The sequence below is a fragment of the Hemibagrus wyckioides genome, linkage group LG05 (genome assembly GCF_019097595.1).
Source record: "Hemibagrus wyckioides isolate EC202008001 linkage group LG05, SWU_Hwy_1.0, whole genome shotgun sequence".
NCBI lineage: Eukaryota > Metazoa > Chordata > Actinopteri > Siluriformes > Bagridae > Hemibagrus > Hemibagrus wyckioides.
The window spans coordinates 17,053,938-17,124,102 of record NC_080714.1 but is presented as its reverse complement, the minus strand read 5'-3'; the positions used below and the strand labels follow the sequence as shown (position 1 = coordinate 17,124,102).

The 70,165-nt window shown below is 38.0% G+C and overlaps 7 protein-coding genes and 1 non-coding gene across 13 annotated transcripts in view; 2 read left to right on the top strand and 6 right to left on the bottom strand.

Moving 5' to 3' along the window:
* The window catches only part of srpk1a (SRSF protein kinase 1a), a 13,308-nt gene extending 4,121 nt beyond the window's left edge, over positions 1-9,187 (bottom strand). Inside the window, exons 1-14 of one of the 2 annotated variants that reach the window (XM_058389849.1) lie at positions 9,070-9,187; positions 8,209-8,263; positions 6,420-6,586; positions 6,142-6,250; positions 5,825-5,912; positions 5,630-5,717; positions 5,158-5,264; positions 4,800-4,965; positions 4,395-4,420; positions 3,963-4,194; positions 2,857-3,177; positions 2,592-2,692; positions 1,007-1,114; positions 628-697 (exon numbers count right to left, since the gene is read on the bottom strand). In XM_058389849.1, coding sequence (XP_058245832.1) covers positions 628-697; positions 1,007-1,114; positions 2,592-2,692; positions 2,857-3,177; positions 3,963-4,194; positions 4,395-4,420; positions 4,800-4,965; positions 5,158-5,264; positions 5,630-5,717; positions 5,825-5,912; positions 6,142-6,250; positions 6,420-6,586; positions 8,209-8,263; positions 9,070-9,082 — 1,651 coding nt within the window. In that variant the 5' untranslated portion in view covers positions 9,083-9,187. The remainder of the gene's footprint in view (positions 1-627; positions 698-1,006; positions 1,115-2,591; positions 2,693-2,856; positions 3,178-3,962; positions 4,195-4,394; positions 4,421-4,799; positions 4,966-5,157; positions 5,265-5,629; positions 5,718-5,824; positions 5,913-6,141; positions 6,251-6,419; positions 6,587-8,208; positions 8,264-9,069) is intronic. The other variant, XM_058389848.1, reaches the window with a different exon arrangement.
* Positions 9,188-11,171: 1,984 nt separating this feature from the next.
* Positions 11,172-26,010, bottom strand: mapk14a (mitogen-activated protein kinase 14a). Of its 2 annotated transcripts, none has more exons than XM_058389433.1 (12): positions 24,914-26,010; positions 22,926-23,055; positions 21,223-21,281; positions 18,416-18,527; positions 18,261-18,290; positions 17,927-17,974; positions 17,616-17,730; positions 16,428-16,499; positions 15,405-15,484; positions 13,603-13,681; positions 13,134-13,307; positions 11,172-12,510 (listed from the first exon to the last, which is right to left on the bottom strand). In XM_058389433.1, exons 1-12 carry the CDS (start codon positions 25,030-25,032, stop codon positions 12,443-12,445), a joined length of 1,086 nt encoding a protein of 361 aa, XP_058245416.1. In that variant the 5' UTR covers positions 25,033-26,010; the 3' UTR covers positions 11,172-12,442. The 2 variants fall into 2 exon arrangements, with proteins under 2 accessions (XP_058245416.1, XP_058245417.1); XM_058389434.1 differs by lacking the exon at positions 15,405-15,484 and adding an exon at positions 14,622-14,701.
* Positions 26,011-26,152: 142 nt separating this feature from the next.
* On the bottom strand, positions 26,153-41,386 carry elapor1 (endosome-lysosome associated apoptosis and autophagy regulator 1). Its single transcript, XM_058389432.1, has 22 exons — positions 41,112-41,386; positions 38,120-38,240; positions 37,099-37,279; positions 36,197-36,344; positions 35,655-35,735; positions 35,433-35,538; positions 34,961-35,110; positions 34,536-34,624; positions 34,070-34,247; positions 33,865-33,993; positions 33,411-33,501; positions 33,133-33,238; positions 32,777-32,914; positions 31,904-32,167; positions 31,529-31,702; positions 30,348-30,498; positions 30,152-30,245; positions 29,955-30,056; positions 29,605-29,731; positions 27,974-28,152; positions 26,916-27,078; positions 26,153-26,642 (listed from the first exon to the last, which is right to left on the bottom strand). The coding sequence occupies exons 1-22, from the start codon at positions 41,232-41,234 to the stop codon at positions 26,574-26,576; spliced, it is 2,964 nt and encodes a 987-aa protein (XP_058245415.1). The 5' UTR covers positions 41,235-41,386; the 3' UTR covers positions 26,153-26,573.
* Positions 41,387-43,461: 2,075 nt separating this feature from the next.
* cfap276 (cilia and flagella associated protein 276) lies at positions 43,462-45,782 on the top strand. Of its 2 annotated transcripts, none has more exons than XM_058389052.1 (5): positions 43,462-43,617; positions 43,718-43,828; positions 43,921-44,036; positions 44,128-44,228; positions 44,614-45,782. In XM_058389052.1, the coding sequence occupies exons 1-5, from the start codon at positions 43,540-43,542 to the stop codon at positions 44,682-44,684; spliced, it is 477 nt and encodes a 158-aa protein (XP_058245035.1). In that variant the 5' UTR covers positions 43,462-43,539; the 3' UTR covers positions 44,685-45,782. The 2 variants fall into 2 exon arrangements, with proteins under 2 accessions (XP_058245035.1, XP_058245034.1); XM_058389051.1 differs by having other exon boundaries at positions 43,715-43,828; positions 44,614-45,771.
* On the bottom strand, positions 44,920-45,262 carry LOC131353634 (small Cajal body-specific RNA 2). The gene has a single exon (XR_009204655.1). It is a non-coding gene; the product is annotated as a small Cajal body-specific RNA 2 (non-coding RNA).
* A 4,111-nt stretch (positions 45,783-49,893) lies between the features above and the next one.
* inavaa (innate immunity activator a) lies at positions 49,894-59,317 on the top strand. Of its 3 annotated transcripts, XM_058388948.1 has the most exons (11): positions 49,900-50,039; positions 51,951-52,030; positions 52,846-52,929; positions 53,360-53,493; positions 54,067-54,192; positions 54,523-54,754; positions 55,745-55,798; positions 55,888-56,110; positions 56,567-56,722; positions 57,739-58,444; positions 58,610-59,317. In XM_058388948.1, the coding sequence occupies exons 3-11, from the start codon at positions 52,875-52,877 to the stop codon at positions 58,700-58,702; spliced, it is 1,779 nt and encodes a 592-aa protein (XP_058244931.1). In that variant the 5' UTR covers positions 49,900-50,039; positions 51,951-52,030; positions 52,846-52,874; the 3' UTR covers positions 58,703-59,317. The 3 variants fall into 3 exon arrangements, with proteins under 3 accessions (XP_058244930.1, XP_058244931.1, XP_058244932.1); XM_058388947.1 differs by lacking the exon at positions 51,951-52,030 and having other exon boundaries at positions 49,894-50,039; XM_058388949.1 differs by lacking the exons at positions 49,900-50,039; positions 51,951-52,030 and adding an exon at positions 51,023-51,886.
* A 2,748-nt stretch (positions 59,318-62,065) lies between these two features.
* Positions 62,066-64,661, bottom strand: rpl10a (ribosomal protein L10a). The gene is made up of 6 exons (XM_058390632.1): positions 64,590-64,661; positions 64,049-64,120; positions 63,805-63,885; positions 63,227-63,375; positions 62,385-62,557; positions 62,066-62,283 (listed from the first exon to the last, which is right to left on the bottom strand). The coding sequence occupies exons 1-6, from the start codon at positions 64,592-64,594 to the stop codon at positions 62,113-62,115; spliced, it is 651 nt and encodes a 216-aa protein (XP_058246615.1). The 5' UTR covers positions 64,595-64,661; the 3' UTR covers positions 62,066-62,112.
* Positions 64,662-68,859: 4,198 nt separating this feature from the next.
* The window catches only part of LOC131353313 (kelch-like protein 10), a 4,107-nt gene continuing 2,801 nt past the window's right edge, over positions 68,860-70,165 (bottom strand). The window contains exons 3-7 of the mRNA XM_058390261.1: positions 70,159-70,165; positions 69,778-69,927; positions 69,382-69,498; positions 69,170-69,261; positions 68,860-68,968 (exon numbers count right to left, since the gene is read on the bottom strand). The exon at positions 70,159-70,165 is cut by the window's right edge and continues 608 nt beyond it. Of these exons, the coding sequence (XP_058246244.1) occupies positions 68,860-68,968; positions 69,170-69,261; positions 69,382-69,498; positions 69,778-69,927; positions 70,159-70,165 (475 nt within the window). The remainder of the gene's footprint in view (positions 68,969-69,169; positions 69,262-69,381; positions 69,499-69,777; positions 69,928-70,158) is intronic.

The window sequence follows — 70,165 nt, the reverse complement described above, 5'->3', positions numbered from 1 at the left end:
ACATTTGGATCGGTTTAAAAACATCCCTGCAGATTTGCAGGACTTTGAAATAAGGCTTTCATGTCTTTTAAAAAGGCAACAGATACAAGTGCAACCAAAATGCAGGAGGATGACAGAAAAGGAGGAGAGAATTGAGTGGAGAAGGGAAAAATCATGTAGAGAAGGTGGAGACGGTGCAGATTTTATTTCTAGCTCTGTTAGAAAGGGAAAGAGACTCAGGAATAAAGATATACAACCAGTTACATTATATTTTGTAGTGATAAGTCTCAGTGTTGTGCTTAATAAAAATAAAAAAAAGAGCCAAATACTCAATAACTGCAACTTATACACAGATACAGAGTATGTAGTGTAATCACATCAAATTAGTCAGTCAATCTTATTGTAATGAATACATCAAGATATTAATTATTCTTAATCAGTCACAACAGGAGAGGTACCACTGTCTTGAAAAACTCACACTAGGCATATATGCAGTGGAAATGTAAAGAGACTATGCTTAGCCTGTAGATAGATCTAGCCAATCATAGGAATCTTAAAAATAACTTGCATCAGCACAGAAGACTAAGCATAGTGTTTGAAAAGGAAGTCAAGAGCAAACAAAGTGGAGACAGGAAGAAACTGCTTTACCTTCATCTCTGGAGTAATCTTCACCTGAGTGGGGTTCAAACAAGTAGTCTCCAGTGGCCAGTTCAAACGCCTATAATGAGAGGAATGACACGTAGAGGAAGAGTGATTTTATACTGATTAAAAAAAAAAAAAATCCTCAATAAATAGTCAGAAAACTGCTACTTCTAGATCTATGAACGGGTAAGGTAGTCATTAAAAATAAATCTAGATTAAGTAGTGCTTAACAATAAGTTTTTACAAACCCACTATTGCCTGTTGCAAAATTATAGCACTCAACAGCATTAAGTAAATGTACAGATGTTATTTGTAATAATCCGCAGTGTTAAAACTAAACACTTCTTCAGTGCTTGATATTAGTATTGTATCGTATATCTCTCACCATACAAGCAGTGCTCCATATATCAGCTGGTGTACTGTAACCTGAACCAATCAGCACCTCCAGGGAACGATACTGCCTTGTCTGTATGTCCTCAGTGAAGTGTTTGTGCTGGAGGAAAACAGCAGTTTCGTTTATGAATTCAGCCTAATCATATGGTAGGTGCATATTTAATATCATTTACTAGATGAAAAAAAAACCTGATAAATAATCCAATCCAAGCAGAGTTTCCTTCAGATCTGAAATCTGTAGGTGGGTGTCATGTCAAAATTTGTTAAATATACTGGGTTACTCTTTCCATGTAGTCTTTCCAGACCACTCAGGTCTTTCTAACTCACCTGCCAGAACCCTACGTCTGTCAGTAAAATGATTTCCTCTTTATTTTAAGTTTTTGGGATGAATTTTTATGTTTAAATCATAGTCACTGATGTACTCTAACCTTCTGATGCTCTATACAATTCCTGGACATTAGACTGATTCAGAATAATGTCATCAAATACATGTCACCAAAAAAAGGGCTTCCTATAATAATATACATTTTAAATATTTAGTTGTTATTTAGTTCAATATACATGAATGCCAAGCTGCCTATCCACAGCATGGGTGTGACGTGAAATCGGACAAGCCACAACCACAAAACAGTCTGTGGGTTACATGTAATGTGGTCCTGTAAAAAAAAAAAATCCCATGTAGTAAACTTTATGCCATTTTGTCACACATGCAAGCAAATTACACAAGGCTCCTTAGTAGAAGGCAGTTGTTATCTGTGGTGTGAAGAGGCTGAAAGTACTTAATTAATTAACTAAAATGATCATTATCTACCCATCATATTTTGCTGTGCTGTGTGACTTTACTACAGCAATTTCAGTATCCTAAACAAGTTTACCTTTAAAATTACCTGGGAAACATTTAACAATATTAAAAAAATACACGAGAACATCTCTGCAGAACCGTCCAAACATGCCTTACAAGTCTGCTAGCCGAGTGTCAGTCCCTGGTAGACATTGCATGTCAATTTTACAGCATTCATGCAATCACTGCATAAAAGAGTGGCAGTTATTTGCCTGATGAATGACGTTAATAACTATTGTACCACATGACCTCACACCTGTTTGCCATGTATACTGAAGAGAAATGGGAGAAACAACACTGGAAAGCAATGCTGTGAAGTTTAAAACGATTCAAACAATAATAGCAAATACTGAAATGCAATGTTTTGCTCAATTTTAGACTACTGCAGAATAAATGTATCTGTAATTTCAAATGAAGGTGTCATCTGTTACAGTAATGTAAGAATATCATAAATATACATATGTTCTTGTTCTTAGCAAAACTGTCTGAAGAATTATGCCCAACATGGCATTAAAAAAGGGCACAGAGGTCCTGAAAACAAACGCATGAGTAAGATTTTATTCATCTGACCCTGTTTACACAATCTAATCAGTTTGCCTGCTGGTTAGATTCATAATTCCAGATAAATGTATATGTATCAATGTATCCACCTCCTATTTGTGGAGACAAAAAAACAAATCTGGAAAGTGGATATTGACAATCCATAAAAGGTCGATAGAAAGATGAAGCCTCTTACCACCCAGCATGCATTGCCCAAGTCAGCGATCTTAACCTTGATCTTGTCTGAATTTAGTGGTTCCAAGGGATTGATTAGAAGGCTCCCCGCTGTCATCTTGGCTGTGAGAAAAGAGAGACAGGCAAAGAATTACTCAATGCAATCATCATAGATCCAAGTAGCAAGAAGAGATATATGTAGGGAAAAAAAGTATTTACAAATTTGTGATTAGATCAAAACAATACCATAAAGAATTATTTATTATTTAAGTGTGTAGCTGGCTTACCATTCTGTGGTGTGGACTGCTTATCTCTGGCAGGCACTGGTCTTCCCTGCAGTTTGTAATCTTCTTCCTCTTCCCTCACGTCTCCATTGCTGTGACTCTGATCAGCATCAGGAGAATACAGCCCGTTACAATACTCATAAGGGCTCTGGGGTATGTCCCATGAAGGTCCTGCATTAGCATTGTGCTGGTCTTCCTGCTTCAGCTGCATTTGTTGCTTGATTTCATCTAATTCTTCCTCAGGTAGGACTTGGCTCCCAGGCAGGTGGCCATTACAGTTGAGTTCATCTGAGGCACCAGAAGTGAGGCGCTCTCTGGGGTTAGCTGGGTTTAGAAGAACAAAAAATCCAGTCCAAATGGATGATAACCCAGCCAATGCTGTGCACATCTAATAAAACCATCTAATTAGCATCAAATGATCAAAAATCCCCCCCCTTTTTTAACTAAATATGATGATAAATTGTGAAATGTAAACCAAGCACTAAAAGCATGAAATGTTCATCTAAGCATTCATTTTCAAAAACACACACTTCACAAACAGGAAAATATGCAATTTTGGTGTCTGATTTTTGTTTTAAGCTAGCTATTGTACCAACAGATAGTGTAGTTAGGCAAAAGGGTTTGACAGGCTATAGAACTGAAATAAATTTGAAACAAAACATATACAAATCTATTAACAGAAAATTCCATAATAAAAACACACAAATCAAATATCATAATTTTGTTCATCTTTCTTCAACCGTATGTCTACCTTAGCGAGCTAGGCCACCGTCATTAGACTTAGTAACTGCATGCTGCCTTCTTGCATGAGATTATAGCACAGCAAACCTTATATCCTTCAACTAAAGCTAATATTTTTGCTAAGTAGAAGTTTGCTAATTTAAAAAAAGTGTGCTTTTTATGTAAATGTCTAATTACTACTGATTTTAAAAGCAGCAGATTGGGCAACATCATCTAATAAATCTAAAGGTTTTCAACTTTTGTCCATCAACCTGCAATCAAATCTTGGTACTGACAATAATATAGCTTTGTTTGCCCCCAGTGGGCCCTTGGCCACTAAGTGGTATGCATAAAACATATTGGAAAAAAAAGGATAAAAACAGCTTTACCCATTAAAGACTGTCCTATTACTTCCTCATCACCAATATCCTGCATAGAGGCTTGTCTAAGAGGCGCACAAACAGGTGACTTAGGAGACTGTGGGTCATCTTCGTCCTCTTCGGCAACCTCAGTCCCATTCTCCATTTCTTCTAGGTCCTGAATGCATTTCTCCAGCAGCTCTGCCTGACGCTTCTGCTTCTTTTTCAACTTCTTCTTTTTGTTCTTTGACATTTTGGATGCCTTGGGAGAAAAACAATTGATAGACAAACACTGTGTAGCACAAAATGCTCTGTAGACTAAAAAGAGTGAGGAGAACTAGGGTGATACAATGCAACTCTACAAATGAGGAGACAATGTAAAACCTTATGCTCATCAAACAAAAACAGGAGACATGACTTGTTTTAAGCCATTTAAAACCATTTACGAAAGCCTAGGCTTACCTGTTTAGGAACTCGTGCTGTACTCACTGAAACAGAAACAGAAAACAGATTTCTGTCAGTACAACAAACCGCTGTTGCTGTCAAACATGACAAACCTCACAGTAACTCAGCCGCAATGCTGCAGGACTAGAGAAAGTGATCAGACTGGCTGCACTAGAGAGCATAGGGACCATGCAAACATCAAAGTGTATACTGACAATAAAAACGCAAACAGAAAGAGAGCTCACAGGCAAACAAATAAAAGAGCAAGTTCATTCTTGTCTGTCATGCACCATGAAATCAGGTCAAGGACAAGTTTATACACTGTGGAAATAAATTATCACGCTGAGCAAGTCGAACTGTGCATAAACGTAAAAGTAAGAGAGTTTTATTATAAGACAGATCAAGAAAATCAGTTAGAAAGACCTGCAGATCCAGACGGAGGGGGGGCGCCGGCTTTCTGCCATTCTGTGGCTTCAGCTGCCAGTCTTCTCACATATGACTCATCCACACTCATCAGTATGTTCTCTGGCTTTATGTCCGTGTGGATAATCTTACACTTTGTGTGCAAGTAATCGAGGCCCTGCAAAACCTACAACATTGTGAAACATTGAAAAGTTGTGTCATTCAACAGTAAATGCATCATTCAACTTATTTGCACAACAGCCAAACATCCGAGTTCTTATTTCATTTATTAAAGACAAAAAAAACAAAGTGCAGTAAATAAAGGTTTGCCTGCTTGACATTTTATTGATCATTAGCACAAGTAAGTGGGTGTGGTTACCTGCCGAATGATGCTTTTGACACAAGGTAGGGGTAAACCTTGATAGTTAGACTTGATAATCCATTTGAGTAAATGATGTCCCAACACTTCAAATACCATGCACACATCTAAGAGGTGAAGTCAAGAAATCTATTTCAAACTAATGAGGACACATTCAGTGCATCGCCACGTAGAAATATTGCTGCCAATACAATTATACTAAACATCTCAGTTTATCCGAGATACTAAATATTAATTTTGATTAAAGTGCACCCATAACAGATTATCACAAAAAAAAAAAAACCTTCCTTCAGCTCCTAAAACTGTGTGTTTACTCCAGTCATGCGATTCACAAAAATGCTGATCTCAGCCTGGTCTACAATAGCACCTGTATGCACATCAACGAGCATTCTTAATCACATTTTGTATCGACACAGATACACTGGTTACACAAACACACACAAACATGCCAGGTCCTTTATGGGAAGGATACGCGTTCCATTGACGCCAGATATTTTGAAATCATCCAACAGCTGAACTACCATCTCTCTGTTTGGATCATCGGGGTCAGTGTTTCTTACCTGAACACAAAACAGAAACACAGTGCATTGCAACCAACCTCTAAAATAAGGGGTGATTGTGAACAGGCCTGTTGTAACCATCAGCAACCAAGAGAAACCATACTTACAGATCTCAGCAGCTTTATCTCATCCAGGGCTGTCTCTGTGTAGTGCTCTGCACTCTTTACCACTTTCATTGCCACAAATCGCTTTCCTCTGAGCATACAGAAGAGAAGAGCAAACAAGAGAGGAGAGAGAAGACATCATTGAAAATATAAATAAAATAAATAAGAAAAAATAAAAAGAGAAAGTAAGAAAAAATAAATAAGACAGGAAACAAAGAAAAAATAAATAAGACAGGAAACAAAGAAAAGGGTGTGTATGTTTGGGTGTGTTAGCGTTTGTGAAGGTTATGGCATTCCTGTGTAAAGAATACAAAACTTACTGAATGTCCCAGGCAAGCCACACTGTGGAAAAATGGCCCCAGCCCAGCTTACGGATCACATGATACTTCCCATTATACAGGTCTCCTATTTTCACATGGTGGTAGCCACCTAGACAAACAAAAGCAGAAGATTTGCAAACTAATGTTTGCCCTCATTGATGCAAGGATTACATCTCCATTATGATCAAGTGGCAACATCAGACAGAGAACAGGAGATGCTGTACTTAAAGAAGCACAAAATACATTACAAAAATACCACGCAATACCAAGCAGGTTACCTTTGCAGTAGTCATTGGGATCTTCCTGCTCCTCATCATCAGAGCCTAGAATCTCTTCATCAGGCTCCTGCTGCTGCGGTTCTGCAGGGAGCTGCTGTTGCTGTTGCTGTTGTTGTTGTTGTTGTTGCTGCTGCTGCTGCGATGCTCCTCTCGGTTGATGAGCTGGCCTGGAAAAACACAATCCATTTAAAATAATGCTAATACATTACCCCAGTACTGATGGTCAAATCATGACAAAAAATACCATTCCAGGACATACAATACAGATAAGTAGAGGTTAGTAGAAGACAGACACAAAACACTAAAGTGCAGTTTTATAATCCATCCAGTGATCTACAATTTATGGAGAATGCAGTTCAGCCTCAGTATCATTTCATCCATCCCTGTGGTATATTCCAGTATCTCACTTAAGCAGCTGACATAGAGAAAGGACATCCTGTCTTTTCCTGTAAATCATCTAAGAAAGTCTATCACAACTTTGCTCTTTACCTCCTAGGTAAGTAGTGTAATTAAGTCAATAAAGCTGAACCTAGAGGCTGTTACTGAAGGGTTGGGATGCTGAAGTATATGTCAGCAAGTATATAAGCCTGCGCTTTACATGTGATTATCCCAAATCACTCTCTTTCAAATTTAAAGAAAATTTCCCTTGGTTTCTGATTGAATGATCTTCACTCTCAAAAATTCAATAGCAAAGCCTCACCATGGAGCGTTATATTCATGCTTATACACTGATCAGCCATAACATTATGACCACCTGCCTAATATTGTGTTGGTCCCCCTTTTGCTGCCAAAACAGCCCTGACCCATCATGCACTGTGTATTCTGACACCTTTCCATCAGAACCAACATTTACTTTAGCAAGTTGAGGAACAGTAGCTCTCCGTTAGATTGGATCACACGGGCCAGCCTTCACTCCCCATGTGCATCAATGAGCCTTGGCCGCCCATGACCCTGTCACCGGTTCACCACTGTTCCTTCCTTGGATCTTTTTCATAGATACTGACCACTCCAGACTGGGAACACCCCACAAGAGCTGCAGTTTTGGAGATGCTCTGATCCAGTCGTCTAGCCATCACAATTTGGCCCTCGCTCAAATCCTTTCGCTCGCCCATTTTCCTTTCTTCTAACACATCAACTTTGAGGACAAAATGTTCACTTGCTGCCTAATATATCCCACCTACTAAAAGGAGCCATGATGGGGAGATAATGTTATTCATTTCACCTGTCAGTGCTCATAAAGTTATGGCTGATCAGTGTGCATAAAAGTATGCTGCATGATCTGTGCACAGGTACATAGAATTCATGACACAATACAGCACTGATATACAATCCAAATACCACCACTAATCACAAGATTTTTGGCTATAGAACTTATAGAATAAAAAGGTTTAGATCCAGGAAAAAAGCAAGATATGCTTTATTTGTGCCTGGTGGAAATCTGTTTTGCAAAGCACAAGTGGAACACTAGTGGACCACAAAATTATCCATAGATTTGCATGTGTATTTATGGAGTCCAGAAGACCTGCATGGAATGCATTTGCCAGTAAGGGCCATAAAGAGTCCTCCATTTTTAGGGCCTGGACACAAACCACTTCAGACTTCAACACAACAAGTAAATAAGCCATAACCATAAGGCAGCACATAAACTGCTGTACTTCAAGTGAAATTAGTCAGCATTGTAGCGATCATGCGGCCATGTTTGTATGCGTAAAGTAAAATACACAAACCAAAACAAAGCCCTGTTGCTCTACATACTGCGCAGAAACATGTAAATAACAAGCAAACTTACTTCTTAGTTGCTTTCTTGGCTTTGCCCCTTTTCTTCCTGGCCTGGAGGGCGAGAACTGTTATGGGGGGGATACAAAAAGGAAACTTAATTTAGACAACAGCAGCCATGTAGTTAGCTCACACCCACCCACCAGTAACACTTACAGAGTCACACTGCAAAACCACACCATGCATCAGACAAAGATGATCTGACTTTGGGCTTCAATTCTGCGACTAAATGATGAACTGGAGTTTCATCTTGGAAAGAGATAACCAGCTGAAAACGTACTCTTTTTTATCAGTCAGAGTCGTTAGCCTGTTAGCAAGCTGTAGTCCGAAATCCTCCCCGAAAAATGCACCAGCGTCTAGTAATATACATTTCACCAAAGGTACAGGGATGCAAAATAATTCATGCGGTTGCGGTTATATCACAATGCCGGGATCTAAACGATAAGATTCCTGAAGTTTCCATCACGGATGAGACTGAGATTATTTAGCCGTACACAAAGATTCCTCTGCTACTCCGTACACACAGTGCCTCTGTAACATCGTCACATATCTACCGCAATAGGAAACCGGGCTAAAGAAAATATGATTCATGAGCAAGCTGTGATTAATAACTCCTAGCGGACTAACCCTAGCACCTGGTACGTTAACGTTAGGAGCCCAGCTAAAGCTAACGCTTAAGCTAAAGCTAACCGCTGTGTGACATTAGCGTCCGGTCGCACGTATCGACGTGTCCGCGGACGAAACGAGACATTTCCAGCTTAATATCAAAGTAACGTGCTACAATTCGATAGCATGTCATGAACTATAGCAAACCCAATAGTGATACCAAGCCGGAAAAGTCAAAATATGAGTAGATAACGTTAAAAGAGATTACCTTTTCTCTCCATGTTGGCCCGGTAGATGGTGGCTCGAGGCTCCACGCGCCTGCGCGGCTGGCTGCTACTCGCTCGCACGCGCACGCTGCTGTCTCTGTGTGTGTGTGTGTGTGCTTATGCGCGAACCTGGATCCGAAAGCGCATACTGCTGTACTAAACATGTGGAGAAATAGCATGCACACAGTGAGAGCACACTATTCTTACTTACTCCCGAGTATAATGTGTGAAACAATAGATAGATAGATAGATAGATAGATAGACTACTCACAAAAAGTTAAGGACATTCGGCTTTCGGGTGAAATTTCAGGATGCACCTAAAATGCTCTATAACCTTTACAGGTGAACTTAATTTGACCTTCTCTACACTTTTGAATGCACATGTCCAACTGTTCAGTGTTTCAGTACTTTTTTGCATAACTTGCTGTTCACAAGGTGCTTAACGGCAAAATTCACAACTGGTGTTTGATCCATGAATCGACCAATAAATTTTCTGGTTCAATTAGAACTGGTATTTAAACAGTCCTCTTCATCATGCTGTTCACATTTTGACATCATGAGACCAAGGCGACACCTAACAATTGATCAACAGTACAAACAGGATGTTCTCAGAGGGAAGTGGCCACTGAGCTTAGTGTCACAGAGTGTCATCAGCAGTTTGCGACAAAGATACAGAGAGACTGGAAGAGTCACATCCCATGTTGATGATCACTACATTGTGAACAGTGCTCTGCGGAACCGGATGATGAATGCCACTCAACTCCAGGCACATTTAAGGGAGGTGAGAGGCACCCAAGTGTCATCAGCATGGTCTGCGTGCTAGACGACCTGCAAAGGTACCTGACCACACCACCAGACATCTTGCATGGGCGAGGGAGTATTTAGGCTGGACGAGGGACCAGTGGGCCTCAGTGCTGTTCTCTGATGAAAGTCAATTCACGTTGAGCAGAACTGATGGCCGCCAACAATGTTGGAGACGTCAAGGAGAGCGCTATGCATTAGCCACTGTTGTGGTGGTGTTACAGTCTGGGCAGGTGTGTCTACTCAATACAGAACTGCCCTACATCTTGTGAATGGTACAGTGTCAAGCCAATACTACCTGAATAACATCATTAATCCAGTCATTGTGCCCCTGCATAAACACAGGCCTAGTTTCATCTTCATGGACGACAATGTTCCAGCTCATCCAGGTCGCATCATTAGGCAACAGCTGCTGGAGGCTGGGGTACCTCAAATGGAGTGGCCTGCACTTACTCCAGACCTGAATCCCATAGAAAACCTATGGGATCAGCTGAGTCGCCGTGTAGAGGCTCGTAACCCTGCACCCCAGAACCTCAATGACCTGAGGGCCGCCCTTATATAAATGTAGTTAGTTTTTAAAAATCTTAATTGTATCACAAATCTACCAACCAAAACCTGATTTTTCCCCTGCAGGAGAAATTGCTATGATGGAGCTGGCTATGATGCCTGAGTGTGAAATCCAGGACCTCAGATATTCCAACAAAGTAAGGGACTAGGATCTAATGTTAAGGTTGTATGGGTTTTAACATACCCAACTGATCACATTACCAAGACTAACGTTATTTTATCTTGTATCTCTGTACCGACATATACATTTATTTATACCCTTAATGCAAAATTTAATTGATACAATCCTAGTTTACAATTTGAACAAGTATCTACACAGGGTGCTATGACCTGGGGACTCTATAGGTAAGATAGTACTTTAGCCCACCTAAAGAAAGTACTGATAAAAAAGGGGGAGAAATAAAATATACCTGTGTTCATAGTTACTATACTGGAGATGAAGGGACCAGTGTATGTGAGAGTGTATGTGATGTAGGTTATTTAATATGCTTAATAATATGCTATTTAACTTGCTGAAATATTTAAAACGTTTCATCTCTGCCAACATCAAACACTTCTCTGTAACCCCACCATCCCTTAACTGAGTGTAAAATACAGTCATCACTATGTTTGACCATAACTTTGATTCATATTAACTACATCTGGTGTAAGAATGCATTTAAAGCAATAGAACTGTGTGGTCTTAAACAACTATACATTGCATGTTTTGGTTATGCTTGAAAAAAAACCCACCACATCTCTGAAAAATATCTGCCTTTATTTTCTTTAATAAACAATGCTCATTTGATTATATTCTCTACAGTCTGATGTAGGAAATAAAGCAGACAGAAGCAGCCACTCCAGTTAATATCACCTCTGCAGTATATAAATATCTCACACTGGTACAATATTGACATACATTTCATAATTTCATAAATGACAGCTCAAAAACACAAGAGGAAAAACCCCATTCACATCATGCAGCCACATTCTTTCCATCTGTCTTACAGTCTTGCACACAGTGACAGCTCAGAAGGGTAAACACACCATAAAATATAAAGAAGATGAAAAAGATACAAGGAATAACCTTGTCACTGGTGCCAATAAATTCTTCTAAATAATGGCAGAATCACTGTAGTTAAACTAAATGGCACACATTAAAATATTTTTTGGGAATTTTACAGGGGTCTCCCCTGGATTGACAAAATGTCTCTAGCGAAGCTTGTGTGCATACGTTAATGCACATACAATGAACTGTTCAACAAAACATGAGAATATAGCTACATGTGTCTCAGTACCTTGTTCTAAAACATATTCCTACTAGCAGAGAATAAAATGCAAATTTTTGATATCTAAAAATGAAAACTATATTTTATTTCAAACCTATGGTCAGGGGTCTAGCCAGCTAGTTTTATTCTCAGCAAAACGTTATTCAGGAAATGTCAAATAAGACATTGGTGGCAGGAGTATTGTTTTTCTATTTAGGTAAGAACAATAGAAACACTAATTCAAGCAGATTTTGGTCATATCAGTGACAAAGTTTTGTTGCCTTTGGATGAAAATCCAACTTGCAGATAAGATCTCTAACTTTTCCAGTGTTAATGGATTTTGTAATGCTCAATCCACAGACCTGCAATGTTTGCCGGGTTGGGACATAGTGTAATGAACATAAAACTTTGTTGCCAGCTGAGATGGTTTGATGCGTGCGTGTGAGCTTTAAATTGTTAGCATGTCTGTTCATTTGCATGACAAATAAACTGAAACATGGTGGGGGGCAACAAAAATGCTACTCAACTCTACTGGAGGTTCCACTTATAACTCATGTCCCTTTTTCTGCCTCGATGTGTTTTGCTCCCTAATTCAGTAGATGCCATTTTTTATATACAAACATTTTTTAAAAAGACTAGAACGAAGAAAATAAAGTGGCAGGCACTTAAAAATCATACTGTCGGTCTGGTTAGAGAACTGCAAAACATTACAGTGCTAACAAAGTTGAAAGACTGCTGACGTTCCAGTCCTGAACTGTTCTCATGATTCCATTTCATCCACGTCAAAGGCAGGTGGTTCGAAATTGATGACATCCTCATAGGTCAAACCTGTGCAAAGAGGAAGAATAAAGTGTTACGTCTTACATTGTGCAAGTATTCTTTGTTCCCCTTACACAGAAAAAGCAATATTAAGGAAATCTGGGCCCACGTTCAGTTATACGCAATGAAGCTCGACCACAAGTTTTCAAGTTTATAAACACCAACTACATTTCCACAGTTTGAGTACATTTCAGTGCTCAGTTAACTAAACACACCCACAATTAACCATATAAGGAAAGTAGGTATTAATTTAAAGGTCCCCCTGAAAATGACTATTTATTGCCATTGAAATAAAAAAATGTTGATTTTGATGTGTGCTATTAAATATTTTTTGTGCATTTCTCAAAATAGAAAATGTTCACAAAATACTAAAGCATTGGCATAAAAAAAAGGCAAGCAATTTCCTGGAACATCTGTTTCACATGTACATGTTGCGTATTCGCAATAAGGGAAGTGGAAAAATGTTAGCATATTTAGAAATTACATGCCCACACTGCAGACCTAACCCTGCTCTATGATGGTTATAAAATACCTTAAAAATATCTAATATAGCATGATGAGCTACATCCTCCAAATAAACTTCAAACCCCACACCCTCAGGTAAAGCACTGCAATCTGCAGTCACGACTCACGTTTCCACTCGTCAATCTCTAGTTCTCGACTCTCAAAGCTCTGGTCATATGGTTCTGCCTCCGGTTCATCATCTGGGTCATGATACTGGGCAAAGTATGGATGAGCCAGAGCTTCAGCTGCAGTTATTCGCTTGTCTGTATCCAAAACCAGCATCTTCTCGAGGAGGTCCACAGCTGTGATAGTAACAGAAATGCCATTTCCATCTGTTTTAGCATCACTGTTAATACTTTTAGAAAGTAATATATTCTGATATTAAGAAAATAAAAAAAATACAGACTTGGTTCTTGTAATATCAGAATCTATAACACTTGTTGGAACATATATGGAATGTTTTACAATTTTGTGTTTCGTAATGCCGGATTTAATAAAGCGGTCTAGTTTGTATCCCAATATATAAATAGCAATAAATCTTTAAATTAACATGACATGGTGGTTACTGATCAATGCTCGCAACTTTGCTTCTCTTACCCAGAGGATTGGCACCAATAAATACATCAGCAAAATTCCTTTTAGGCATCTGTGGCAGGGAATTAATGTAATTCCTGGCCTGTAAAAAAGAAAGGGGTTCATTTTCTTTATTGGGTAAGCACTAGAGGCATAATTGTAGGATTTACACAACTATCCTGTGTAAGCTATTTATTCTTTTAGCCAGACTTTCTGAATAGACCATTATTAGGGCACAAAAAGCTGTATTAAACATAAGAGAATCTGCAAACAGAGGTGGAAAAAAGCAAGGAAAAGACTAGGACGGCTCAATTTGAGGGCTAACCTGCTTCCAAACTATGGACTCATAATTTACTGCATGTGGTTTATTTTTAACTTTACATGACAAATTTGATACTCTCAGACAAAATGCATGTTAGAATGTGGTAACTTTTTCATCTCAATCTTCATACGCTCTCTTAAGATGTAAGATTGGATGCTTGTATGATACTTTTTTCCTCAAATACATTTAAATGCATGCTGTGGCTTGGGGAATTTCTCATTAGTATGCAGAGCTGCATAGTTGATGCAAGATTCTCCTTACAATGCAGCAGGCTTCAGGATGACAAATCCATGGCTTCAGTTAATACAAAGCAAAGAGCTCACATTCTGAATGAGACCAGTCACAACAAGGGAGCAGGAAAAATCACAAATCCTCCACAACACATGCTGTTTGATGTTTCAGATTTAAGGTATTTTCACATTAAGGGATGATTTGGGGGCAAAAATTCAGATTATCTTAATATGGAGTACACTGAAAATAATATTCATTGATATCCCTCTTTCTAGTGCTCTTTTACCATTACAGAAAATGACTGAGCTTATATGAAAATGTTTTTTTTTCTCCCTCTACAACGACTGGCAATGCAGTTACCCCAAGAAGGTAAACAATAGTCTTAAACAAAGACGTAAACAAAGTCTTATGAGCATGAGCAGGCCTGCGCACCTAAAAAATAGGAATTATTACAATATTGTGCGTGGGGCAGGGGCCACAGAAAGCTCACCTCATGGCTAGGCATCCTGCTTATTAGAGAGGCAGGGGGAGTTCCTGTCAGCCGCATTATCTGCTGTAGCTGGTTTATATCTATGACAGCCAGGTCAAGGGCTTATAAGCTTACATATTTCACAAATTACCTGCTTTTGTTTGTCTCCTATTTAGGAGAGACGAATGGAAAGAGAAGAAACAGAAAAAGCAACACAGAGGTTTGACATGCACATATGGGACACAATGCTGCAAAGAACATCTCTTTAGACTTGTGCATTACGATCATTCCCAGAGAAAACATAGCCGGCACCAGCAAAGCTAAGATCAAAACCTGTTAATTAATTCATTAAAATCACAATCAAACCAATCATCCGGTTTACAAATCACCACATCTTGAGAAAATTAGTAAAGCATGTAGCACGATACTACTGGTATACATTATGCTCTGTACATAGCCTTCTCTATTTTCCCATTAAGAAACATTAAAGTAGCTACTGCAAATTGCATTTTGTTTTGCACAATAACCAATTCATACACATATATATATATATATATATATAGGTTTATAGGTTTTATCATATCTGGAAAAACGGGACAAGAAAGACATGTTTTTCCTCAAGGAAAATAGGCAAGGCTATGTTGTAGAAGCTAAACAACAGATTAAGCAAGAATGTGAAAGCATGCTGCAAGAAAAGGCCTCTTGTTGGTGAAGTCCAAAAATCAGTGAACAGTTCGGAAGCACACCGAATTAGCTTCATGTGGCAAAGCATACATTGTGGCAGCCTCCATATATGACACTCACAGATTCTGATGACATTTTCATCAACAGCTCAGCTCCTGGAGTTCCAACGAGCAGCATTATAAGTTTCAGCTGGTCAATGTCTACATTGGAACATAAAGGAAAAACAGAGGCAAAGCAGAGACACTGCTGCTACACAGCCTCATAGCCATGACTGTGCAGCTGTCAGCACTGGCATTTCCATGGACAGAATTTGACAAGCTGCATAATGTAGCTGCTGTAAGAAAACACTGTATGTCTATTTGTGCTGAACTTTAATCATGGGGAATCCTGGAATAAAAAAAGGTTAGGAATTGAGATGTGAAGTGTGTTGTACCAGCATTGTGAAAATAGGCAGATGAAATATACTGAAAACAGAAGAAGAATATTAGTGAAAACACTAATATGTACAATGTTAATTAGGTGTTTAAAATCCTATATTATGTTAGGCAAACAGTTTAGTCAAAAAGAAAGCAATAACAGTTTCAACCATTGCTTACATGTGAACATTCTGCTATAGTGCACAATGTATGTTTCAAGCACAGCCATATTTGTGTATAGCATTGCATGACATAATCAGTAAAAATAGCAAAGGCTTGCCTAGAGCAAAAAACAAGCCCAGGTATGTTCAGCCCACCACAGAATTATCAACAGTGTTAAGAAGCAAGTAGTCCAGACATGTGTGATAAAAAAAAATGTGGTACTGTAATGGGGGGAAAAACAGGAGCATTAATCTTTACACTGACACCAGAGAAAGAGAAGAGAATGTGGGATAGCAGGACCAGGAAAGAGAGGCATGGCATTCCGTGCAAGGCTGCTCACAGCTTTCTCAGAAGTAGTGTAGATCACATTTCCTTATTAGCACTCTTTGCAGTGAACAGCTACAGGGTGAGGCTAAAACAGCATACGAAGACACTTTCTGCTATTCAGCAAAACCACCATCTTAGAAATATTCATATTTATACCCTCATAGGCCAGTAAGTTCAAACAAGCACAAGTCAGATGCTCCAGAGTTTGGCTACATGTGTTTAGAAAGTTGAAGGATACGGTCGGTGCCAGGGAACAGCGTTCTCCCTGTCAGCAGCTCAGCCATAATGCAGCCAACAGACCAAATATCCACTGGAAAAATAAAGCCAGGCAAGAACACATCAGCAGAATATTAAGCTTATGTTCCTCTACTCTAATCAGATCTCAAAGCTCTTTTGACACGATTAATGGATCTGAAACAACATTTCAGAAGGTTTTCTGAGATAAATAAATAAATCAGCTGGCATGGTTTATACTTTCGTTTGTGCATATTTGTGAACATGTAAAGGCACTGTGTGCTGCCAGTCTACCTTTATACTTACATGAACTAGAAAATGAAATACAATAAATTATGGAGAAGTAGGATTTTTAAAAAAAATACTGCTTACATATGGGTAAAAATCATCAATGCCATGCAATTAACTATTATGGTTGAACAGAAGCCGTGAAAATATTGAAAATATATATTTAAAAAAAAAACAATAATTTCAGACTTTTGACCTTGTTGTGACCTTCCAGTCGGTGCACTGGTTTCAATTATAAATAATTATAAATTCCATATAAATCATACAGACATTCAACACATTGTTGCATGAAATCACAAAGAGAGTCTCTGATAGAGGTATAGCCAGAAGAATAACTCAAACGTACAAAAATAAAACAATAGTTATGTGGGAACACGTAGTTTGTGCCAAGGCTCAAGACCAATGCTTAACTCTTCAGATTAAGGCTTTAATCTACAGTCAGAGTAAAGATTTTTATTGGCAATGTTACTCCAAGACCCTTCACAACATCTGTCACATTTCCCCATACATAACCAGACACATCTCCCTGCCTCACCCAAATTTGTGTTTCGGGTTACGAAGGACTACACATTAGTAGATCCACTGTATGCAACGCTTCCCCAGATATCTCACCATCTTGCAACACAAATACACTTGAACACAGAAGTATAAACCAGCCTTAAAACCAATTGTCATTTTAAGAGCAAGGAGACTGGCAATGATAATGAATGTAAAAAAAAAATAATGAATGCTTGAACAAAGCAAATCTACATTTTAATTAAGTGGTGTAGTCTGAAATACAAAGTGGACCAAATGTTCTTATATTACAAGAAATAGGTATTAAAGTAGTTTGTGCTCTTACAAGTGCTAATATTTAAATGGCCTGAGACATTGTCCTACAAATGTACAGTAAATCCTTCACTACCTGTCATGTTGTAATGCATCCAGTTAAGCATGATTTCCGGAGCACGGTACCACCTTGTGGCCACATATCCTGTCATTTCATCATCCGTATGCCGTGCCAGGCCAAAATCAAGGATCTGCAAAAAAAAAAAATAAAAAAAAATAAATAAATAAAAAACATAGACCAGAATAATTCCTTACACTTCAGGATTACAGGGGAAACACCACTTTCACACAGGAAGCAAAGATTTCCTTATTTTCTGACTTTACTGCTGGAAATATACCAAGGTGAAGTGCTAGACCAACTTCACCTCAAAGTCCAAGAGGACTTACCTTAAGTTCACAATCTTCATTCACAGCCAAATTACTGGGCTTTAAGTCCTGAAGAATAGATAATAATTTTTAAACACATTTATTAAATTCTGTTGGATCAATTGTTGACAATTTAAGTTTGATTCATCCAACAGTTATAATTATATTATATTGGTCAAAAATGCCACTGTACAATATTTTAAACTTGATTTATTGTCCATTTACACTTGGATCAACTTTCAGCAAAGCACTTAACCAAAAAAAAGTGAAATAAAACAGTCTGACAGAGGCTTAAAGAAATACACAAAATGTATGCCCTTTCCCTGCATGTCTAGGAAATAAATAAAATACTTACTCTGTGAATGATTTCTGCTGAATGGATGTACTGCAACCCAGAAGACAAAAGAAACATACATATGGCTATATTTTTGAAAATAAAATTGATTCTACACAAAAAAGGAGTGAATACATTTACTTCTATTGATTATTTCATTTAATACATTGCTTCACCTTAAGTCCTCGAAGGATCTGGTAGATTAGGAACTGCACATGGTCATCAGTCAGCTTCTGACATTTCACTATATTATTCAAGTCTGCACCCATCAGGTGAGTCACCAGGTACCTGCCAACACACAACACAGCATGTAATCATCCTCTGGACTTGATCCAAGTAACTAACTTAATAAAAAACACCCATACCCAAGATAATATCTAGCTTTTGAAGACATGTTTTTTTTTTTCAGATCATTGTTTATTCAGCATGCACCATAGATTAAATCATGACAACTGACCTTATTTCACATATAACACATGCATGAGACAAGATGCATCAACTGACACTTTGACCTGAATAGCACTACTGCAAAAGTTGAAAAACTAAAGTGCTGCAAAAGCATGAGTCAGCAGCTGGTATTGTCGTGGCTATTGCCATTAACTCCCACACACAGAGGCCCTACACTGAAGTCAACAGTGTCTGTGCACACTTAATTACGGTGCAGTAGAGAATCAAACGCTTGCTTTAGTAATTGCCTCCCAGTAACTCAACTCTGTTTCCGTTGTACATGGAGTTAATACCAACAACGCCTGGCACAATCTCCTAGCAGATGATTCACACTGTTCAACAGATAATTCACCCCTAACAGATGACACATGCAGAGCCAGTGGCAATATATGAAACAGAACCTCCCTGGCACTACAGAGAAAGGCTTAAAATAAATTCTGTTCAAGCCCACACACATTTTCCACACTCTCCGATCACAGTATATGAAACAATAAACCAAAAAAAAAAAAATGTTGCCTCTTACACGCACCAACAAACACAAAGTGTCAGAGATAATAATAATAGAAACAACAATAATAAATAATTATTGTTTAAATAATAAACTATAATTATGAACTAATAAATAATAAAAAAGGCACACTCCACCCCTAAACAACCAGCTCACACACACACACACACACTTCACTCGGTTTATTGGGCAGGTACTGGAAAAAATGGGATTAATTAGGAGAACTGTTTTTTTCCCCTGTACTATAAATCTCCCTTTTTTCAACACATTAAAAGCAGGGTAAAAAGTGACAAGTGGTGCATGCATGTGCCCTTTATTCAGTGAGTTGAAGCCAAACATCTACATTATTTGGCAGCAACAGACACCACAATAAGTCATGCATTCCTGTAGTAACATTCTGGCCCGTTCTTGAACTGCAGTCCATAGCAACACTCATAGCACCTCTTGCTGGTCGTTTGCTGTGTTTTTACTTGGCACTAACTTCGTCACACCCTGTTTACCGTCTTGACAAGAACCAACTAGCTTCAAACTCTACAGCATTGTTGTGAATCTTCCAGTTTCAGTTTTTATAATTTACCCTGCCGTTTGTTCTATACTTGGCTTTGATGTCAGGAATATGAAACAAACTATAGTGCACTACTTATGAGAAGTGACACTCAGATAATTAGCAGGTAAGAGTTCAGTCAAATTTTACATTGCAAAGTTCAGGTAGAGCCACATTGTATGGTGCCGAGTGGCTCAGTAAGTGTGATCACACCCTCTGACTATAATAATATTAATTGAAATGCTTGAGTGAATGACAGAGAAAATTATTTGATAGCCAGACAAGTTGTACATTGTACAGAATGTACTTGTATGCTATAACATTACAATTTCCCTTCACTGTAACTAAGACACCCAAACATGTTTCAGCATGACAATGCTCCTGTGCACAAAGCAAGATCCAGGAAGACATTTACCAAAAGGTTAGAGTGGAAGAACTCAAGTGTCCTGCATAAAGCCCTGATCTCAGCCTCACTGAACACCTCTGGGATGAAATGCCTCCTCATCTGACACCAGTGCCTTTCTTCACTAATGCTCTTTCGGCTGAATAAACACAAATGGTATATATGGGTGTGATGATTAGATGTCCACTTTTGGCCATACAGTGATATTGTGATAGATTAATTCATAAACATACTATAAACAACTTATAATAGCGTTTCTAATTTTAAAGCTATTAAAATGCATATGAAAAGCACTAGCAACATCTACTGTGAGGGGACATTTAATCTGCATCAACACTGCAGCTACAAAAATCTATAGTTACTATAGTCACTGACCAACAATTAAAACCTTTTTCAACCCACAGCATACTTTGGCACTTCTACTATTAAAAAAAAAAACAAGTATATTTCCACAAAACAAGATAGAAATGTTTTTAAACAGGCTCTGTGATGAGAATGATAAGTAGAGCAGTAGAATGATAAGTAGATATGCAACAAACATGGCTGAAGGCAATGAATAAAGGTATTTCATGATCTTGTATTTTTTACCTCTTATATTAGTTTGGTGTCTTTCAATAAAGTCTACATTCCATCAATTCAGTTTGCTAAATGTATTTTGTTTGTGATTTGTGCAAAGAAAAAAAAAAAGTAAAATATTTCAGTTCAGGAAAACCTGTAGTACATAAAATTTCACCATGTGAAGGATTTACCAACTCCACAACACACGTTTAAAACTTGAAGGGCAAGGCAAATTCTGCTTTACACATGTGAAGAAGCAAGACGTTTTCACTCCAGTGACATCAGATCTAGTCGACATTGCTTTGACCAAAACAAATTCAGATTAAACAGAATTGTACGCCACTCAAGAACAAATGACGCGATTTTTCTTAAAAATATAATAACACAGGGTTTCACTTTATAGTAAAGCTCTATTGTTGTGAAAAAAAATTGTAAATATATTATAAAGTTCAATGGTCCACAAGCCTTGTGTGTAATTTCGGTCATCATTCAGGGTTAAATAAAGAATCAGAGTATCACTTACACATCACTGAAATCCTCCAGAGTGGTGGAAGGTGTGAAAACATCCAGCAAGCCTATTACCTGTATTCATTTAAAAGAAATAAAAATATTAAGTATTAAGATTCTTTATTAGCGTTCTGCATCAATGAAAGCAAATTCTAAGTGCACACTGTTTGATTTATACACAATAATATGGATGGTCACAGTCGATGGTTCTGTCATGAAACAGAACTCTTACAGCCTTTCCTTCCTTTGCACTTGGTTGGTTCCGTCAGAGTGAATGCATAAGATACCATTACTCACACTCAGCTCAGGCTATAAAGACACTCTCCTGCCAACGTTTTCTGCCCATCACAATAGGATGATGAAATATGTCAGACAGACACCTACAGTACAGTGCAGTGCAATGGTGTGCAAAGTAGTAAGGGGAAAAGATTCGACTTATAAAATGACTATACAAGGCAGTAAACAAAAAATAGTTGTTTCTGCAGGTAATACCAGACAGTCTTCATCATGTTTTTACCTAAAAAGGGGTTCATTGCTTTACATTTTGTTTTCCTTTACAACATGTAAATGCTTCTCGGCAAGACGGAAGATTTATTTAAAAAAAAAAGAAAGAAAATTTCCTTTGCATTTGCATGTCGCTAAGATTTTTTGCATAGCACTGTTGCTGCTGCAGCTCAACTAACATGGCCTCCATGCACTCTGTGCACACAACATTTTCCCTTCTGATAATCTTATTACCGTCATGCATACCAACAAAATCAGTTTAAGACTTTGAGGAAACATAAATCAAACTGCTCATGCTTCAATACAGCTGAGCATAGTGTCTAACACTACTGTAAGGAATGCCGCTCGATAGGGGCGTGGACAGTTTAATTGGACATTGCTGCCCCGCCTACACTGGGCTTGAAACGATGACTGAAACTGAAAATCGGTCTTATTTTTTTAAAAAAAATCTGAACCGGGAAAATATTTTAAACGGGGTTAACTCGTATGCTGTTTACCAGCATGAAGCATTTACAACAAAATCCAATTCCTGTTTTGCAGCAATCCAAGCAAAACAGGAAGAACAATGGTTCACTTCCCATCTGATCTTAAAACTGTTTATCGAAATACTCGTCACCGGTGTAGCATCTGTACAATAGACACTAAAGTAGTAAAAATGAAATTTAAAAAAAAAAAAAAGCATTACTAAAAGGCTTTGGCTTATACAATTGTTCCAACTACATTTGCATCTCAAACATTTTCACAACATATGAAAAAGAAGAAGGAGGAAAAGAGAAAAGGGAAGTGACAAACTAGCACAAACTTTTCAGAGGAACTCTGTGATAACAGGACTACTAAATCTACCACAATGGTTCTCAAATGGATGGTCTCCAAAAATAAAAAAATAAAAACAACTTTAAAAATCCACAACAACAAACTGTGTCCTCTCAAACAATTGTAGTTTACAGAACTGTGCAGGCTTCATTTTCAACTCTAGTTAACTTTTCACTAGAAATCTAATGCTAAAATGAAATGAAGATTAAATGATATAATAATAATAAAACACACTAATACCCACCCTGTTGGGTATATGTTTTATTCATTTTGTCAAAGAGATAATAAAAAAAATACAAAAGGTCCATTTTATTTTGAATTGAAGTTGTGATTTAAATCAAGGACATGTGAGGTCTGAGGTTTAAACCAGCCGAAAACAACTGATGCAACATGCACACTTACGTTCTCATGTTTCATGTGCTTGAGAAGCCGCAATTCTCTGTAGGTTCTTTTGGCATGGATAATGGACTGGAATGGCCTTGAGAGTTTTTTCACAGCAACCTTCAAACTTGATTTCACATCAAGTGCTGAGCTGGAAAAGACAAAGCAATGAAAATGACAATAAAAAAAATGTCATCCTTTTAATACATTTATTATTACACATCAGAAACACTATACAGGTTGCATAATAATGCTGTTTCGTGAAGTTAGTAGGAATAATTGCCTGAATAGTAAAGTTCGATTCGTAAGTGCACAGAAACAGCCGTGAATCTGAATCGTTTGCGGTTGACACTTACTGTATCGTTGAGGCTAGAGCTGATGACGATATCAGAGGTATGAACAATTACAAATGTTACTGCAACCTTTCCCAACAAAAATGTGATTGATTTCATAAAAACATCTGTACACCTGCTCAACAAAATGCTTTGTTGATGAGAGCAGTCAAAGAGAACACAATTACACTGGGTATTGCTGACAGTAAGGTAATAGTGACTCAAAATAACCAGATAAGCCGACGAGCATCTCAGAACACATGACGCATCAAACCTTGAGGCTACAACAGCAGAAGACCACAACAGTTTAGCCAAGTGCAGTAATATGAGTCTACAGAAAGCACAGGATCGATGAACCTCTAACAGCTGTGGATTGTAAAATGAGCAGGCGATGTGATTGGTTAATTAGATAACTGCATGAGCGAGCAGGGGTACAGATGTTCCGATTCAACTGGCCAGTGAGTATATAAACCATGCAATTTATTTATCTGTAAGATATTACAGATTTACAGGTGTTTTTTTCATAGATTTTAATAATAATTACATGTAACTACGTTAAACTACAGATTTTTCCCTCCATGGTTCCAGTTGCAGGGTTCTGTGTAGACATTATCATAAATCTCATAAATCTCACCAACACTGTTTTATGTTAAACCTATACATTAAAAGATATATATACTACAGCACTATTCTGCGGTCATGGTGTGGCCTCATGACTGTAGCTCAACATCAAATCATTCCATGTTTCTAATAAACAAAACCTCGGAGTTAAGACTTTATTACTCGTGGACTGTCCAGACAAAAACACAAGCTACACCGACTCAGCCTTATCTGTTCTTCTGATATCCAGTTACATAAGGTTAATGGTGGGTGATGTAAAGGCCCATGAAATATAACCCAGGTGACTCCGTTGCCTAGCAATAAGCTCCTAACATTCTTCTTTGGCACACATAAGGCACGCTGTCCACCTGGGGAGCAGAGTTATCTAGCAAATGAGTTGTGGTGTTCAAACAACCAGGACATGCCGATTTTCATTAAATACACTTATCAATGAACATAAGAGTGAGGTCACAAGGCAATAAGCAACAATGCACAAGATTTTTAGTACAAAAATGTCTAAAATGTCATCATAAGAAACTAGCAACTAGTGACAAAACCAAAAGCAAAAATAAGGGAGTCAAGAATTGAATGTTCTTTATTCTCCCCACCTAATTAATCATACAATCAATGTGCAGCCACGTACTCGCAAACACTGCTGAAAAGTTCATCCTAGGTGAAACCAACAGGTCTGAATCAGAACAGAAATCACAGGACTCGACAGGGAAGCACCATTGAAACATGATCAGGTGATCGCATCAAGATGAGACAAGGAAGTGGGAATTTGGTACAAGTTGTATACGTGATACTACATGTAACTGATCACAGCATGCACGTCTGCAGCGGAGTGGATGGTTCGTTAGTTAGTAAAGTTAGTAGAAATAATCCAGAACGTGCAATCAACAATCTGAAACTATATATAAAACCCCTGAGGAATCTGTTTCCTCGGGAGCTCTTAAGACACTGAACTCATCGACTGCTAGCCAAGTTAGCTAGCAAAGCAGCTACACACGAAGGCCTGCAGGAATGAATGGAGCACTCTTCTTTTCTGCCCTTGAAGAAAAACATAAAAACATTTACCACACAGATCCGTATGCACCGGAGCCGACTGGAGAGAGGTTCTGATAGCGCACCGGAACCTCCCAAACGGTCTTGTTCACTTCCTGACGGTAAAACGTGGGTCTTTCTTTCTGCGACATTCCTGCAGAGCTGGAGCCCGCGGGCAGGCGCAAACTTCGGCTTTAACTCCGCAGCCGCCTCTCAGTTTCCTGCAGCCGAAATGTAGCTAAGTGAAAAAACAACCCAGTGCACGGTCAGCCGAACACGATGCGCTGCAGCAAACCTTTCACCTCGTAACAAGTTTAATTCGCACTCAGAGCACCAAAACGTCCTGGAATTTAGCAGTCCTTCATGAGTTTGTCTCCGCTTATGGGTAACTTTAGGACTCTCCCGTGTGCCTGTCCTGGCACTAGTCACTTCCCTGCTGCGCCCTCCCTTCGCGCGCTAACCACTCTGAAATCTCGCGAGAATACGAACTGCAGCAAAATGATTCACTCAGCGGGGCCGAGATCATCGCTTGTTGTGGAGGAAAGCAGCATGTCATAGTTTTATCTTCGTTTAACAACTGCATCATCACATCAGTTCATTATATTCATTGGCTTCCATTTAGTTTAAACGCTATATTACACTTTAAATAGCCATTACATGTCACCCTGGCCTTGTTGGATCAGTTGGCCAAGCAGGTTGACCATCTATGCCAGCTGGTAGAAAGGAAATCATTTCTGAATTACTGGCACTGCCCAATTCTGAGTAAATAATTCCTTTTTTTAAAGAAAATAAATATCAATCCATGATAAAATTTCAAACATTTATTAATCAATTGAGAAAGTCATCAGGACGCCACAAAATACCTTCCAAGCTGCCATAGATGGCTTACCTGTTTTTGGTTGATTGGTTGGTTTTGTTTTGTTTTTGTTTTGCAGCTTGTATCTGAACTGACCAAGCTGGAATTTTGAGTATTTGTTGCCCATGTATACAGTCCGCGCCCATTTTACTAGTATATCTTAACTTATAGTTACACTTAAACTTGGGTTGAAACCAATAATATCCAGCCATTAACGGTACTGTTCCTATCCATTCATAGATGATGGAGGGATGCACTAATTGTTCAGAACAATGGTTCGTGGTTGCACACCAATCCAAGAGCACCTATACGGGTGTGTCCTCACTTTTCCCAATTTTCATAATAAATGTTCAAAAAAGGCATTATTGGAGCAAATACTTTTTATATAACTCACATTCTGTACAGACAACAATCAAGACAGGAGAAATGTCTTTACATTAGAAGCAGTAGATATTAGACAATACAATGAAGTCACAAAAGATTATCCTGCTGTGCGTACAATGCTAGAAAAAGATCAAAAGTATAAGCCAGTGTTTCTGAGGAAAGTCATCATATCTGCGTACCTTAACTGAACACAAACTAAAAGACATGATATGATATAAAATGCCCACACCCCACCCAAAGACTGTCTGTGGTCAAGAATTAACAGAACTCTTCTATTCTTTATATATTTATGCAAATATCATAAATCAAAATGGTGGAATGGTCCCGGTGAAATATGGATCTCTCCAATCTGCTGGTGGTCTTTTATTTTTACAAAGAGGAAGAATATCAGAGATTTTCTGAGGGTGAGAATTTCATAGAGCAGTTCCAACTGTCCATTGCCCACTTTAAGGTCTAGGTCATCTCAATCTCCATGCCAGAGGATGACTTCAAAGGGACAGAGTCAAAGCCATCTGAAGTTCTCTGCAAAGAAATAAATCCTTCTAAATTACTCTAAAACTATAATATACAGTACACTACCAACATTTTAAAATCAGATCATTTCCAAACACTGTTGTCCATTTGCCAAATGTTATTTGGGAATTATTAACATTCTAATTACCTGATTAACAATGAGGATAATCAGCATTAACTTAATGATATCATAACTTATTCAAAGCAAATTTCTCTCAAATCTCAGACATCAAATCATCATTATTCAGTCTGCTCCGCAATGGTTGTAAAAGATGAGTTTACCTCTCTCGTGAAGGATTTAATTTTGGTGTAAAAGGATTTTTTGGTGAGGTAGATGAGATCATCCTCTGCATCCTCTCCCTCCATAATAGCACAACTATCAGCAGCAGGAAGCTCACAGTCTTTTGACTCAACACTCATCAGCTTTGAGTACTTATATTCCAGCCTGTAAAGTGGATATTCATATTTAGGCACATTTATGTTAGTGCAATATGTACCATGCATTAAATGATACTTTCATGATTTAATCATTTTAATGATCTTTCATGCATGTTTGCAAGCTCAGAGTTTTGCCTTGTTTTATTATTGTTTTATTGTCTTCCAGGAAGTGCCTTTTTAGTGCATCTTCTTAACATTGTTTCTGCTAAGATCCAAATTTGAGACTAAGAACAAAACAGACTCTACGTACATTATGTGGCCAAAAGTATGTGGACACCTGACCATCACACCCATCACATGCCAATTCCAAAACCATGATTTAGGAATTGATTCCAGTAACAATGAGTAACCCCCCCCTTTGCTGTGATAATGACCTCCATTCTTCTGGAAAGGCTTTTCACTTGATTTCATAGCATGACTGTGGGATTTGTGCTCATTCAGCCTCAAGAGTATTAAAGGTCACTAATGTTAGACAAGAAAACTTGGTGAGCAATCAGAGTTTCAATTAATCTGAAAGATGTTCAGTAGGGTTAAGGTCTGGGCTCTGTGCAGGCCAGTTGAATTCTTCCACATCAAGCTTTGCAAACTATGTCTTTAGTCTTTCCCTAATGAAGAGAATTCTTAATGCTATAGTATAGCTGCTAAAGTATTGTGTGCTTCCAGCTTTGTGGCATATGCTTGGGGAAGGGCCACATATAGGTGTGATGGTCAAGTGGATAGCAATATACTTTTGGTTATATAGTGTAGCACTAAGCAAACTCTTGCTTGAAGCTTATTAAGACAACAGGGTAGCCTTTTGCAGCCATTCCAGAGCTATAAAACAGACCTACAGTGTGAGGAAAATGGATACAATATGAGAAGAAACTTCAAGTTCAAAAATATGCTCTGAAGCGAGCCCTCACTTGCGTGTCCGTTTCCAGAAGTAGCAGCTGATGGTGATGAGTAGTGTCGCAGCCACCAATCCAACAGAAACACCAAATTTGAGCCAGAAGTCCAAAGTGACACAAGCACTGATCTGTGGATCTGGCAGAGGTACTCCACCGGTGCATTTCAGTGGCTGCTGCCACACATAGGTAGTCCTCTGAAAACACATATGCACAAACAGAGAGCTTTAGAGCTTGGCTCTAAAGTACTAATGGATGGCTTTTACTGTAAAAATAAGATCCAAGGACCCACTTATAATTCATGAATTAGTATTCATTTGTTTGACTAGAATCTTCTAGCTATTGAAATCTAAAGCACATTAGGCAAATATGTACAGTATAATCATATTTATGTATTAGAACCATTAGAGATGTTTTCATAATTTCCAAAAATCACAAAAAATCCAAATCTATAATGTGAATTCAAATATTTTGTCATATAAACCAAGGTTTCTGTAGCTTTATTAAAGCTACAAGATTTAGACTATGAATTAAACAACGATCTATTAGTGTGAGTGGCACAGTCTAAACTTATTTAATAAGGGTTCAATCACAATCATAACATCTAAAAAATCTGCATAATTGTCATGTACTTAACTATGCCTGCCCTGATGATATCATGACCTCAATATTAGATAAACTCTCAGATACTTGGTTTTATATCATCATGCAGGATGAAGATAAGATAAATAAACACTATAGGCAGCTTGGCCAATATCCACATTCTACTTGCACTCAGGCAGTAAAGAACAGACTTGAAGCCTCAGTACAGCAAGAGAATGGAGAATGTAGCTGTATGCTCCATGTGAGTAATAAAATGTGACCATAACAGACAGTGTACTATAATAGCTGCTTTTACAATACATAAATGTTCATGAATATTAAAAAGCCTTCAGCACAGCTACTATTGTTGCTAACATCAAATAACCTTAGCATTAAATATCAGCCATTAGCTAGATATATGCAATGTGCTTAATGCATATTACTCAATATTAAACTTTCCCATGTAACCAGGAAATGGAGGTCTAGCAGACTCACACAGAAACATGTTCTGTATTTTATAATGTATTTCATTATTGTTGAATATTTTACAATAAGAGTTCAAGGTTAAAATTATATTTTAGATTTTAGAAGATACATTCAGAAACAAATCTGTTAAAAGCATATATGATTATAATGTTATCTTAATAGGTTCAAAATGCCTTTCTCTGCTGAGTTTATTAGCATTTATTAGTTATTTAATGAGATACGGAGATTGCATCATAAGAAATGGCCAGATTTGATCAAAAAGGGTTTGATTTTAGAGAATAATAAGGTTTTATCTGTATTCAATTAAAGTTCATTTGTAATTGTCAATGATTTTCAATAAAGTACATTTAAAGTAACTTTAAATGAAAGGCCTTGTTGAGCTGTAAACGTAATTTACACTAATTTCAAATTTTACTAGCTGATGTCCCAAGAGAGACCCTTATAATACTTAGGTCACAATATGTCACAGACTCCTGGACGTTCCTGCACCTCACCCTGAGAGTCACTGGTCAAAGTTGATTAGGGGTCAAAGATTATTGCTAATGTCTTGTGTTCCTTATGATTTTAGTGAGTAAACCTACCTGAATTCCATTGATACAGGCACTCACTATCTCTTTATAGTTCCTCTCAGAACAGAGAGGACAGGCATACTGAGAACGCCACAGGAAGTGGAAGGAACAGCCATCACATGTTCCCTCTGTACAGTTACTGCAGAGAGAGGGAGATAAAGAGAAAAAGAAGTATAACTAAGAACTAGCAGAATCACACTTCCTATCTTTCACCAGAAGGTGTTGCTATGCACCAACAATTTAGCTGAATCAGCAACAATTACACCACATTTGAGGAGTACAGGATTGCATTTTCTTAAGTTCCTGTGCTCGTGGCAGTCTGTTGATTCTCACTGCTTTCATTTCAGAACTCTGCAGTGTACCTAGGTAAGGAAATCTGATCCATTGCCGTCACTGTGGGATCACATCTGAGCCTGATGGAGGTTGATCTGCCATTTTTACATGCCTGTGTCGTTTCACTTGCCCTAAAAATACAAAATGAATGACACAAGATTAATGACCAATTTTCACTGCAGTTCTTTAACCGTAACTGCTGCTTGTTTTCAGTCTCTGATCTTACCGATAGTAAAATATGACATCAGGCAGATCAGATTGTCCAGGGAATATACTCTCTGATGATGAGATATCATCAAGTGTGGAGTCAGTGGTTACTCCTATAGTTACAACAAAGAACAGAAAATGAAAACGGAAGGTCTAAAGCTGTTCAGCCTTTGTTGTTTGGTTGTACGCTTACCATAAGCTCATTTATGACTCACCAATCAATGTGCTTCCGATAATAAAAGGTTGTGATGACACCACACTTTGACCTCTGACATCTGTAGGGACTATAATTGACTGGCAAATATAACCATTCACCTCCTTCCTGCTCTCCGTTACATTATCAACGCAGGAAGCAAGAACACGGTCCTAAGAGACACAGCTGGTGGTTAGAAAATGGTCACTTTCTCTTGGGTGGTTCATTCTGATTTTTGTCTGTTTTTGTCACATTTATCCATTTAAAACAATCTTAGCAATCTTAGGGGTGACATATAGACGGTTTAATATAACAAAAACGCTCAGTGTCTGTGATCCAATCATGCATATTTGCAAATTATTAGAAAACATTTGCCCACAGAAATGGATTCACACTCAGACGTCTAGTTAATACAAGTGATAAAGAAAATCTTTATTACTACCGTATATTTGAACAGTTTTGATTTGTGTTAAATAAAGATCAGTGAATATGCTAATGCTATGTTCACACATACAGCGATTTTATCTCCACAATTCACCAGTCACTGTACTATGAAGTCCCTGGTAGGCATTCCTGCTGCTGCTTGCTGTGGTAATAAAGCTAATCGGTGGGTCATGCAGCTAGCATTCAACTTGACAACAAATCAGTTTTTGTGCTGCTAAAATGAAATATTCTGGATGCTTCACATTATACAAAATGAAGGAGAAGCAGTGTGTGCTCTGTACCAAGGATCACATGCACTTCACTCCCAAATCACTGCACTAAGTTGCATAAAGTTAAACTTTACTTAGTTTTGTCAAGTCTTTGAACAAGCCTACATCTAGTCTCCAATGGTTGCTGTCGCTTAGGTTGTCTCATTGAAAATGAATGGTTTCTGGTCATTTTGCAGTACATGTGATTGCAGCATTACTCATATCTGTGATAAATTTGAGATATTTTACTAGCAGTTAACTAGCCAGCTATCTACGAATATCCAATATTTCCTGTATCTTCATTCTGACACTTTTAATGAGGGAAAAAGTTTAAAAATGATCCAAGGCCAATTTTAGTAAGACCTTCAGCATTTAAAACACACACAAAGATACTAAAGACTACTATGATGATATGATTTGGACATATGATGTACATTCATACATGCTGTATAGATATAGCAAGTTACAGCTTAAAGCTTTAACATCTCATCTAAGTTACTACTGAAATTACCTCTGTGCCACACAGCCCCACACTAAACTGATGCACATAGCGAAGGCCTTTGTTGGTGAAGCGAGGACTGCTCTGAAAGTGAGTGACACTGGCCAGGGCAGAGAAATCATACTGCAGAGTTTCTCCTTTATACTGCATAGCCAGAGTGCAGTCACTCGCGCAGGCTGAGCGGGCCTGAAAATAGGATGAGACAACAGGAATATATATATATTTGGTCTGTGACATAATTCTTTCATGAACACTGTTTATGATAAATGTACTACAACAGACATAGTAATAATGTGTTATGTTGTTTTGACTAAATTTAGAATATAGTACCAACATCTCCTGTGTTGCTGTAAATGAAGTGATAAAAAATTATTTAGCTATGCTTACCTGGTTGCTTTTAGTATTAGGTCCACATGGGATGCAGGCTTCCTCTCCCAGAGGCTGCTCAGGCCTTATGAAGCTGTTTGGAGGACAACTCCTGCATACTCCAGTGCCATTTAGCATGTAGTGTCCAGGAGCACAGGAGACACAGGATGAGTCTGAATGAGAGAAGTCCAGTGCACACTGTCGGCAATGAGAGGCCACACCTCCGATCACATTTGTAATGTGAACAGAGTAGATCTTGGCGAAGTCTGAGCTGTACTGCCTTTCCTGAAAACAAAGGAGATAAATGTTTATTATAAAACAGGAATATTTTACATGAAGGTCCCCTTAACTGCCACTATTAGTTAACATTAACACAACGTGAACTTCAGCATTAAAACACCTTATGACACAGTGCTGCTGAATTCATGAATGTAAATGTTTGAAGATTTTGATGAAATTTCTATAAAAGCTCAACTCTGACATGGTGTCAGCTTGTATCAGTTTGTATGACACTCAAGCTACTTATCTAATATATTTTCCCATTTATCTATATATTTATATGTTGAAATTGTCTCAGTGGTCAGTTCTGTGTAGATGTCAGAAGGTTTTCAGCTAAGGGAAGGCAGCTAAGGGTGTAGGGCTTTCTCTGTGACATAACAATCTGTTTAGTTTAGACAATGAGTTAAATACAGATACGAATGCTTATAACATAACTATTTGTTTTGTTTTGGAATTTTGTTTTCATTAATACATAAAGAATGGCCATCTGCATTTATAGAAAAATAATCAACTTCAGCCTGCAAACCATAAATAACATGAGATAGATATTGTATATAACAAAATGAGCAAAATAATTTTGAATCCCTTCTCCTGAATCCCTTCTCCTGTTCTCACCATACTGTAGACATCAGTGCGCTGAAAGCCCCAGGTAAAGCTCACAGTGAGATTGCTCTTAATAAGGTAAGAATAGGACTGCTTCCCGATGGTGCCTCTCCATGTCTCCACAACACGATTGTTCCTTTCATTCAAGCCCTGTGACACACACACACATTTTTATTTGCATTGCTCAACAATAAAGTGATTGCAAAGGTAGAATAGTCCTTGAATTTCAAAAGTAAGTTGGTCAAGTATTGTTTATACAAATATAAGTAGATAAGTAAGTAAAGCAAAGCACTTTATGCCCGATCATCACACCATCAGAATGCTTATAATTACCTTGTATAACTTTGTATAAAAGCTCAAATGCTTACTGTCATGAAGAAAAGTGCGCAGTCAGCTGTGCATTTGGTCTCAAACACAAATGTGATTCTAGAAAGTTCTGGCCTCTCATTAACGTTATCCATGGAGTAGGGCAAGCTGAGCATGACAGAGATATGAACAACGTGAAGATAAGAAACTTTCACCTTCAAAGTAGAGAATGTCAAACAAAAGCAGTTATAGCATTAACTTATGCAATTACCTTAGTTCATGTGTGTTTGTGTCATGCATGAGGAATATTAAGTGGGTGTTTGAATCTGAAATTTCTTACCTGTAACCAGGTACAGTGAGTGTTAGCATCATGTAGTCTGAGTCTAAGTCTCCAGGCGTGGTGTAGACATACTCGCCGGCTACTTCCCATCCTGTTGTAACAAAGTGCAGTTTTAATTACACAAATGAACATATGGTGAAAGACCATAGAATAGAAGACAGTTCGCTCCATCCCCAAGCTGGGATTGCTCACATAATCTTCAATCATTTGAGTTATATTATACTGAATTACGGTACTAGATCTACAGTCTAAGATCTAAAGGTGTCATTGTTCTACATTTTCTTAAATCCATCTGTCTGCCTTATTATGAATTAATGATTCTTTTCTCCCTTCAGTGTTTGATCTATGCCTTTGCTAATAAATCTTTAGAGTGTCTACTTCACAGACAGTGAGGGTCAATGAATTGCAAACAACATGTGCTTGGTCCAGACATGCACCATAAGGCTTTGTTTACCAGTGCTCCTCTGAGTGCCACTATACTCTCGTCTGTAGACTGAACTATTCATGTTGCTGGGCATCCTGTTCCACCACTTATACTCGAAACCCATCACTGGCTCTGTTCCAACAGGACACTCGGAACATGCTGTAAACACAACACAGATCTTAGCTTTCACTCAAAATTGTAATTTATACTTGAGGGATGAGTTTGTTTATCACACCTGATCCATTAGAATAGAAGCCGGATGGACAGGGATGGCAAGCTGAAGAATTGTTACTGAAGAATCCAGGATTACATGGAGGACAGGTCTGCATCTCCCCTGAGGCTGGAAGAGTCTCTGCCCCCTCTGCGTTCTCACTGCAGATCTTCGGTTCAATCCATTTATACATCAGCTGCGTCTATGAAAAGACAAAAGAAAAAACAAAATGAAACAATACTGGTTATCTACATTGTGCACTGATATTGTATTTATCCGTTTATTGTGCCGTATGGTTTGGATTGTGGTGTTTTATTGCAGGATGCACAGTTTTCCCTTTTTTTTAATTATTCTTCTCTTTTTCATTATTTAAAAAAAACATGGTGATGAAACTTTTTTTTAACAGCCATGTAAAGATGAGTAGGAAATACTTGAATAGATTATTTGTTATAGGAAGAGTTTCTCATGTTATTACAGCTTTCAATAATACCTGTCCTCTGGAATCGCAAGGAGTGTGAGTGTAAAAGTAATCGCTGGATGTACAGGGTGGCCTCTGCTGACACGTTCCTGACCCGATCTCTAGACACATAGGAAAGAACCAGCACACACACACACACACGTTTAGATCTAGTGATAGCACACACAGCAGCACACACAGAAGGCATGTCCGACAACTACTTTGCTACAGTATGCAACTCATTTTCATACCCATGACCCAGGAGTGAGAACGTGCACGTTTCATCTCTATCATATTTATAAAATCTACAATAACACAAAGACATTTTTCATTTGTATCTTCACAATATGATCACACAAAGAAAAGTAAGAAAAGCATTTGCTTTCTGGAGTAAAAATGTTATGGGAATATCACATGTACAGTATATGACTATGTTAAACATAAGAACAAATACATACCTGAATATTTCCCTTCTTCACACTGCTGGCATGCAGTAGCTCCCTTATTGGAGTAGGTGTTGACTGGACAGGGGGAGCAGTGGGCAGCCCCAGGTTCAGCACTGTAAGTGCCAGGCTTACAGTGGAAACATTCAGATGTGTACGCAACCCCTGTACAGAGAGGACCAAGTATTGGAAAGGGTTTTTTTTCCAGTTAGAATTGAAGAAGGCAAAGTGTGACTATTGAACACAAATGGATGCTCATGAAAAAACATGCAGCTATATGATGTTAAACTGATGTTTTCAGGAAAATCAATGTTAAATGTTTATGCAATAAACATAATAAGTGGGTATGTTAAAGTTGATACACAAGTACCTTTTTTATTTTGATTAAAAAGATATTTTAATAAAACATTATTTCCTTGTTATTAATCAGTGACAGATTTGACCCTTTTTTGTGGATGATGATGATGATGATAGATGGAACACAAACCTGAAATAGCAATTTTCTTCAGCAGAACTGGTTTTACAGCACTACCATAAAGAGAGAACCCAGTGGTTCTCCAGTATAGAACATTGTTCCCTCTACTCAGTTGCATCTGGTTAGGAGACACAGTACAAAATCAACAAAAGAATTCTAAAACATTTACTGCTTCTAAAGTATGCACAAAACACACCAACATAAACACGCGAATGTGTCTGCAAACGCACTCACATAGTGATACTCCCAGTCATTCTCAGAAACCTTCATCCAGCGACTCTGAGAATCAGTAGACTGGCACTGGTCATTCTGAACCTGACAAGCAACACACACAGGACATGGATAAGAAAAACATCCGACTTTATAGAAGAACCACATATAGCTGTAATGGTCAGATGTCCATAGCACTTATGGCCATAGCATTTTTTTTTAAACACCAAACCTTTAATCTGTTGAGAGAAAGACTCCACCCTGAATCATATTTTGGTGATAATTTAATGTAGTCTACGTAATATAATGTATTTAATGTATTTAGTAGTTTTTAGCATTGTTAGCACAGTTACAACAGCATTAATAAGTAGAAAGATTTAAGGCATAAGGGCCAGGTTGCACTGTTAGGTCTTAAAAATTCTCAAAACACTCAAACTGTTTCAGTGATGTTCAGTGTCATATTAATGAGAAATGAACTGCCTATGTACTTGAGAATGCTGACCTTAAAGGTCCAGAATGCAATGCATCTGATGACAGGTGCCTACATTTGACATTATAATACTCACATAGAATTCAAAGAAGATGCTGTTATCAGGATAGAAGTACTGGAAAGTGACGGAGCCAGGCTGTTTCAAATTCACAGTGTACGACAATGTGGAGCTGCATTCATCTGTGTTAGACGATATGAAGTCCCCCTTAGGAGTCCAAGTTGAGCTAGACCCCATCAAATACACACACACACACACACACACACAAGAACATGGACAAGTATTATTGAAAGTCTTTTAGTTTAACATTACAGTAAGTTAATGTCAATAAATACTATTTATTTGCATTAATACTACAGTCTGATTGAAAATTAGTTTAGCATCCCATTTTTGCCTGTAATTCATATATGTTTAGATTAAAGCCCTTGATTTATTAAGTTTCACAGTAAAATTCACGTGGAGATTTGTATAGTGGACACTTGATATAACAAATTAAGAAAGCATGTTGTTATTTAGGACAGAAAAGGAAGGTGTGGTCTAGTCTCCTCAGAACATTCTGTAAGGAGATGTTTATTTAACGTTAACAGAAGGAGTCTCAGGTGTCCACGCTTTGTAAAGGTCAGCAAGCTATCCGCCACTGGAGAGTCTTCAGTGTATGGTTCATTAATAAATAAAATTACAATCATTGGAATATTGCTATTGTGGAAAAGGAATTATTCTCTACTTATTTGCTGTAATGGGTGGATGTAATGCTGGGAGCTGAGACGAACTGCATGAGCTTTCAATGTGATCTGATTCTGACAGTTTGTTGTTATTGTTGTTGTTTTGCCAGACACCTTCTGTTTACATTTTCTGGTCATTTATATAGTGGTATAATCTATGTTTGTTGACATATGACTCCACTCTACAGTAGGATAGGAAACAATAATATTATTTAATATAGCCCACAATTTGACAAAATCCTCATTATAGCTACTCACTTAGTGCAGTTACTGTTGATGTTTCCTATATCCATATTAATACCATGGCTGATAAATCCAGCAGGTAGGCTGTCCCACTCTTCAAAGGCTACTCCTGTACCCAAGGAATAGGTCCCGGCTACACACTTCTGACACTCCTGTGTCTTCATGTCCAGGTATTCACCTTCCTCACAGGAAAACGCTGTCAACAGGTAATGCTAGTTAGTATAGTTCTCATTAGGATATCCCAATTCAGTCTGGAATCCCATCTTTAGTTTTTATAATGTTCACTGAAAGTTCACTGGCATTCTCTTTATCAGGACACACAGCACAGATATGACATGGTGTAGGATCATTTAAAGTTTTTAATGTTTTCAGGTTGTAGCCAATATTCTAGCCTTATGAATTAGATAAGTGACACCTAAAATGGACAACTAAACAAGCTAAGGAAATATGATCTAATCTGTTTGTCATTCTTGTTTCATATTTTTAAAGAAAGAAACCATTAAGGGTTTTTAGAATAGTTTGGGTCTTTATTTCTACTCAGGGACCTTCATGATAGGGAACCACTCAGTACTAGTTTTATGTAGAGGGACAACTAAAGTATCTCTAAGGGCCTGTATCTAACCTTTAAATAAGATATGATTTTGTACTTTGATGATTGACATGGAGCATGCTTACAACAAACTGACCTTTTATAGCCCATTCTAATACTGAAACGTTCAGTTGTAGGGTTCTACATAAAACCTATAAGCCTTAACGCTTCTAGATTAAAATGTAAACATTATCATCTAGATCATAGGTGTCAAACCGGATCCACAAAGGGCCGGTGTGGGTGCAGGTTTTCATTCCAACCGAGCAGAAGCCACACCTGATTCCACCTGTTTAATCAACTGATCTTGGTTTTCAGTAGACTCAGGCGTGGCTTCCTCTCGGTTGGAATGAAAACCTGCACCCACATGGCCCTTTGTGGATCCAGTTTGACACCCCTGATCTAGATCATGAATGCTGGAGCAAAGCACTGTAAAGCCTTGTTACTCACTGCAGTGTGTTCCTTTAACTGGGTCAGGGAGGCCTGTGCATGTGTCAGGCTTGTTGGGTATCGCCACTCTCCATCTGGATCCCAGAACATCACAGTCTGTGTACTCAAAGTGGTAATCTGACTGAGATAACAACACAAATATACATGCATTCATTACATTAAAAGATAAAGCAAGCATAGAAAAAGAGTGTAGTGTAGTGTATTACATTAAGGCAGAATTTGGAATTTATCCTGTAGGTTAACTGAGGTAAACATAAAGGTGTCATTACTTGGATTACATTTATTTCTTGCTGTTAAATTTTAGATTTACAGCCGATAACATAAAACGTTGTCTGTGGGATACACACTTGCAGGTACAATTATTCACCCCCCTTTTTAAATACAAGATCAATATTTACACAAGCATCCGCCACACCCTTTGACAACCACCTTCAACTAGGATGTTTAATTGCCAGTCCCCTCAAGCTGCTTAACAGGAATTATTTACTTACCATGATGGTGAGGGAGACAAGCAGATTCTTAAACAAACAAATGCTATTCTATTCTATGTAAATACCAATATTTACAAACACTATTAACCAGTTACTTTTTAAAAAAAATCTCCTTAGGTTTTATTAAAGTGGTTCATTAAGTGTTATATGCTGCCCACTCCTCAGAACATTTACACATGGCCTTCAGGAACAGTAGGGCAACTAATCAACAAGCACCTATCTAAACCTGACAGAATGCCACCTGGAGTAAGATTAGACCACAAGAACTTAGCAAAGTACACTCAAACACCCTATTTGAAGCAGAACTAGATTAATAGTTAACAAAATAGAAGGGCACAGGAAAAACCGTTCTCCCTGGAAACTGTTTCCTATTAGTGAAGCTACATTAATTCTGTTCATGATGACACAGAAGACAAAATACTCTATACACCCATAACAAAGAGAACAGTTAAAGAGTATAAAGAAGAAAATAAGTATTTTAATTGTATCAGTCAGCCTTAACAGCCATGTCCTCGCTTACACTAATCCTGGCATTTATATTATTATAATAAATCCAAGGCAACGGGACAGAGTGACCCATGTTTCTATGGCGTCTCTGCCTACATTGTCTTCCCTCCTGGGCCAAATGCAAGGTCTTTTAACCTTCGTCAGGGCACAGGGTGAATAACATTATAAATGCAGTGAACTGAACTGTGCTATTCTCCTCATACAGGGCCAGTTAAAGATAATAAAGAAACAATGCCATAGTTTAACAGGACTTACAGGAAATGGCATCAGATTATGAAGTAACTGTTTCTTTATCCCCAGATGACAATTTCACACAGGTTTAAATGAAACATGTATTCTTATCATCTACTGATAAGATGACTGACAGTTTTCACACTACTCTTACTCACTGCTCAGTCAACTCAGAGTAACTCAGTTATGGCTGCTTACATATAGGAGGAAATGCAAACTGAAATGAAAAGCGTCATCTGTACATTTATGGGACACTTTGACTGCTGATTCAAAATTGATCAAAACTACTGTTTCAATTTTCGATCTTAAACACTTATTTGTGGTTAAATACTTATTCCGCAACCTATTCTTTATAATCCTTCACAACCTTTATGACATTCACCCTCTCTTTGCACTGCAGTGTGCAATCATTTGATCAACTCACTAAGTCTAAGTAAACACTTGCTGAAGTAGCTGCAGTGAGTGAACACTTAAGGGAAGAAAAATGACCAATATGGTCCAATTCCCATGTGGTCACATCATTTATATATCATTCTATCTAAACAGAGAGAAAGTAACTCCATTCACAAACGTTTATAATGTAGTTTTTATAGAGGTTTTAGTCATGTCAGGAACAACCTTGTAGCTGAGTCTATGTAACATGCCTGTATGAATAGCCTGGATATACAGGACATGTCTCTTTGTCAAGATATTAAAAATTCTTTGAACCTTCTTTTGTGTATTTTTTAAAAAAAGCCCAAAAGAAAGTAATCTACCAGGGTAGCAGTGTTTAAGCATTAAGGACAGAAGGCTGAAGACACATCAGTGTTATTCCTGAACCAGATGTGAGCCAACAACTCCTAATGTGCTTTTCTGTCCATATGCATGACTTCTGCTAGACAAAAGACCAATCAATTATGCATTTAATTAGGAAAGAATAAAACGGCATGTTGAATAGCCAGTACAGCTGCAGCTGTTCCAAAAGGCCAGACATACATATATGCAAGTTGTGTGTGTGTTTTTGTTTTTTTTGACAAAAGATTTCACAAAAAATCTACATGCAGCCACTACGCTAGCAGGAAGCCTAACGTCTCAAAATAAAAAACTGAACACGTGAAATGGACAGCTCAGCAGACTAAAATAAAAATGTGCTGAACCATTTGTCATTCTTAGTGTTTTAGCTTTACATTCTTAAAAAAGAAATCATGAAGGGTTTTTAGAAGAGTGCCAGGTTCATAGTTTGAAAGACATTCTACCTGGAGATGGGGAAGACTATAAATGAGACATGCTTTTGAGTTATATGGTGCACCCTCACAACAAAAATACCTTTTTTTGGAACACACACACACACACTGGTAGACACCAGTCCCAATTCATCAATATCAATAAAAATTTTCTGTCACCTTTTTTGTTGAGAAAATTTTGGAAGTGAAGAGTGGAGAACTCTATCAATCTAAAAACTTTCCCTTTCTTTTTCCAAAAAAAAAAAATGTAGCATAAAAAAATGAACTTAATATAAAGTTCTAGGCACTTATTCACATCATTATTACAATTTCAGATTCCATAGCTTTTCGATTGAAAGAGGACTAGACCAGAGGAAGGAGACAGATGATGTTATGGATGCTATGGTTTAAAGAATATATCGCGATACGCGGTATATCGGTTTCTGAGCTCTATTCGTGGCGTGACAGCAATCCATCACCGAACCATGTACCAAGTTTTTAACTAAGAATCAATCGGAGAAAAGACATTTAAAAAAAAAAAAAGCATTTTAATCGTCTTACCTCTTTACAGCTGGGCAGATCCATCGCCTCCAGCGCATCTAATAACAGGAGTGCTAAAAATAATCGCGAAGCGGACAAGCTGTACTGTGAAAGAACTGTAAAATGTAAACGTTTCAGTAACATCGCTGCACCAACATAAATAGAAATAACCGAGTGTGAACAGAAAATCTTGAAAGAGAAAGAAAAGAGCGTCCTGTCAGGGAGACAGCTGTTACTTTGACTCTGGCGCTGCTGCCCTGTGCGCTTTATTACAGCCCGGGACTCCGCGCTGTGACATGCTGCTGCTGCTGGACACTGTGCTCAGGTCAATACACAAGCTAAACCCCCAAAACACACAAACACTGACTTTTTGTGCAGATCTGAAAAGTCTAGAAAGATATGGGATTTAACTTCACCAATTTCCAGACACAGAAATCGATTAAAAGTTTGTTTTTGATTTTATTTTGTTTTATTTTGGTATTGATATTTTCTTGCCAAATGCATCTCTCATTCATGGTTCCTGTTCTCATTTTGGAGAACTGTTTCTACTTTTTTTTTATACAAGTTCTCTTAGTATAAAACTTTATGGCTACACCATTTTGTGCATACACACTCACTGACCATTTTTAATAGGAACACGTGTACCCCTGCTCATTCATGCAATTATCCAATCAGCTAATCTTGCTGCAGCAGATCAATGCATAAAAGCATTAGGAAACACATTAAACATCAGATTTTGGTGGTGGAGGGTGATTTCAGGTGTTTGACGTGTCATGTTGGTTGGTAATGCCAACCATAATACTCATATGCTTGTTTGAGTATTTCCAATTATATGGCCAATCATTTTTTAAACATTGCTATGTGTCACAGGTTCCACTGGTTTTGCAGATGTTCCATTGATTTGCTCATCTTTCTAGATGTTCAGTTGGAATACAGCGCACCATGTTTAGTGCTCCATTTCACATATGGGTATAATTAGATCATGATAATGAGATCTAGTAGTGATCTAGTGGTCAAAAAAAAAACAGGAACAGGAACAATTGCTAATAGAAGCCTACTGGGGTAACAACCATACTGCCCCATGCTCAAGAGAGCGACAGCAGAAAGAACAGGTAGGGTAGTTGCCAGACTAGGAAAGTTTATAAATGTTCTGTAGCCACTAAAGTTTGGTTTTCTTAAATATAATTAAGTCTAAAAAAAAAAATCTAATAAAGTACAGAGCCATTTCTATAGTAAGACTATATTGCCAGACATTTTGTGCCTTCACATGCACATGAATGTAATATGGAGTTGACCCACCCTTTGCGGCTATAACAGCTTCAACTCTTCTGGGAAGGCTTTCCACAAGGTTTAGGAGTGTGTTTATGGGATTTTTGTCCATTTATCTAGAAGTGCATTTGTGAAGTCAGGCACTGATGTTGGATGAGAAGGCCTGGCTCACAGTCTCCACTCTAATTCATCCCAGAGGTGATCTATCGGGTTGAGGTCAGGACTCTGTGGAGGCCAGTCAAGTTCTTCCACACCGAACTTGCACATCCATGTCTTTAAGGACCTTGCTTTGTGCACTGGTGTGCAGTCATGGTGGAACAGGAAGGGGCCATCCCCAATCCGTTTCCACAAAGTTGAGAGCATGATATTGTCCAATATTTCTTGGCATGCTGAAGTATTAAGAGTTCCTTTCACAGGAACTAAGAGGCCAAGCCCAACACCTAAAAAACTTTGATTTGGAAGGGTGTCCCAAATCCTTTGGCAATCTAGTGTATATTTTTTAGGCAAATTCAACTTGACTACACTTTATTTAAATATTAATGTTCATCATTGCTTATACAATAATATGACTGGTATGTGGAGGTCTGGGTTTGGCATTTCTGTGCATTCTCAGATGCTTTTTCTTTTCACCATCATTATAAAGGGTGGTTATTTGCATCATCTAACCCTTCCTGTCTGCTCAGACCAGTCTTGCCATCCTCTTCTCTCCTGTTCCATCAACAAGGCATTTCTGACTGAAGAACTCCTGCTCACTGAATGTTTCTAGAGGCTGTAGTGCCTGAAAATCCGAGATAGGAGTTGGTGAAAGATTTGACTCAGCTCGACTGGAATGAAATTAAGTTTGTTATATCAGGCTTTGTTGCAATTTGTGCAAAATAAAATAAAATAAAAATCTAACAGCACAGCATGTTTTATTCATTGGGTCATCTAGACAATTGTAATGCCTACACCTGTAGTATTATATCTGTTTTTTGTAATTCAGTAACAGCAGGTTAAAGGATTTATGCTTTTATAAACGTTAATACTGAAGCAGTCGACCACAAAGGGGCACTGCTGAGAAGAGTTTGGGTTTTTATTTTTTCTGTTACAAGTCTCCTAGCAACGGTTGAAAAGACAACACGAACCAGAAGTTGGATGTTAAGCATTTTTCTGGAGAAGTTTCTACAGAAAAGGTGTAGCAATGTCGCGAGATCGAGACCCTTTCCCTTTTCCCAAATACGAGAACGATCACACTTTCACCGGAAATAAAGCGTGCCAGGTATCATTTTTATTGAGGTCCACATTTAATGAAACTAGATTGCATTTAATTGAATTCCATAATAAATCCGACTGAAGTGTGATTTTATAATGCACAGAAGCTGCCCTATAAAAAACCCACACACATCGCTCAGAATGAAGAGCCGTGGAGCCGCTTGAACGACAGCCAGACTTTATCCAGCATGAGGAGAAGTGTCCTGTACCATAAAGAGGTGAGCTGCTGGTCTTGGTCCATGTCAGATTTTCATACAAAGGGATTCACACTGGCGCAATGTCTTCTTAACTTCTTATACTTTTCGTCAAGGCCCCAAAAGACAGTCTGGACTTCCATCTCAGTGCTGTTTATGATAACCACCTGGATTTCCTCCTGAAGAAGAATGAGACTTTGTTTCAGAAGGAGTCTCTGCTCACAGACCGAGGGTGAGGATCCTAAACACTGCAGACTTAATGGACGCACACTTCTCTTTAATAAAAGAAACACTAGGAATTGTTGTACATTTCTTATTTCCAGGGGTAACGATGACGATGCTCCAAAACATGACAATTATATGAAAATAAGAGAGTGGGTAAACCCCCAGAGAGCTACCATTCATAGCACTAAGGGGGCGATAGGTAAGCATCTCCACTTCTTTACTGCTGTGAGAATGTAGGTAAACGTTAACAGCGCCGCCATCTTGGGAATCTGGCCTAGCTGCATTTAAAGCATCAAAATAAAAAAAGTTTGATGTATTCGACTTTTCACGATCCTGATTAGACTAGTTCTGGAAGTTAAATAACTCTTTCCTACAGCTTTGGATGAATTTATTTGGGTAAGGAGCATCCAAACAAAAATGCTGCAGCACTTACACCTTTAGATAGATGGTCATTACAGAGTAGAGGTACATGGCAACGAAATCCTAGTTTCAAATTAAATTACTTTAATTTGTTACATTGTAGTTTATTTTTTTGTGACTTACTCGAAATTTTTTTTTTTTTGGTCTTCCCCCCCCCCTTTTAGAGTCTCACCATAACGCTTCAACAAACCGAGGCTACTCCAGGAAGCATGATGGCGGCTTTTATTCAATTTAATACCGAAGTTACACCCTTTTCACTCAGACACAGCTTGCAGAAAAACACTGCCGTAATACAAAGAAAAAGAAAAAAAGTTTTTTCGGTAGTCATTTTTATTTCGATCTGAAAGTAATACACGTACAATACATTCTCGTTAACTAATGGAAAAAAACCGAGTTTATCCACACGCGCGCGCACACACACACACACACACACACACACACACACAGGCGCACACAGTGAGAGTTATGGTGAGGATCAGAATCGCCTCTATACTCATAGACCAGTAAAGAAAGACTGAAGGAAATCCTCCATAATCCCACCGGCACTAGTATATCTGATCGATTCATCATTTCTAACCACAATCTCAATTGCGGTGCCCTGAAGCTGCTATGCGGCTATAAAAGCCCAACGCTCAGCGCCACGGAGGACTCACGAGTCTCTTCTTATCATTTCTGAATCCGCGCAGGGCAAAAACACGGATCAGATCAAATAAGATCACGGTGTAGATTTTTAAATATACTCCTAATTAACCACTCGCACATTCATACAACACAAACACTCACCACTCACACACAGCACTCTCACCAGCAACACTCACACTATAGAGTTCGTATCCGGGTCAAGAGCCTTTTATAGCACTCGGTTGAACTAGATAAGCAAAAAATGAACAGTGTCCCCTTGCGGCCAGTGTGGGGTATAAACAACCATATTATGATAAAATGTAGTTCAAACATTAATAGATGCTTTCTATATCTTGATGAAATGTTGCTTCCTATAGGTCAACTAGTTGTTACAAGTAATTATATTTAGAAATCTTGTGAGTTTTACTGCTAACAAGCTTCTATAACAAATAAAAGTCTTTCACAAACAATTGAATAAGATTGGTTGATCTTTAGTGATAAGTTCAGGTGTTTTTGTTTGTTTGTTTGTTTTGTCAACATGCAAACCTGAAGAGTTTGACTTTTCACTACGATCTAAAAATGTTAGCGTCCAGTGTCCCAAAAGGAAGATAAATCAAAACGCACCTCATTCTTTCAGAGTGAAGAAAACAACCAAACAGTAAAAACAATAAAAACGCAATCCCACATTTTGCCCCATTCCCAAGAAAGAATATAAATCAGATAGCATGATTCAGTTTTCAGTGAGCAGGAGTCATGTGTGATAGAAAACTATAATAAATTTAAAAAATAAAATAAAATAATAAAAAATAAAATCATTTTTTAAATCTATTTTTGATGGATTTTGTTTTTATTATTTTCATAATGTCTGTTCATGACTAGAATTGGAAAGTTAATATGGGGGAAAAAAATGCCATACATGTCAAATAAAAACTAAAGCACAATACTTAACAGTTTGATAAACCTAAAGAAGCACCCAATATATAAATCAGTATATTCATAATAATTCCATTTTGTTGAAGTAAATAGATTAAATGAAATGTACATGCATAAGCCATAATATTATTACCTGCCTAATATTGTATTGGGTCCTCCTTGTGCCACCAAAACTGCTCTGACTCATTAATGCATGGACTCCAAAAGACCTTTGAAGTTGCATTGTGGTATTTGGCACCAAGATGTTAGAAGCAGATCCTTTAAATCCTGGAAGTTGCAAGGTGTGGGCCATTACCATGGTGTACCACCAATTTGTAGCTTGGTGTTATGTGTCAAAGTAACACCTACATTAATACCAGGACCCACGGTTTACCATCAGAACACTGCAGAGCATTGTATTTCTTCTGCCAGCTTGCCTTCTTCCAATTGTACGTCCTTGTGCCATCTTTTCCACAAGTAAGTGATGCATCTGGCCATCCAGGGGATGTAAAAGAAAATGTGATTCATCAGACCACGCTGCCATCTTCCATTGCTCCATGGTACAGTTCTGATGCTCACAGTAGTTACTTTCAGGTCAACATTGTGACTGATCTGTGGGTATGCAGCCCCATATGCAGACCAGGTGAGCTTTATAACCAATGAGTCATGTACACCCATGACCCTGTTACTGGTTCTTCTTTGGACCACTTTTGATAGACACTAACTATTGCATATCAGGAACACCATGAAAGACCTGTTGTTCTGGAGTTACTCTGACCCAGCAAACACAATTTGGCCCTTGTCACTTAGATCCTTACCTTGTATTTGCTTTCTAATATATCCCATCCATTGACAGATGCCATTTTAAAGAGATAATTAATGTTATTAACATCACCTGCCAGTGGTTTCAGTGTTATGGCTGATCAGTGCATGTGCTTCTCAACAAATCCCTCCTGCTTTGAAATTTGACAAATGTCAAGGTCCTACAAGATACACTGTATAATTGCCAGACAGAATCGAGGTCAGGAATCTATTGTGTTTGTTGTATGACTACAACAACTGTTGACAGGGACTGCAACTGTTAATCTGGGATTGCATTCCAGGTTAATCTTAGGTGGTGTAATGGGATTGCAAGAGATAACTGCAACCCACTTAATAACCTCATCATCAGTTTGCGTGGCTTCAGCATCAGGCACAACAAAACAAACAATTTGAGGTGTTGGGGTTAGTAGTATTTGAGGAGTTTCTTAAGAATATCTGCTGAAATTGTGTCTGTCTGTTGGTATTACAAATTGACTAATATCACAAATTTGTCACACTTATAATTTAAATGTATTTAATTTTGCAATTTTAGTTTTAGTTTGTCCAATGTTCTTAAGGCGTGATGCAACATAAGCTTATAACAAGCTTATAACTGCAAGTTGAAGTAAGTCAGAATAAAGGTTGTGTGGGAACATATAATCTTTTTTTCTTTCTCTCATTCCCCAATTCCCCCATTTGACTATATATATACAAAACACATACTATTTCTCTGATAAACTGGTATGTTTTGCTGTTGTTGCTGGTGTTGTTACTATTTTGACAGTATAAAATTATAGAAATGAAACAGTGAGATGATCAGAATTCAGGTCAAGTAGACTCTCATCACATACAGATTTAATGTTAGGAATGAAAAATTATACTTCTGCAGAGAAAACCAAAAATTTTAGAACTAGGTTAAACTTAAAGAATTAGTCTGTTTGGTTTGTAAACACATATAGATATAGACAAATACAATATGTTCAAAATTATATGGACACCCGACCAATGAACATCCCAAACCAAAGTCATGGGCATTATCATGAAGTAGGACTATAGCCATGAGCTATAACAGCCTCCACTCCTCTGGGAAGGCTTTCCACTAGATTTAGATATAGATTTAGAATAGATGGTTTGGGGATTTGTACTCACTTAACCACAAGAGCAAAAGAGATTGCATGCTGATGTGCAGTGAGAAGGTATAGTGTGTTGTCAGTGTTCCAGTTCATTCCAAAGGTGTTCAGTGGTGTTGAACTCAGGACTTTGTGCAGGCCGCTCAAGTTCTTCCACATCAGCTTTGGCAAATCCATATCCTGATGGACCTCACTTTATGTACATGGGCATTGTCATGCTGAAACATGTTTTGGGCTTAATATTCTAGCATGCAGTGACATTTAGAAAACTTGTGTGTTTCCAAGTGTGTGGCATTGTGGCAAATCTTGTGGTCAGATGTTGAGATCATTTTGCCCGTGCCTTGGTTGTAATTACAGACACAATTACAGGCACAATGAGTCTATAATATTAAATAAAGTTACACATCATAACGTTCTATGTTTGTTCAAAGTTCACATTATCTCTGTGTATCTTTCCACATCACATTTTCAATTTCAGCGAACTTATTAATATGAATCTTAATCACAATTAGAATTTCTGTTTAACTCATTATGCAAGTCTTGTCTTATGCAAGTACAGAAATCACTAAGGTAATCTGTTTTTCTGTGTATTGTAGACCATATGGTTTCCCTGCTTTAACAGGGCACCAAACACGGATCGATTACACTTAAATATGATTAAATCTTGAAACCTTAAGGGGTCTTTGTTTGTCTCTGGGAAAAAATATATAAAGCTGTTCCTTGCAGAATATTTTCAAGAACTTTGCAGAAACCCTTAATCATTCCTTAATGTTTCTTTTAATCTAAGACTGTAAGCCTAGGAGCCAGTCCCTGGAGAAGAGTTAGGATCCTAGGAATCTGGTGATGCTCCAGATCCAACCACCGAGATTCGCACTTAGGGCAGAGGTGTCCAATCTTATCCGCAAAGGGCCGGTGTGGGTGCAGGTTTTCATTCCAACTGAGCAGAGTCTATTGAAAGCCAAGATCAGTTGATTAGCCAGTTGGAATCAGGTGTAGCTTCTGCTTGGTTGGAATGAAAACCTGCACCCACACCAGCCCTTTATGGATAAGACTGGACACCCCTGACATAAGGGGGGACACACACTGCCCACTGTCACAATGGATTTCCTGTGTCACTCTTCTAAACTGTTCACAGCATGTTGTCTCGGATCGGGGGCAGGGTTACTCATCGTCGTGTTGTTGCACTGCGTGATTTTGTCTCAAGCTGCCAATACACTCACAGGTGGGAGACGCTCTAATGCCTTCATCGATAAAGGGCTCCCTGAGTACTCCCTGCTGCTTTTCACATGGAAATCAAGCCCCGTTTCATTAGCTGATCTTTCAATTCAGGGAATGGTACGGGCAATGAGAGCTGACCATCTGCCAGCCGGACGTAAATATAACAAAAGGAGTAAGAAATCTGAAGCATGCCAAGAATATTATACTGAAAAGAAAGTGGCACAAAACACTACAGGTTAACGCGACTATATTTAATGTTGATAGCAGTGTTTGAATGAGTAGTGCTGGAAGAAGGGAGACAATAAAGTTATTTCATTTTGTCATTGTGGATCCCCTTCATCAGCTCAATAGGACTATTCGCCAGCTGTCTGAGGCACTCGCCTCTTGTTTAGCTCTTTTGTCTCCCTTTTCTTCCCGCTTGCCCTATTCAAGTTAACAACAGCAGCACCACAACAGAAAAGCGTGTGTATTCACACAGACACAGGGACTCAGGGTTTGGATGATTAGCAGTGGAGTAGGGGGACACAAATATCTATTTTTCATTTATGGATCATTTGTATACACAAAAACAAATTTCTCATTTACGTTTATTTTTAGTACATAAGTAAGCAAACATATTTTACTAGGGTGTTTGTTAGTTGGTCAATTATCTTCAAAAGTCGCGTTTTATTTATACCGACTCCCCCTACCTCGAAATGAAATGGTACGGCCCAGAGGCAGCCGTCTCTTTCGAGTAGGTCCAGTATCTCATCAGCCTTTACACCGGAGTGCCTGTGTGTGTGTTCGCGGTTGTGTGTGTGCTTGTGTGTGTGTGTGTGTGTGTGTGTGTGTGCATCCTGCTGAGCGTCTATGCTAATGGATTAAAAAGTTGACAAGATCATTTACAGACGAGTGAGAATTTTAAAAAGGTATGTCTGAATAAAAGTTTAAGATATTAGACATCACTTATGTAACTTTACTGAAAACATGTATCTACTGGAATTATAACATCTTTTATTATTACTATTATTAATACTAATCAGTACTGTTAATCGTCAATGTTTATTATTATTCTGTCTATAATTTTATTAATAATGTGTAATTGTGAAACAGTTGTGGTATTGTGAACTGTATCGTGTCAAGTTATAATAATAATAATAATAATAATAATAATGGTGATGAAAGTATGTCTTCCAATCCTTTGAACAAACAAACATACAAACAAAAATCAACAAGTCAAGCGTTCATTATGTAACAAGGAATGTAACCTCCAATAATTCAGCTCATATGTTCACATAGATAAGTATTTTTGGAAGATCAACTGTGTGGATTTTAGAGAACAGCGTATTTTACGACCATATTTATATTTTCCATTTCAAGTAAATGAAGAGGCCCAATTAGCATGTGTTTACAGTAAACAGATCAATGCGGCAGATGTTGCATTTATAAGCTTGATTAGGTCCCCTGTTTTCACAGAGGCCCTTGAGTGCAATGATATAAAATTGATTAAATCATCACAACAACTATGTTAATGACAGTTTTTAATTTTTTTTACTGGTGTGTACAAGTCCAAATGTTTTATTAGACAGGCAACCTTGGGAAAATAATATGTAATATAGTTTGTAACCTTTTGACACTTTAATATTTGCCTTATTGTGAACAAGAAGTACACTGGTTAAGTGCAGTATGTAAAGCAGCACTGGGTTAAGAACTTCAGTTAAAAAAAGGACTTGCACTTTGCATTTTTTATTGCCTAAAGAAAGTTTCATAGCAGACTTAATTCTTGCTTAATAATTTTTCTAATATTTTTTTCCCTTTTAACTGCACTGAATGGAACATCTAATGCAGTGTAGTTTGGTGTTACCCATCTCTGTCTTCTTTCTACCAAATGTGTTCTGGTCATGTCATTTTTGGTTTAAATAGTTTAGGGATTTTCACAAGACACAGAAGTAAGTCATACTGTAAAGTCTTTTTGCCTCTCCCATAACATCAGCATGTACGCACTTCAGCACCCCGTTAATTACAGGTTGTGCATGCATGCTGGTTCAGGTTCAAGTCTCCCCTCAGACTTTCCAACATCTAGCCCACTCTGGGAATTCCAAACTCTAACCACAGTGGTAATGAATATGGCATTGGATGCAATCTAAAAGATCCCAGCTCCTAAAGGAAAGCATGGAGGAGACAACACAGTCTAAACTCCATAAACACCCATTTCCTGTGATGTCTCTTTGTTATGCTTCACTGAGATATGAGGATGGGTGGGTCAGTAGACCACAGCATTTAGCTTCAGATGAGCAAATTACTGCTATGTCCTGTTTGTTCATTTAGTGCAATTAGGTGACTAACTGCACAGACATTAAGTCATATTTTCAGGATGGGGTGGAGTATAAATGTAGTATGCATTTTTTTTTTTGGGAGGTTGCAGTGGTATGAATAGTAGGTTGCACTGACGGTATTCATCCCACGGTTCTGACCACATTCTCACACATAGCTAAAAACGGAGAATTGGGAGAGAATTGTATACTCTGCATTCTTAGGTTGAGGCTGATTCTACCAAAGAATACTGTCTTCTCAGCAAATTAGTCACACTGCTGCATTGATAAAGGAGCTCAGGATTTGCACTACGTAAGGTGCAGGCTGCACTCTGCTTACATTCATTCTGTGCAAAGCTGCATCTGCTTATATGAGTTATGGGCTTAAATGATCACAAAGCCACAAGGGATTCTACAGTAGCATCCTGAAAAATGCAACTCATTCAGGAAAAGGCTGCAATAAGGTATGTTAACATGTTACGCTGCTAATCTGGCAACAATTCAAATCCTGTTTTTTGTGTGACTTAGCATTGACTGATCATGAGACAGAATAAAGATCATTTTCTGGATATGAAAAGGCCTTTTCATCTGTGTGGAGGTTATTAAAGGTTAGTCCACACCCCAGCAGACATGTGATAGTATGAAGGAGGTATTTTTGATGTTCAGTTGAATGAAACCATGCCGGAGTAAAGATGTTACAAATTCAGGCAGAGGGTATTCCTCTTTATACTTCTGACTATTTAAGTTCCACTAAAGTATGTTATAAGGCTTATAATGTGATCCTTGAAATAAGATAGTCTTTAAAGGAAATAATAGCTCTCTCTCCCTCAGGCAGAGTCAGAGCTCAGACATTGTTCCACTTTAGATCTGAAAAGGAAGTTTTTTGGTGTGGGGGACAACAGGTGCAGGCTCCGAGAGGGGGGGTGCTCCTATAGCCATCTGTTTTCTTCGGGGTGTTTAGTTTTCCAAACACATTCACCCACACACTCCATCACCACATCAGCGCGTGTGCTTGCACGCACACACACACACACACACATACGCCTGCAGTGGCCCAGGTCGCCATGGTGCTGTATAGAGAATAAGCCCTGGCACATGTGCAGAGTCAACCATGGGGTGTGCTTCTATTGTGTTGTAAGACATTAAAGCAGTGGAGGAGGTGTGGGCTTTATTTGAACTAAAGGATGGGTGGATATGCCAAAAGAGACCAGTTGCACTTTCGCTAGCCTCAGTTGTTGGGTAGATTCCTAGGAGCCAGTGTGCTCAGAATTTGCCTAAGAAGGGTAGGCTATGCATATCACATGCCACACATTTGGTTTACAAATAACAAGTGGTTCCTGGACTGAAAGCAATATGATAACAAGGTGTACAAGTTAAAAACAGGAAGTAGACTTGAATTCCATGTTGTGTTTGTTATCTGCAGTGACTCTGGAACATCTCCAAGCAGGAAACATGGACTGCAAGGAAGAAATCAGTGACTCAGACAGTGGGATCATCTTAAATTCTGGTAAGAACTTGACACTACATTCAATGCAGAAACTAAACTCTTGGCAAAACCACCGTGGATTGGAGCAGAAAGTGTTATTTTACCTACAAGAATCTGAATAGTATTAATGCCTGAGCAGTGTGCATTCAATTCTGCAGGACATGCCAACATCAGATATAAACTTTAAACTGAAATGCCCCAGTAGCATCCTGATTAAATTTCTTTACGGAAATATAAAGACATAAACAATTTTGGATGACTGATTTTCTATCCAAAGTAGATGTGGAAAACCCATCCATCATTCCCATTAAACTAAAAACCATGAGTAGTTTTTTTTGGTCACAATCTCTGCCTGTTTATTTCTTTAATTTTACTTTATTTAGCTTTAGCATAGTTTTAGCACCTCACTTTGCCCTGATGTACCCTATATGCATTTTGTTCACTTGTGAAGGTCCAGACAGTCCTACATCTCCTGTGAAGGACCTCAGCACTCACACACGGGCCATGAGGCTAAAGCACCAGGCTCTGGAGGACAGACTGGAGATGTGTCTTCTGGAGCTAAAGAAACTGTGCATCAGAGAGGCAGTGAGTAATATTTTATTTTTGGTTATCTGTTTTTTTTTAATTGATTATATAACCCACTCTCACTAATGAATGATGTGAATGCAGTTCATGTGTAATTTGTGAATTATAATAAAAGATTCCATGTGTCATGAACACTGTAGAAGGGGGAAAAAGGCCTTTCAAGTGTAATAATGTAGTAGACATGATTGATCTTAATCTATCTTAATCTGATCTAAAGATTGTAAGGGTTGCTTCAAATGAATGTTTGAGCCAATCAGATAGACAAGAGTGCAGCACTGTGCCCTTGCTGAGCTTTCTTTTGTTCTTCAGTGGAGTCATTAGAGCGAGTCAGCAGTGGGCAGTTGTGAAACAGATGCTTCTTTGCAAGATACTGAGGGTGATTCTTATTCACAGTGGGCCAAGTTTCAATAAGATTTAGTAATCGTTCCACCATAAAAACCCATTGTACAACATAAACATCCGCTCAAAGACTTATAGCCTTAGGACAGATTGCTGACTTTGTTTTTGTTCATATTTATGATTAATAAAAAAAGAGAGAAAAATATTTAAAGAAGAATTTGTTTGTTTGTTAAGGAGCTTACAGGAAAGTTGTCATCTGACTATCCTTTGCCGCCAAATGAGAAACCGCCACAGATCAGGCGACGTGTTGGAGCGTCCTTTAAACTGGATGAAGGGTTGCTTCCTCATGGGGATGGAGAGGTACAGGATATTTCCTTCATCTCTGATGTAAATTTTTATATAATCAAAACTACAGGTCAAATATGATGCCAGATGAATAAAGTTATGTTTTATTTATTTAATATATAAATTCAATATATAATTAATTTATTTGTTCAAAATCTATTATTACTATAACATATATTATTCTAATTTTTATTTATTTACTTCATTAATATTATTTATTATTAACTAATTGTATTTAGTTTTTTACTCATATTCATTCCGATGACTAGGCTATTCATGAGAACCCTCAATTAACCATTGTCTAACACACTTTTCCTGCTCTTGCTTTGAATGGGCTTCCTTCAGGAAACGGAGTTGCTCTCACTCGAGGCTGATTTAGCCCTCCAGCGGCAGATATATGAAGCATCCCGAAGGCTGTCCCTTGAGGAACACATCAGCAAGCCTGTTAGGAAGAGCCGACTGCAGCAATGCAAACGAGAGGAAAAGAAAATGAAGGAGCTCCAGGAAGCTTTGTTAAAACGCTGCACTAACCAGAGCTGTGTTTCGCCAAAGACCTGCCGTTCCTCCAGACAGAGAGGTAAGAGTCTGATTCTGACTTGTGAGCTTGTCAGTGTTGTTTTCTTTACATTTTGTATGTTTTTTTGTTTTATTACATTTTTTTATTATTATTTATGGAGGATTCATGGTTTGCATGTACCCCTGATGCTTCAGGTGTTTCCTCTGGGTATTTTGGTTTCCTCCCCAAATCCAAAGTATTGTAGGCTGAATGGCATCTCTAAATTGTCTGTAGTGTGTGAAAAGGTGCGTGAGTGTGTATGTGCCCTGCAGTGAGTTGGGTGTCACCTGCCTTGTGCCCCGAGTGCCCTGAAATATTCTCCAGGTTCCCCTCGACTCTGTGTAGGATAAACAGCACACAACATGGATGAATAGATGACCAATATTTAATATCCACCCTGTGGCACTTTACTGACAATCTGGTTAACAATTTTCTTTTGAGCGTCCATTTTTTTTGTTTTGTGAACTCGATATGTTGCAAAATGTAGTCCATCAGCAAAGACATATCTGACATTTGCTTCTTTAGTTTTTTCAGTGGAGTGACAAGCCTACTGTAGCTAACAAGGATTGAGAGTGTATTTCCCCCAAATTACCATAACACAAAAAAAATCTTTACATACACATGCTTCAGATGTTACTGTAAAAGTAAAAGTGCATAACCCGATTGTGGGTTATATGGACAGAATATATCAGGTGAGACTTCCATCACTTGTTGGCTACATTAGTTCTCAGACACAGACACATCTTAGCTGATTGGTTAGATTTGAGGTGGAAAACTGAAACAAAACCAATTCTTCCTATTTATTTTATTACATTTGTTTATTTGTTTATGGCTAAAATTACCAATAGGGAAGTATGCCAAAAGTATTCAGTAATCTATTAACTGCTTAGTAATGAAAAACGTGATATGAAACCTATAACACCTATAATGCCTATAAATTAAAGTATATTTATAAATGCATAGTTTTACGAAATTAAACAACTAACTTTGCACTTTGGTTCTGATTTCCAGATCTGTGCATGTCTGATGACAGCTCTCTGTCTGACGCTGCTGCCCATGATGATGGTGAGGACCAGATCCTTTTCTGTACCTCATACAAGTTAAATCTAAACATAAGCATTTTCAGGTTAAATGAAGGTATTTTTCTGTAACAGATTTAGAGCCAGGCCCGTTGGCCCCGATGACTCTGGACTCTCAGACAGGGTTCCAGCATGTGCTGACCCTGACACCTTGTCACAGCACAAAACATGCAGGTTCCAGCTCCAGTCTGGAATATGACCGAACGCCAATCCAAAACATGCCATGGAGAGAATCCAGTCTAGATCAGCCATATCAGAAACTGAAGAAGCTTCCCTCTGCCAGCAGCAGCAGGTCAAGGTAAAGCTAATGGAAATTTTCTAGCCTAAATAGTTCATGAGACATGAGTCATTTGCATGTTTGGAATCTTTCTGAAATAATAGTATCTATTTTTCTATTTTTTTAAAAAATACAAAACATTTAAATACGTTTTAAGAACAAAACTATACATGCACCAGGACTTTACTATCAAGTTGCATCCTTGTGGCCAAAATGTTGATCACAATCCAAGCCCAGATCCTTTTAATGAATCTGTTTGCTGAATGTTGCTCCTAAGTCTCTTTACCAGAGTCATTATATGGTCATTAATCCATTTCCTATGTAACCTTATTAATAATAATGTAATTAGACTATTAAATGATTAAATTACTTGCAGCTTCACTAATGTTTCCATAAAGACAAAAAACAATAAATCAGTTAGTTTATCATACACTGTGGAATGAGTGATTTTATGACACAATCTGTGTGTGTCAGCAGCAGTCCAACAGGAAGCTCAATAGACCAGAGACTGGATGACATTCCTCCTGCTCCCCAGTTTGTGTTCAAAAGCCTGGCAATGTGCAACAATAATTCCAGCAGTGCCCCCTCCACCCCAGAGCTGCCACTGCGCCGCCACATCTCCCAGTCCTTCAGGTAATCCCATTTGAGCAGATCCACATGCAACAGATTGTAGAACATAGCAACTTTTATTAGAAGGGTTTTGGACTAATTTCAAACTATTTCAAATTATGCAATTTGCTGAATACCACCAAGCATAATAGCTGAGTTTCAGTCATTTCATTTGATGAAATATGGAAGGCCCAGAAAGAGAGTTTCACACTCTTTATGGGAATTTTTTTTAAAAATTTAAATAATAAAATAAATATATTCCTTCAGTCAAGGCAGGGAATGAACTTCTGTATATGTCTAATAAAAATTAAGGCTATTTTTGCATTGTAGTTTTTTTAGTTAACAAACGTAAAAAACATAAGTATTTTTTAGGCTGTTTTCCATTCAGAGAACTTATAATAATCCAAAAACCTGAATGTTGCTGTTCCCACAATGCTGGTGCCTATAATAGAACCAGGCCTGGCCCCACCTTCTAATTCACAGTTTAACTCCAGTCCTGAACACAGTGACATATTTACAGTATAAATATAGGATACAGTATTTTGGTATCTGCTTTCATTTTTACATTTTCAAAGAGCAAAAACTGATCATTTTTATATCGACTCATATAGAGAATTGTTTTCAGCTTTCAGTTGTCCAACAATAAAAAATAAATAAATAAATAAACAACTGTAACATTTCTGGTTCATGTCTGTTTGTGCAAAATATTCAGGTTTTACTAATATTGCACCATATCGTTTTAAGTACTGTATAAACAAATGTGATCAGCATCTGTAAGAGTAGAGCAAATGTTAATAAATATGACCCCAGATTGCATAATAATAATACAACAATATCGTTATACTTCATTTGGAGTTTAGCTTTATTATAAATGTAATATAAGAATAGAAATACTAAATGTTAGTTTTAATGTCTAGGTTAAGCACATTTGTGTGACCTGTTTCTATATTACATATTATATAAATAAATTCTATGATTATTAAATATTTAAACATTTGGATTTTTCCTGATGCACTTATACGTTATGACGTTCACAACAGGTTTCCCAGAGCCAAGCCAGAGGTAAACAAACCGAATTTAGATCTGAGCCGTGGAAGGACGAAGCTCCCACGTCGCCGCGTCACTGACTTTGCCTTGGCTTACTCAGTGCAGCGTCTGTATCAGTGCAGCTCAGAGGACAGCAGCTCGGAGCACTCCATATCCTCCTACAGCAGCTCATCCAGTCATGAGTTAATGTCAGAGGTGACCAAAGCTTGCCCACCTCCTTACGGTTTCCGCCGCACCACTCCAAACAACTCTCAGGACCAGCGCTTCACCAACAACATCCTTCCCAAAAACAACCAAACTGTAAACAAACAAATAAACAAACCCACTGTGATCAGCCCGCATCAAAATAACAGCCATGACAGGATTTTGCCAGAGAGAGATATTAGAAAGCTGAACCTGGATTTGACCTCTCCACATACAAACAAGCAGCAAGTAGAGGTGACTTCACCTAAGCGTGTACTTAAACCCCCTCCACCGTACCATAGGCTGGGTCGCACACCTTCACTGAAGGAGTATCCCAATCATCCTAGCAGGCTGCTTCCTCGAGATGTGGTCACAAACGATCTCAGGGCATGGCATGAGAGGAACAACGTGGGTGAAATCAAGCATCTGCCACTGCAACGACACGGGTCTATGCGCATCAAACGCACACCAGATCAACAGCCGCCACCCTACCACCAGATCCAGTCTCAGAGACAGGTAAAGACCTTGGTTGTTGTATTATAAATTTCCATGTACTGATAACAGAAAAAGATAAAAATAATGCTGAGGTAAGTAGTCTGAATGAATAAATAATATTTTAGTAAATAAAATGAAGAATGCACAAAAGTATCTCTGGGTCATTTTTGCTCTGGTTCTTTGCAGATTCCTCAGAAAGTGATCCTCCAGCAAGCTCCTGATGGAACTCCTCTGCAGTGGTATGAAGAGGAAGAGGGCGAGATTGTAAGCCAGGTCTAGAAGACAGTCAGCTGAAATGCAGAAGCATCTTTTGCCGTTGTTGATGTCATTAATTCATATCTTTTTTTTAACTATTTATTGAGCCAATGGACTCTGATGCTGTCTGATAGTATAATGCTGATTCTAATTAAAAGGTGAAGCTGAGCCAAATTGATATGGCACAGATTTTCGTCAACTGTGGAGCCCTTAAACACTGACTGAAATTCAAGTCCAATAATTACTTAACTGTAAGGCATCATGCCATAATTTCTGCGATGATGATGATGATGATTGTTCTTATTATTGGTCAAAGTGTACATTTACTATTTCTTAAAAAACAAAAAGTCTCCTGAAAAGAACATTTTCAAGTATATGTTGTGTCTGGTACACAGTTTTCTGTTCCCTACTATTTTGGAGCCCCAATTATTTAATATAATGTAATACATTATGCATTAATATAATATTTATGTTGTTTTTACTTTTCTAAGATTATTCTCACTCTTTTTCTCACATTTTACGGTTTCTCCATTTAAATATTATCAGTAGACGCTGCTATGCTGTTTACCTGTTTTGTAAGCTGCCTGCTAGATTCTGAGTGCAGATATTTTCCTTATTCAGATGCGCTGAAAGGCAATTCCTCTCTATAATATATATTTGTGTACTAACAATGTAATGTGTATTTAATGTTATTTTTAATAAAATCTATACTATCAAGTATCTCATAAGTCATAATTTCATAATTAATTCATAATATTCATAACTCATAATTTCAGCATCTCCTAATACACACTATTGCAATTAAACGAAACTGCATGATACATGGGACAGTTGGATAAAACTCCATCTGTGTATAATACAAATACACTACCCCAATTTCCTGATATTACCAATTTAGGTATACTATTTATTTAGGGAAACAATAGTAGTATATTTTTAAATAGTTTTAAATGTTAACTGATGCATTTAAATACCATCTTATATATTTCCAGAGAAATTCTGGACCTGCAAATTATTATTAAATTATTATCTAAATTATAATGGTTATATTGATTTACCATTCATATACACCTCAAATACCGAACACAATAAGTATTATTTTTTAAGTACTTATTTTCATAAAATAAACTTTTACTTGGACCTTTTTGACTGTTAAACCTAACATATGTTTTTTCTTACTTTGGATTTTCAAATCATCCAGGCACAAGAAATTGACCAAGATAACAGGCGCAACTCACTGAATCACACCATATGTTATACCTACTATTATTTTACAGACTTAGTAAAATGGTCAATATGCAAATAATAATTAACAGCACGAACTCCTGCTTAGGAAATAAAATTTTACCATTTTCTTCTGTGCTTTCTGGTCATCCTATTGATTTCTTCACATTGCGACAAACTATGTAACCTTATTAAGAGATATAGATGAGCTCCAGATTGCCCACTAACCTTATTTAATTGTCATCAGAGCAGTGTCTAGAACAGATGGCTAAATTGACAGGAAACATCAACAAACAATTTGAGTGCATGTCAAGTGACTGGATGACAGTACAGGCAATAAATACAATAAATACCACAGCCTGGAACCCTGGATGATGTTAACCTTGTAGAATCTGGAGAAACCAGTCTGTTTTTAGACAGAGGAGCTCCACCTGACAAACAAAGAACTGATCAGATGATCAAATTGCAGCCAGTCCAGTCTAGAATTAATTGTAGGTTGTGTACATTGCATATCAAAGAATACTCAGCAGAATCTGAGTTTTCAGGACTCGAAGACACGCAAGCTTATTGCCAAAGCACATAGTTGTCCCACTCTTTTTGCTGAAATGACCTGTTGAGATATAAGGTTGTCAGGTTGACATCATGCATGCACTTATTAGCGGGTCTTAAGAGACTCCAGTACACATACAGTAGATCCTACACTAGGCTCTTAGGTTAGTGTCAAGTTAGTTTTTCCATCCATGAGGGGACTTTCCATTGTTTAGCAGCCCCTGATGGTGAAAACGAAGCCACAAACAGTACACTGTGGTCTGATAGCTAATATCTGTGCAGAATGGACAGCATTAAAAAATGAGGTACAATACATACTGTACTGGCAATAAAGCCAGCTGTGGGCCAGTATGTTCTGACCTAGCAGACTGTTCAGCTCTCAAACCAAACAGTCTGACTGTGCCCTCTCAAACGTTTTCTAGATATGGGCTTTCACTTTCCTGGACATAGTCCCTTTCAGCAGCATGCCTGCTGCACCACCCCTGACAAGTAAAGTGCCCTCAGTGACACTAGCTATGAGAGGGCACACATGAGGTTTTGTAGTGTTAAGCAAAGAACACTATCCTAATTTGTGCCAACCTAGTGATGTATCTAGCCAACACAATATTGCCTATGCAGACTAGGAGCGGTGAGCATCTAAGATCCAGCTATAGATGGAGCACCCTTAGTACCGACTGTTGCACTCTCATACCAGGGCTTGTCACTTTTTGTTCTGCGACACTGGGTGTACGGTCACTTCTTTCAAATTATTCAATTCAACAATTTAGTAACAGTAATACTCATAGTAGTTGTGGATGAGAAAAGCAAAAATAGAGTTTATTGCAAAAAGTCAGCAATCAACCCGAGATCAATTCATCAAGACGTCCCAGAATGATCAATTATTCCAAAAAATCCCCTTATTATATATAATTTCATGATGCTCCTCCCATATTTTTCTATTTTCCTTTTTTCCCCCATTACACTAGCCATCCTTCACAAGAAGAAAGGTGCAGGTCTAAATACATGAAAAGTAGCTGTTATATGGCCAGGGATATTTTACTGGCATAGGTCTCTCCTCCCAACACACATTGTTTACCTTTTAGTGTAACACTTAACCCAGATGTTACACTCCAATGGTATCCTCACTTAAGTCAATTTTACCCTACAATGAAACATTTCTAGTTTGAAAATGTCCCATCACTTTCACTTGATTTCCTGTAAGTGGCTATATATTGAGGTTTTCTAATGACTGCAACATATTTATGTGAAGTTTGCTACATGTAGGACACCTAGTTGATGAGCCTGGGACTTTACCCTGATATGACAGATTTTTCCTATCAAAGTATCTTTTACACATTACCCCATGCACAAAACACTATTTTAGCAGATTTCTTTTTTAATTAAAAAAAAAAAAAATATATATTTCTACCATACACATCATTTAAGTTAATGCCACTTAACACTTCTAAATTTCTAAGACCTCACTAACTCCATGTATGTCTGACTAAATATTAAATATCTTCCATGACTAGACATCTATTTTAGATATTATTTACATTTTACATATTTAAACTCATGACTTGTTAATACATTCATAAGTTGTTGGAACAGATCACAAAACTGAACACAAACAAGTTTTGGATTACTCCACATTTATTACAGAAAGGTACAGGACAGAATCCCTAATAGAGACGCTGTGGCTTTCCCATGGTGCTCTTGATGTAGAGAGCTCTGACATTCTGCCAGTTCTTCTTCAGCAGAGACACCAGGAAGTTAACAGAGAGATGAATGTTGTAGACCAGCTCATCCTCAGTCATCCTAACATGGCCCACTGCCACAGCCAAACACAGCACCTGAGCAAAGAATAAACACAATGACATTAACATACTGTTCACTGCCATACTACTCAAATTAGTGAATTAATCACTACATTTAACAGTTTCACAAACTGTACCTTCTTCATCTGGAACTTGATTGTAGATTTGACCTCATCCACCTTGGTATTCAGGTTCTCGTTGTGGGTGAGCAGAGAAGGGAACTTTCCAGCTTTGTTCAGGCCAGGGCCCAGGATACGAGGAATCTGCTTAATCAGGGACTCTGAAGCCAGGAAGGCGTCGTATTTCTTTGCTGTGGATGAGAGGCAAGTTTTAATGACTATCCGCAACAATCGTAAGTCTTAAGCTTCCAAAATCACAGGCGGTGTTTTATTACTTTAACACAGACATTGTTCAGTACTGTGTGCAGGACAATCAACATCCACCACTTGCAATACTGCAGCAGAGCATTATTTTAACATGAGCTCTGCTGAATTTACCCTGGGTACGATTGCTAGTCCTACCACAAAGGCAAAAATCTGAAGTCGTGAGTCAGAAGTGTGGCCACCACATTTAACCAATCATGTGAAACCTCACAGAAATGCCATGGCCATGCAGCAGCCGGACAAATTCCATAAGACGAATTCATACGAAGTAGCTCAGATGTTAACGTGTTCAACAATTTTGTAAATGCTGAACTCATTTTCAATTAATCACTTGCCATAATATGCAGTACTACAGCTTTGGCTGTAGATCATGAACATATTGCAGAAAAACCATAGGGGATTTTTCACAGACATATCTGATGTGAACAGAAAAAGCATCCTGACGTTGTAGCGTGCCATGGTTTTAAAGCATTTAGTTTACAGCAACCCTGATTTTCTCCTAGTAAATCACCATTATAGTGAATATCTGTATTTCTTAACCCATTACTCATATGCAAACTTTTTTTTTTTATTATTTTTAAATTTTGAATACGTACCCAGTTTCTTGACCAGCTTCTTGTTCTTGTTGAGCTTTTTGAGTGCCTCAATGTCCATGTGTGGGATTTCAGCAGCCTTGGCTTCATCGCAATGCTGTTGGTCACCAAGAACGCACACAGAGAACTTGGGACGCGGAGTGGTCTTCAGCCTATCAAGGACAAAGGAACAACCCAATGATACCACAGAGCAGCAAATTCTTGCAAGCCAAGTGATGCAGAACTGGAGTCTTACCCATACCACGTTGGCCGGCGTAGGATGCCAAAAGCACAGTCATAATTAAATTGTCGGCTTAGGGATGAAAGCACATAATGCCCAACCCGTCAGCCTCCCCTCATGTTTTAAGACCCAGGGTATGGGTCCGTCTGCTTTAACAGCCCAGCTCTAGGGTGTAGGCAGACTACCCAGGGCACTTCTCCAAGCCTACCACTAGTCTACCTGAGTAATTCAGCTCAACTTCAAAATGAGCATGATTTTACAAAGATACGTTCAAACACACGTTATACAACTTATTGGAAATACTCAGGAAGGGTAGGGCGCAGGCTGAGAGAAGGTTGGGTGAAACAGTAAAGGACCGAACCTGACAGTGCCTGAGAAACGCTTGTCCTTCTGGGGATCATAGTTCTTCAAGCTGATCTGCAGCTCCACAGTTTCCAGAAACCTGAACAAGTAAGAAGGGTTAATATTCAGGGAATTGTGACAATTATTGCAAGGTATTCAAGATCAAGTATTTAAACACCAAGTTATACACTGTAACATGAGTTTAAAAAATACTCTTAACTGTCAAACATTATTATAGTACTAGAAGTATATCACATTCTTACTTTCTCCTCTTGGAAATGGAGCCAGCCTGGACCTCCCGAACAGCCTCGTACAACGTATCTCTTGAGACCTTACTGTAATTAAAACACAAATATTATAAAGGTTGTAAAAAATTAACATCTTGTACAGCAAAAAGACTAAAACGATTGAGTCATGTCATCGGTGACTACTGGACCACCACCATGGGCGCAATCTATGCTAATTATGCTAAAATAATACTAATCGTAGATCGCAACCCTACAATACTGCAATAAAATACAAGTGTAAGATAATTATCGTGAAACAAAATATGTATATTATTCGCTGAAGGTGGGATAGAGTCCAGATTTCAATGGATTAAGATTTAGAGCTGTGGTGTAAATGACGGTGAGCCGGTAGTCCACCATAGGCACCGCGGAAAAAACAGCACTGAAATGTTCCTGAAGGCACTCTGGCAGCAGAAACATCCAAATATAATACGCCTCTATTATCCAAACTAAACATTTGCGTTTATAAAGTAAAACTATAGAAATTAAACAAGTTTTAACACGATTCTTACCGTACCTCATTTTTAGCTCGTCTTCCCTCGCCACACGGAGCTCGAAAAAGGAAGAGCTGTAGGAAGTGACGACAATTATAGGCGTCGGACGTCAAACACCGACTTCCGAAGCGTCCATGTTTGTTGTGGCCGGATAAGGTCACTTTTTTTAGTGTTAAGTTCTTATTAATACTGTACCTGTTGTAGAGATTATTCATCTTAGAGTTTTGATATTTGTAACTCCTTCAACACGCTATACATTTTCGTTCTTCTTAAAATTTGGATAAAATAAACACAAGTGTACACATTTGTAAATGAACAAAAAATGAGAAATTCTTTAATTGCTTTATCACTTAAATAAAGCATTTAATGAACACTATAATAATAATAATAATAATAATAATAATAATAATAATAATGATGATTATGATGATGATGATGATGATGATGATGATTATTATTATTATTATTAGTAGTAGTAGTAGTAGTAGTAGTAGTAGTAGTAGTAGTAGTGGTAGTAGTAGTAATAAATTATAACAAAGCAATCGAAGGTTCACAGTATCTAAACATTCCACTCAGTGCTATAATGAAGTACATCTACTGGGTGGCACAGTGATGCAGTATTGTTGGAGCCTCACAGCTCCATGGTTCCTGGTTTAATCCTGTATGTGCAGAGTTTCTTTGCATTTTCTCCCTGTATCAATGTGGGCTTTCTCCAGGTTCTCTGGTTTCCCCTCCACCTCCCAAAAACATACAAAGATGTGAATTGGCTAAGATAATTTGTCCTTCTCATGGAGTGGTGTCCAACCCAGGGTGTATTCCCTGTATTCCCAGAATAGGCTCCAGATCTACCACAACTATGACCAGGATAAATTAGTTGCCAAAGGTGAGTGAGCATGGGCGTCGCTAGGCCATTTTAGGGGGGCTTTAGCCCCCTAACATTTCTACTCAGCCCCCGTATTCTGCGACTCTCCATAAACTGTACACAAATTATTTTTATCTTTTTACTATTATACCCTCATTGGGGGCTGAGCCCCCCTTAAATGAAAATCCTAGAATCGCCCCTTCTTATGAAGCTGTGTTCAGCTGAACTCTTAGCATGAGGTTGCATAACTGTATTGAATAGGGCTGCAACAACGAATCGATTAAATCGATAATAATCGATTATGAAAATCGTTGTCAACGAAAGACATTATCGATTAGTCTGCCGGCGCACGTCACCACGCATTGAATCACAGCGTTGTTCCAGGCGCACATCGGAAGGATGGAGGAGAGTACAAGCACGTCGGATAAAAGTGTGTGACCCAAGTCCTCTAAGACATGGGAGCATTTCATATTGAATTTCTCATCAAATTTAATTTGCAAACTTTGTAAAGCGGAGCTTCAGTGTCACGGAAACACGACAATGATGAACGAGCACATAAACCGGAAGCATGCGGGAATCACAGATGAAGGAGAAACTTCAGGACGATAAGTTTAATGCAGATTTGTCATGTGCCATATTTGTGTGATTGGTGTGTGGGCCATTCACACAGAACGTGTTTTATTTCTAATTCCTTTTCCATTATTTTTTAATGAATTTTTAATGAATGCGATATACGAGTGTTGACCGCTGCGCGCGCATCTTTTGCAGCCCCTCGCGCAGCTCATGTTCAAATCATTTCAACTTTTCCAAGCAGCGCAGCTCATCAATGTCACTCGCAGAACATTGGACCAATCAGAAGGCGCCAGAGGCGGGGCAAACGTTGCAAGCGTCGTTTACAGTAGCAGGTTGTCATGGCAACTTCATGGCACATCCTGAGCCCTTGGCGTTCTGTACTGCGCTTTTAAAACTATTCCTAAACACAGAGATTCCTAAACACAAGGTATATTTGTAAACACAAACATACCTTCTGTGTGAATGCTTTATTCTGTGTGAATGCTTTATTCTGTGTGAATGCTTTATTCTGTGTGAATGGTTTATTTACATGTTTACAGTGTCCGGTGTTTACTGTGTAAAGAGCGCTGTTACTCCTCATTCACAATGTAGATGATAAACAGTGGTAATAGATGTAGTGCAAGACTGTTAAGTACTGTCCAATTAAAACAGTTTGATCAAAATAAACAAACAATATTTCTTTTTAATCAGTATTTGTTACCAATTAAAAATAATGCAATGCAAAATTTCTGGAATGGATCATAACTTGGTAGTCTAGTAGTTCTGCCTCTTTAAGAAACACAAACAGTTTGTGGTTTAAGTTTTAAAAGGTCAAAGGTTTTCTGCTTAAAAGCTGCAAAAACATTGTGGTAGTGTAAAGTTTTAGTTTTACGTTCATATTTGTAATACCCAATGTGTAAATTTAATTTGAAATAAAAATAAAAAGGTATTTAAAAATGTGGTGTTTTTTTATCGATTAATTGAAAAAAAAAACATAGTTACAGCCCTAGTATTGAAGCTCTGCCTTGTACAATATACAATTTGAGTTCATTAATATCTGAATCGTTAGTTTAATTCGATTCACTAAAATATAAATTATTCCCTACAAAACGGCATTTTTTTTTACAAATGTAAAATAGACTATAGTCTTCTGATCAGGTGAGAGAAAAATATCAGCTAGAATCAAGGGGAAGGTGTATAAGACAGTGGTGAGACCGGCCATGCTGTTTGGTTTAGAGACAGTGTCACTGAGGAAGAGACAGGAGTCAGCGCTGGAGGTAGCAGAGCTGAAGATGTTGAGGTTCTCTTTGGGAGTGACAAGGTTGGACAGGATTAGGAACGAGTACATCAGAGGGACAGCTCATGTTGGACATTTGGGGGTTAGGGAGGACGTTAACAAAGTTAGGGAGGCCAGATTAAGATGGTTTGGACATGTTCAGAGGAGGGAGAGTGAGTATATTGGTAGGAGAATGTTGGACATGGAGCTGCCAGGCAGGAGGCAAAGAGGAAGGCCAAAGAGGAGGTATATGGATGTAATAAATGAGGATATGAAGCTAGTGGGTGCAAGTGTTGAGGATGCAGAAGATAGGGATAGGTAGAGAGAGATGATTCGCTGTGGCGACCCCTGAAGGGAAAAGCCGAAAGAAGAAGAAGGAGTCTTCTGATCAGGTGAAATTTATAGATACCTAAAGGGTCCTTCAAATATTTTTTCCCTTCATTTTCCCATAACAAAAAATGTTTTCTCTGTAAATCACATGACACGTTCTATGACATACAATTTCAAATCACACTTAGAAACAATGAGTTTACAGTCCAAGCCTACGGTAAAGGCAAAAATAACATAAAATGAAATAAATACACTGGGTTTGTAATGTTTTTTTTTAAAATTCCTCAGCTTGGCAATGCACAATGTTCAAAAGTGTCCAGTGATACAGTTAAGTTGAAACAAAACCACAGGTGACTAATAATAATATAATTATTATTATTTATTATTATTACTATTATTATTATTATTAGTAGTAGTAGTACTAGTATTATAAAAATGTTGTCCCAAGGTGATTAAAAATATCTCATAACAAATAATTTATGGAAAGTTTTAAAAAATCAACACTGATATCCCCTTTTTCACAAAGTTCTGCTGAAGAAGTCCAAAAAAAAAGGAAAGATGTATAATCGTTTCTGTGCCTAATTACAAAAGGCAAAATTGGACATTTAAATAAATATTTAACCTGTCCAAATCTTCTGCATGTGTAAATAAAGTGTCTTTCACTTTATTAGTTAACAATATATTTGCTAAATAGACTTCCACATGTCCAGCTTTAAGATTTCTAAAGTAATTTAGGAGATATTACCCTTACAGTTCACATTCTAGTCATTTGGCTGCATCTTACTCTTCCCAGGAGATTACGTAGGTTTTTGGATTCATATATGTCACCATTTTCATTCCATAAATCAGTTACAGAGTGTGTGTGTGTGTGTGTGTTTGATCAGGAACATGGTTATTGGGAGTGTGAAAGCATGTGTGTGTGTGTGTGTGTGTGTGATTGTTCTGTATGATTGAAGGGTGTGGTGTGAAGTTAGTCTTAATGGACATTTTCCAGTATATTTTATTGGACATTTAAAATGAGAAGCAAGAAACAATTTTAATAGACAATATTAATTTATTTTTTCAATTAAATGATGAATAAAAAGACAAAATTATTGTATGTTATCCACTTAACTTTTATACACATCTGTAAAAAAAATAATGACAGAAAATCTCAAAAAATAAATTTATCATTTGAAAAAAAAAGAGCTGGAGAAATAAGATATGGTTTATAAAATATGGTTTAAAAGTTTTAAAAGCTTTAAAATTTTAAAGGTTAATAAAAACTCTACAACTATAGAAGACCATCACGATCAGTGATGTAGTCAGTGATGTTTGGAAGTCCAGAAACCACACAGCAGCTGATCGCACTGCGGGAAATGTTCATGTTCTGGACTTCAAACCTGCAGGAAATAAAAATTTTATTAAGTTCATGACCTTTCTGTCTTTAATTATCATCATAACATCAGGTTTATGCTGGGGTTCTGGTTTACTACAATAAAGAATTTCAGGATACACACACACACACACGCTATGAGTTTCTGCTATAAAAATGTTAAATCCAGAACCCCAGGTCTCTGAACATGACAGTAAACGGCTCGTACCATTCGTCTTTATACACATCATAGTACTCGCATGTGGAGGTGGTGCCTTCACTGCTGTAACCACCAATCACATATAAGCGACCATCCATCACCTGGAAGAAGAAGAAGAAGATGACAATATGATGTAGAGATAGACAGCAGCCTGATTTTATTTAATTCACTCCAGGGTTTAGAGTTGGGTCTAAGTCTTGTTTTAAGGCCATGTTTGTTACCTCAATGCCAAAGTTGCTGCGTTGGTTAAACATGGGGGAAAGAATCCTCCAAGAGTTGGTTTGAGGGTCAAAGGCCTCGATGCTCTGCATACGACTGTCTCCATCAGAACCTCCAACCTGTAAAAGATCAGGCTTTCTCTTAGTCAGTGTGAAGGAATAAATTAATAAATGAACGTAAACAGTGCGAATAGAAACATGTCTCGTTCCCATCGCTTACAGAGCAATGATATAAACTTCATTTATTTCAAATTTTCACTGGATTATTTTCACTTTTAAGATGTCACCACATTTTAAGATGTCATTTTTGTTTAACGTTTGAAATTTCTACAGTCATTAGAATATACATAGTTCATATTGTTTCATTTTTCAGATGTGTGTGTGTGTGTGTGTTCTTACCGCAAACAGTCTGTTGTTCAGCACAGCAACGCCTAAACCACACCGACGCATGTGCATCGGCTCGATCAGCGTCCACTGTTCATGATCAGGGTCATAACACTCAGCCGTGATAAGACACTCGTCTCCATTGAAGCCTCCACAGATGTAGATCTAAAAAAAAAAAAAAAAACAAAAAGAAATCAAGGTCCTGGGTGTCTCCAGTTTCAGATTTCAGGTCTCCTCAGGGACTGGAACATTATATTAACTTCAGGATTTGATTTTATTTTTATTTTACTCAAAGGTAACCCTCCTCTTTGCTCCAGGGTGCTGTATGAAGACTGACCCTGACCTCTGACCACAATTCACTGTGCTTGTGTGTTTGTGTGAGAATTGAATGCTTACCTTGCCA

Excerpts from the sequence above, each read along its gene's own strand:
- rpl10a (XM_058390632.1), bottom strand. Across the intron at positions 63,886-64,048 it reads TCCATTTCCAAGAGGAGAAA|GTTTCTGGAAACTGTGGAGC; the intron begins GTAAGAATGTGA and ends TTACTTGTTCAG. Across the intron at positions 63,376-63,804 it reads CGTTTCTCAGGCACTGTCAG|GCTGAAGACCACTCCGCGTC; the intron begins GTTCGGTCCTTT and ends TGTCCTTGATAG.
- mapk14a (XM_058389433.1), bottom strand. The coding sequence starts at position 25,032 with ATGTCGCAGAAAGAAAGACCCACGTTTTACCGTCAGGAAGTGAACAAG. Across the intron at positions 18,528-21,222 it reads CTGGAGGATTTCAGTGATGT|GTACCTGGTGACTCACCTGA; the intron begins GTAAGTGATACT and ends GTGTGTTGGCAG. Across the intron at positions 17,731-17,926 it reads ATGAAGATTGTGAACTTAAG|ATCCTTGATTTTGGCCTGGC; the intron begins GTAAGTCCTCTT and ends TTTTTTTTGCAG.
- elapor1 (XM_058389432.1), bottom strand. The coding sequence starts at position 41,234 with ATGTTACTGAAACGTTTACATTTTACAGTTCTTTCACAGTACAGCTTG. Across the intron at positions 35,736-36,196 it reads GCATCTTCTTTGAATTCTAT|GTTCAGAATGACCAGTGCCA; the intron begins GTGAGTATTATA and ends GTTGCTTGTCAG. Across the intron at positions 34,625-34,960 it reads TGAAGAAGGGAAATATTCAG|AGATCGGGTCAGGAACGTGT; the intron begins GTATGTATTTGT and ends CTATGTGTCTAG.
- inavaa (XM_058388947.1), top strand. The coding sequence starts at position 52,875 with ATGGACTGCAAGGAAGAAATCAGTGACTCAGACAGTGGGATCATCTTA. Across the intron at positions 52,930-53,359 it reads TGGGATCATCTTAAATTCTG|GTCCAGACAGTCCTACATCT; the intron begins GTAAGAACTTGA and ends TCACTTGTGAAG. Across the intron at positions 56,723-57,738 it reads CACATCTCCCAGTCCTTCAG|GTTTCCCAGAGCCAAGCCAG; the intron begins GTAATCCCATTT and ends CGTTCACAACAG.
- cfap276 (XM_058389051.1), top strand. The coding sequence starts at position 43,540 with ATGTCGCGAGATCGAGACCCTTTCCCTTTTCCCAAATACGAGAACGAT. Across the intron at positions 43,618-43,714 it reads CCGGAAATAAAGCGTGCCAG|AAGCTGCCCTATAAAAAACC; the intron begins GTATCATTTTTA and ends TATAATGCACAG. Across the intron at positions 43,829-43,920 it reads GTGTCCTGTACCATAAAGAG|GCCCCAAAAGACAGTCTGGA; the intron begins GTGAGCTGCTGG and ends CTTTTCGTCAAG.